Here is a 72089-nt window from a genome sequence, read left to right as displayed (position 1 = left end):
TTTTCAAATCCAGAGATCATAAAATGTTTCAAAATATTAGGGTTTTCGTGCTTTTACTTCTATCGATTTTTGAATATTTTAAGGAATTACTTCGGATCAAAATTGTATAAAATCTGTTAGAAGAATTCAATCTCTTTAGTTGAATTAATTGAAAATTTACGAACAAAAGTGGGGTAAACGTGAAGATTTAAATTTGAGGTCATATGCAGTCTTCAGAAAGGTTACATATTTAATATTTAAGGAATTCACACTTCTCTTTACTAGAAAACGTTGTACAAAAACTAACTTCAACTAATTTTATGATATCATTTTTGAGGCAAATCTTTGAGATTGATGAATTGGTTTCTTAAAACACAGTAAAACACAGTAAATTCTTTTGCTTTTGCAGAAAAATATGTCGTTTCTTTAATTTCTAGAACTTTATTTAAGGCTGGAGTGGAGCGAAAAGTTGAATTGAAGTGAAATTGTTAAAAAGCAACAGTTTTTCTTTTCAAAAATAAAAATTATCATAGAAAAAATGTATTGCATTCTTTTGGAAATGATTAATTCGAAAAATACGTTTGAAACATAGAGGTCCAGCACGTTCAATCCAAAATCATATATGATTCATATAAATTTTTGATTCCCGATAAAAAATAAGAAAAAAATAGGTTTTTCAAAAAATTATCCAAAAATAACTTGTACACTTTTACATTCAACGACACATCTTCGTCAATTTTTTCTTAAGTTATATCGCTTCAAAGTTATATTTCTTCAAAATATGAATATTTGAGGACTTTCATACTTTTTTTTTGATAGAAAGTTTGACCCAGACATAAGCGTACGCTGACGACCTAATTTCGTACATAACGGCCCCAAAAATTGAGGTTATCAAGGCAATTTGGCAGGGTGACTTCGAAAAGATTCAGCAATATTGGAAGTTGAAAATCAACTTTCAGAAATGCGAAACTATTCTGTTCAGGATTCCGATGTATGGAACCTCAAGGGATACTGACGGAACTGGAAAAATCTAGTGGTCGTTGGACCAAATCGATAGCCACTGGCGATTAAAAGTGTGGTAAAGTACCTTGCCATACATAGTTGGATCAGTACTTCAGAGCCTTTGCCCTAATAAAACGGATGTTTCTTAGCAGTCGTCTTGACAGCAAGGTGAAACAGAATATATAATATCTTGAAGCTTGGCATTGGTCACATATCGAAATTGATGTCGTCGACTAACAGCTTTATGATGGGGCTTACTACCTCAACAATGAGTACTACGAAAGTGCACGTTTAAGTGGCAACATTCCACTTGAAGCTTTTCTTTATTTAAACAATCGAGGGCTGATACAGGATAGGGAGGCGGTTCCGCTAATCTACCACGTCAACCGTAAAATTGTAGATAAGCGACTCTTTTACAGTCGAGACGTCCTCGCACTGAACGGAACCGAGTGCCTTTGGTTAAGTTGGACTGTTTCCGATAGGGACCGAAAAGATAGTTTGAGGCAGGAGAACCAGTTTTGGTGGCTTCAAATTGAGAATGTCATTTAAAGTTGTTTAGGGCGTTTAGTATTGGCCGGCTTAAATAGGTTTTTTTGGCATCACATATGCCTTGATTTTTTTTATGGAAAACCTTTGAATATCGGAGACAAAATTACAAAAATAACAACGTTACAAGCTAAACTTAACGTACATCCCCTTCACCCCTCATTAATTTGCTTATTAGAAAAATAAGGGAATTCTTTAGAAAGTGTTAAGGTCGTATAATGAGGTTAAGTTAGCTGTATGTTAAGTTTAGTTGTTGAAATTCTGTAATTCAAAATTAAGTTCTGAACAAGTATACATTTTTTATTCACATTTTTGCAAGTCTGAAATTCTATTTTTAAACATTTAATAAGTTCAAAATTTAGTTTCTGATTAAAAACATAAAAATGTGAGGATTGTCAAAATTTAGTTTAGGATTTTGAATAAAATCAAGCACCAACATATAAATTCTGACCATACAGAATTTCATTACTCTCCCGATTCAACACGAACATCACTAATCAGATATTTTAAAGTGCTTACGTTTTGAATTTGGTAAGGAATTTCATAGTCTTCTTTAAATTTTGAGTCTCAATAATATTGTACTTCCCTTAAACTATTTGGAAAAATTTCAATAATTTGATTGAATTTGAAGTTCATTTTAGAAGGATGCTAAGGTAAGAAAATAATTTTGCTAATTTTAAACGACCTTAGACTCTAACTAACTCTAAATATTTTTAAAAATCACGAATTCTGTATTCAAAATAAACTTTAGGTCTTACAAAAAAAGCGTCGACTACGAGAAGAACAGGTGGTCAAACAATCAAGGTGGAGGAGCATGAATTTAAAGTAGAGGAGCTGATAATAACATATAAGAAGAAATACACGTTTACTACTCAAAACCAAACGAGCTTTTTAAATCCAGAAACCTTATTATAACTTCTTAATTGCTACTCTTCAGGACCATGAGACTTGGGTGCTTAGTAAAAGGCACTTCAACCTCTTAGGCGCATTCTAGATTAAAGTTTTACGGAGAATTGTTGGTCTATTATGTGAGGAATGACGATTCCGGAGAGGATACAATCATAAAGTCACGAAAATTAAGCTCGGTAGACTCTAGTAAGCTAAACACTCTTGCTCACAAGAGTACAGAGAAACCAGCTTGGAAAGTCCCTTAAAATACATTTTATGATTAGATCATCCTCACGCTGAAGACATGACGTAGACCAGAATGACCGAGGTATTGTGTTTCGCAACTGGATGCTGTCTGCTCACGATCGGGATTAACTAAGAGACTGGATCCAAATTGGTGAATAAGACTGGCCCTGTGCTAACCGTTTTCTAAGTTTCATGATTAAAAACATCAATATTGTTGGAAAACGTATGGAATTTGTTATTCCCATATCCATTTGCTTGATTTGAAAGGATTTAAATTTTATTTCTAAATATCTAAGAAAAAATATAACTAAAATACGCTGACCAATAAAGTATATGAGATTTTGAACCATTTGAGGTTAATTTCGTTTGTTTTCATTCTCATTTTCTACCAACAAAAATGGTGTTGTCTAACCATCTATTTTGAAAAGAGTTTTTCACTCGCAAGAAAAAACTGTATTATTTTTATCCATAATAATTTTAAAGAACTGCAAATATCGAGAATCCTTTATCTTTTGTTTAATGTTTCAAAAGTTGTAAAAAATTGTTTTTATTCCTTAATTTAAGACATCGTTAAAGTTTTTAATCTTGTATTTGTACTCAAATGTATAATTTCTAAATATGTTTTGACTATTTATTAAGATCAGATAAAGAAAAAAATAAGCTGCAAGGTATTGAAAAAATATAAAAATAAAAAAATTACTTGAATAATCATTCTTTTAAGGTGTAAAAAACGTCAAAAATCAAAACCTTACAAAATTGTCTCCCAAAAACACCCAAAAGCTTTTAAGAAACTTCAACAAAAATCATTTCCCTATTTAAATTTCTACTCGATGTAACCTAAAGTAACTAAAATAAATCCCTAAAATCCAAATTCAATATCCTCTTGGTACTACTTTTCAATTTTAAGAGCAAAAGAGAGTAGGTACATCATATTAAATCGTTTTCCATTTTTATTCTACTTTTCTTTTTTATTTTGTTATTATTCATCTAAGATGAAAAACTGCTTTAGAATTCCATCAACGTATTTGTCGTTGTCGTAGACGTCGATTTCAACATCGTCATCATCATTTTACGCGCCCTTAAGTCTAAGACGAAAAGTAATACTCTTTTTCAATATCGCATATCTTTTTGAAATTGAGTTTGTTTTATTTTTTGTTACAATGCAAAAATATATAAAATCAAACTCAATAAGCTCAATCTGTGACACATCACGTATGACTTCTCCCAAAAGAAAGAAAAAAGGTCATTTCAAATCAGGCTATAAGAATAATAGAAGAATGAAAAGAAACAGATTTCGTGTCGTTCATTTCAATAAATTACCAACAAATTCAAAAAAATTCTCTGTCTCTCTCTCAAATCCTATAAATGAAAATCTTTAAAAATTTCGACTAAATTAACATAACTTACAAAAAACAGTCACGTCCTTGCTTTTGGTAACATTTGAATAAACTCTCAACTTTTCAACCCCTCCTATACAAAATTTCTTTACGAGTACATATCACTGACCTATAAAATGAAGGACCTTAAATCCACTTACTTAACATTTAATGGCGCCTTCCCCTTAGGAGTGAAAAACAAACCCTATATAACTACCAACATCCTACAGGTTGGCATATATCCTCACTCTCTCTCTCTCTCTCAACCCAAGGGAATACCGTATAAATGCCATAGTAAGGACGAAAGGACGTAGTAAGGATTCAAATTAAAAAATAGCACAACTTGACAACAAAAAAACTCACCTGTAGCATTAACTCCCTTAACTTGTCCAATTCATCGCCATGTGCCCTTGTTGGTAAATACCGACTTTCACATTGTACTGTCAAATAAAGGACTACGAAAAGAGCAACAAAACTGAATTTCATCATTGAGGAGGACATTTTGTTTGTTTTTTTTGGTATGTTTTGGGACGTTAATTTAAGGTCTGACGGATGTGAATTATATGTTAAGTTTGCTAAAATGGTATTGGTATAACGGCTCTTTTAGAACGGTGTCGGCAGCGGCGGAGGAGGATAGAATGTGAATTTATTGCTGGAGAATTCTGAAAAGACACAAAAGAATAAATCATATAAGAGGATAATTTTATGGTTTCTTGGTTTCAATGATAAGCTTGGATAAGTTTTGAGATTTGTTTTTTCTTGTTTCTGTAACTAAAAATGTCAATGTGGTAAATTCTATTTAAGAAGGTGAATTTACGGTAGAATTCATTGTTAAGGTTTTGGGATGATAATTTAGTGATAATTCTACTATGTTTGTTCTTTATTAATAAGGATTGACTCAGTGAAACAAGTGTTAAAAGGTTTTAACACCATTAATTTCAACACTTTTCTTCATATTACTATTAGCCAATTAAATAATGTTATTAAGATTTAAATTGATACTCAAAAAAGCTAAGTACTCTTGGTGCAAGAATCTGTCAATTATTGCAAGTATCATATATGCAAAGTTGTTCTAAAACAAGTCACAAACCAATAAAGTTACTAAACCAGATTTTTCAAATACTCAAACTGCTTTATGGTACGTTTTTACATCAGACAGACAGTCTGGCATCTGCTAAAGCTATTAATTCCAACTTAATCTCATCGTCATGCTCGTAAAAGTCTTTGTAATGGGGATAATGGTCATTATTTTCATCTATGTAGGTTTCGGGTCACATTTGATACGGAATATTTTGAAGGAAATAGAAAAGCCAAAAACAACAAACTGGATGTGAAAACAACTATTATTCATATTTTAGTCATTGGAAGAGTAAACAATTTGGTATTTTCATAACTTTGTTCGAGGAATTACAATTCGGCTCATATGAGTAACAAATAAGTGGTAATCTGATTTTTGCCTCTTTTCATAAAAGGTATCAACTTTTTGAAGGCAAAGAAACCATTTTGGGCTTTTAAAAAAATGGCGACACAAAATGAAAAAATTAGACATACATATTTTCGAAATTAAAAAAAAAAGACAAACAAACAAATAATGAAAACTAAACATTCATTTTGAACACAAATTTAATGGGAATTCAGAAATGTGTTCTCAAGGAAATTTAACAAGTTTTAAAGCTAGTAGAATCACTTTTATTTAATGTGAGCGTTTTTCTAAATAGAACCCTTATTTTTTAGGAATTTGCAACTACAAAATATTTGCATTCAATGTGAATTAAAAAGTTTTTTTCTTTTTAATTTTATGTATAAAAAGAGGCTGGGACCCGCACTGATAACTTCCCATTCCGTCTGTCGATTTGTCTTGCTTGAAAGTTTGTCCATATGTATCAATTTTTACCAAATTTGCGTACTAATTTTATTTTATTGAATATCGAAAATAATATTTTCTGAGAAGTTAAATAAGTTTGAAGCCAATATTTTTTATATTTGAAAAGATATTTGAAAGTAGATTTTTACCAAGTTTTAGTATTGTTATTTATTTTAGGTTTTTTAATTCTTTGCAAAAAAAACTGTCATTTCGATTTTTCTCAAATTTGTTTTGAATAGTCAAAACAATATTTCTTATAAGTTAAAATCAGCTGGAAGCCATAATCTCGAGTTGAAAACAATTTTTACCAAATTTTATTTACTTTTTGTTTAGGTTTTTAATTTTTTGTAAAAAAAAAACTGTCAATTCGATTTTTTTCAACATTTTACTGAATGTTGAAAACAATATATTGTGACAAAAGTAGTTTAAAGCCAATATCTCAACGTTTTAAAAAGATATGTGAGTCGAAATAAAAATAAAGTGTTTTCCAATAAGAGGTTTCATTTTTAATGCACGGTATTTGGAGACTTTTAATTATTTAAAGGTAGTGATATGTCAAAAAAAAACGTTTTATAGATTTTGACTACTTCAAATTCAATCTCAAATATCTCGAAATTTCCCAAACCGATTCTAACAATATTAATAATATACATATTAAAAAAAAACATCAGCCAACTTACAATATCATGAGTGTACCGAACTTGTATGGAAAGTGGTTATTCTCATTTGACAAATTAAAAGAAAGCATATTAATTCGCTGCAAAAATGGGTCAAATTTTATTTTCACCGGTCGCAAAGCTAAATCAATTTCGGTTTGTGCTGTGAAGCTTCCAAAGCCACGGTAGCCATTTGGATGATATTTTTATTTGTTAATAACATAACTTTCTCTAAGAAATGAAATAAACACTCTTTGATTTCTTTTAAAAAAACATCGTTTAACTAAATTGGAATTTTGTATTGGTTTTGTGTAGGTATTGTTTTAAAAATGCATTATTTTTAACAAACTGTCACCCAGAATGTAGATGCATATGGATAGACTCCAAATTACTAAAAACGGATGCCGGGAGTTATTGTACAGCGATTCCACTTTTTAGTCAAATTAAAATCTTATGCAAAGCACAAATACATAAAATAAGAAGGATACTTTTAATTTTCTTATCAAAAAATCGTCAATATGATGTTGCAAGTCTTTTAGGGATTCATTTAAGGTATAGTAAGAAATTGTCAAAATCTGTAAAGCCGAGAACCTTAATTCAAAGAATTATTCTCTTTTTTATTCACCGTAGTCCGAGGAGACTTGAAGCAGTACACGTATTGTTGGGTTCGATAATTATAACTTTTTCAAATTTTTTAAATAGTAAATTTATCCCCAAGCTACCATGTCCTTTCAAACATTAACGTTAAAGCTTTAGGAGCAATTGATTTAGAACGGATTGTCATGAGTTATTAAATACATTTTTGAATTCTTCTAACTCTTAGATTTTGGAAAAGATTTTTTTTTAGGAATTATTAGGGCGATTTTAAAAAATGATTCAGACTTTTTTATTTTTCAACAAGTCACTATCTTAACCGAAGTAACCACTTAGATACAGTAGCATACTGGGTCAAATTTTTTGTATGGGATTTGGTTTTTTTAAATGAATATTTTTCGCAAACATTTACTTTGTTTATCTTTTATTTATTAACAACAAACAAAAATTCAGTCAATAGAAACAATTTTTTTCAATGTATGAATTATTGATGAATTTTTTTTTTGGTTTCATTTTATTGTAAGAAATTATCGAAATACACAAAATTGGTGTTCTTTAAAATTATTTTCAAGCGAAGAAATAGTATCAATAGCCACAACACTGGTCAATACTAAAAATATATTTAGGAGTTATGGATTTTTGGTAAGAAATTCAGATTTCAGTTTTATAAAATTTTTATTTCGGAAATTAACTGTACCAAGCATTTCTTTGCCTGTCATAGATATTTTAGAAATCAATACACACCGTTGGTCTAATGTTTTCTAGATAAACAAGTTTGTACTTTTTGTATGGCATAGAGGTTTTTCTTATATTAGTTTATAACGTAAATGTAAGAAATACATTTTCAACATTATAAACGTTGAAAATGAATAACCCGAGACCTGACCAAAAGGACGTGATTCAAAAAATTTGTATTCACATTTTTGGAATTTTCTTCATACAACTATTTTTTTTTATTATAAAAGCTTCAAATCAGTCTTTGTATAAAATTCGAAAAATGCTATGAACTTAAAACCTTGATAAAGTGTGAAAATTATGTAAGACTAAATTCAAAAACATTCAATAATTCAAGAAAAAATCGATAATGTATTTGAGTGTTTTTTCAATATCTACAAAACTTCATAATATGCTAAATTGAATTATTAAAACAAAATTTTAGTAAAATAATGAAATATTTAATACAAACAAATTGGGATTATAAAAAAGGTTAACTTTTAGTTTTTAAGCTCAAGATCATAAAGCTCCTTAAATAATCACACACCGATTATTAATACACTACGTCAAAAATTACTTCATTTGGCATTACTATTTATACGGATATTGTTTCATCAAGAAAAATCGAATTAATCAGTTTTCAAAATCAATGATTTGAACCTGAGTTAATTCAACCAAATATTTTTAATCAATTCTAATTTTTAATAAAATATGGTTAAAATAATTCAATTTAAATACAAATTTCTTCTTGGGGAGCTGTCACTTTTGAAGCTGTCATCTTTTGACATTTGAAAAAGAAACATTACGCCATTTTTGAAAATGAAACAATACACGATTCTACAACAAATTTATTTTGTTGAAATTCACTCCAAAAAATGGGAAAAATGTTGCAGGCATACATAGTTATCCAAACTTAAGTACTTTTGGATCATCACAAAAATCCCCAGCTATGAAGGCCATTTGGCTTAAATAGTTTTAAATTGATTTTTTTTTAAATACTTATTTTTTAAGAATCATAATGAAACCTCTTATTTATTTCAAAGAAAGGAACACTCTACTATAAAGTGTAGATTTTTTTTCTTTTGCCGCACATCAAGAATGTGATATGCTTTACAAAAGTCTGTTTTTCCTGCCATTTTTATATTTACAGTTTCAAAACCAATGTGTATGGATTGGATATCTCCTCTTTATTCATTTTTCTAATGTCCTTTACTGTTTACTGTGTTTAATTTAGATCAAAATTTAAATTGTTAACAGGAACATAGAAACTGAGTTAGTAACATTCTCATATAAATATGTAACAAAAAATCCTTCAAACTAAATTTCATCCTATTTAAAGATAAATATCTCGTCCCAAAAAAGTATGACAACATTTACACAAACATAAGTAAAATGCCTAAAATGAAATCCCTCTTTGGATACATGTTGGGTTTGGTCACCAAGGCGCCAATTTAATAATAACAGACACGAAAAAACTGTTAGGTAATAAGTTTGTGTTCCACTTTATTTTTCTGTTTTCTGTTTCAAATATGAAATTTCTCATAAAGTGCTCTTCATCTTGAAAAATTTAATTTACTTTAATAAATAATACGTAAATTCATTGACTTTGAAGATTAAATTGCTCTTATGTCACATAATGCACGCATTTTCTTTTCCATTAAACTATCTAAGTCTTCATAATACACAGAGCTTCAATATTTGAGTTCAAGTGTTTCTTTTTTTTTTCATAAAGTACCAAAGTATCTATGAAAGTATCTACTTCAAAACAAATAATAAATACAAAATAATATGTAATCTTCTTCTTTTTATTCCACATAACTGCACACACTTTACACCCATTAAACTCGAAGATACGTTGCCTTTCCTTTTCTCTAAAAAGATACTTTTTGTATCTGACAGATAACACAACCAACAAATTATTATTATTTAATACAAAAAGTATCTACAAAAGTGTTGCATTATAAATTAATTGAAATGCCAATTGAGATGCGCTACTTCATCTCAAACTAAAGACTCCTCAATCTTGTAACTCACTGAAGATAAAGACGAAGATGAAATTATTAAAGATGACCAACAACATAATTGCGGCATGTAACGGTGTTATGGTCCTTATTAATTTTTTTTTTGTATTTAATTTTAATATTCCACTCACAAACAATTAATTAAACATTCACTCACTTATTATAGCCTTAAAAGATTATAAGAGAGTCTTATTTTGTTTGGATTGCCGATGATGCTGATGAAGATAGGTTAACACTTACTCTTCTTCAAATATTGTTAATTTCTTGGAGGAAGCGGCGTCGGCCAAAGTTAATCCAATGATATTTATAAAATGTTAGGTCCTTTGCTTAGAAAGGAGATTTTGGCACTGAAATTCGCACTACTGATCTAATTCGATATCCTGAGGCGCTTTGGTATTTATACACTTTCGTTCTGTATGGCTGAGTGATGAAAGTGAAAATTCCTTCGTGCTGAAATCTCGATTCTCGGCATAAGCCCCTGAAGATAGAAAAGGAAGACCCTTTTTTGTTTTGTAATGTGAAATAGGGACATGCGCATGGCAGGACTCGGTTCCTCGGCTCAAGGCGATGCTGCTGCTGCTTCTGATGGCAATGGTAGTGCTTGATATTTTACTATATGTGTACCTACGTTTTGTTATTATTGTGCTACTCATGTCCTTTTTGGAGGTCCTTTTTGTGTGTTTTTTTCATTCTGTCATTGACGAAAAAATCTACCACCACCCCCCTTTCTATTCCCTTGAAACAAAAATAATTTCAAGTGATGTGTGTGTAGGCGAAAGATAGTTGTTCCTTGGTCCGTGCGTCGTCGGTTGGCTGAATAATCAGGACATTTTGAACAATGGCTTTAGTTTTCGTATGTAGTTTTAATATTTGTATCTATTTCTGTTTCGCTAGTTTTTGGGTATGAATCATTTATTTTATGTATCAAAATGATGACGACATCACAAAGATCCTTTCCACGGCCGCCGACTTCGCCAGAAATGACGTTATATATTTTTGACCTTTTCTGGTCCTTTTGAATATAAAAGTTGTTAAGAACTTGGATGATGGTAGATATAGTGGGCCAAAAAGAAAGATGAGTAGTTTGACTTTTGTCTCGAATCCATTGACGGTGGTAATGGTTGCTGTTCTTGTGAATGAAAGAGCACCGATTGTTCGGAACCATTTGGGGATTAGTAAAGTTGACCTCGAAAGTTTTGTTCTTTGTTTTATAATATTGATGGGATGTTATGTAATGTCGCTTATCGTTATTTTTATAGTTTATCAAAGTCAAACTACAGTCTTAATGGCGATGCGGCTATAAAGCGATGGAGAATGGGGTTTGGGGCTTGAATTTACGATGGAAGAAATCAAAGAATAATTTCTGAAATTCCTAGAATTTAACAAACTGAATCCATTTGAATTCGATTAACATCAAATGAGAACGGGCGGATTTTAACGAGAAAAGTTAGCAACAGAATTGTAAGCAAATTAATTAATTAGAATGACTGTCGTTGTAATTGATTCAAATTGAATAGAAACGCAAGAATTTCTTGGACTTGAATCAAAAACTATGTTAAAATGGAGAGAATTCTTTATTTTTGTTTGCATTTTCAAACTGACAAAAAGTATCCAAGTAATGTGTCGGAAAAAAGTAAGTAAAAAGAAAAATCCTTTCATTATCCTTGAAATTTTATATCTTTTGCATTAAAGGAAGGCATTCATTCATTCTTCTTATATCTTCATTTTCAAAAAGAAAAGTTTATCTTGTTATTTGTTGGCATTTACACTGACGAAACTTTTAAAAGGAACTTTAAACTTTTTTTTTAAATATCTTTTTGTATTTATTTTCCTTGTTTTTTTTCTTTTTGTTCCACGCACAAGTTTTAAACTTAGCTCTTTATATCTCTCTTATATCAATTTGGTCCTGCGACAATTTCTTGCAATGCAGTTGGATTTTTGTATTTTTTTCATTACGGATAAATTAAAACAAATGTTCTTTTAGAGTTCACGCGATAATGTTTGCAGGATTAAAAGAAAACAATAATAAATTTAATTTTATTGTTATTTTTTGTATTTAGTTCAACAAAGAAATAAGTTTTTATTGCAACTTTAAAGATTGCATCGAAGGAAAAGAAATTGCAGGTCTTTTGTTGGGTATGGAAATTTATAGAAGTTGTTCTCAATGTTAAAAGGTCAGTATTTAGTTTAGAATGTTGGAAGCAATTTTGAGTTAGAGGAGTTTTATTGTTGGGAGTTTCTTTTTTAAGGATTGAAATGAATGGTTTTATATAAATTCTTTGTATGCAAGTTTAATTGAATAAACATAATTCTATTGAATTGAAAACTATGAGTAAATAGTTTTTAAAAATGTTGCGAATAAAAGGTGTGCTGAATTAAATTTTAAAAATGAGGCTGGATGCGACCCACATTGATAACTTCCCATACCGTCTATCGATTTATCTTGCTTAAAACTTTAACAAAATATTCGTAACAATATTTTGTGTGAGATAAATAATTTGAATTCAATACATTTATATATTCTCATAATACTTGAGTCAAAAACCATTTCTTATAAGTTAATTGTTGTTTTTGTAGCTTTTCGTGTTTTTTTAAAAGTTGTAAGTTGAATTTTTTGAAGAAATTAACTAAAAATTAACAACAATATTTTGCATATGATGAAATAGTTTGATTTTAAAATTTGTTTTTGCTAACAAGATCTTTAGTCCAAAACCAAAATTTTAACCAATTTTGGTAGAAATTTTTTTGAACATTTTTATTTCTTGTATAAACAAATGCAGATTATATTTTTCTAAGAACAATATCTTAAGTTATCAACTAAATTCAGCGCAGAATGAAATCATTTTGAAGTTAATACCTTTATTAATTGACAAGATATCGAAAATCGAATATCAATTTATACCAATTTTGCGATTTTAATGAATGAATGTTGGATTTTTATAAAAATTTGACTGAATGTGGAAAAATTTATTTTCTATAAAATCAAATTAGTTTTAAGCCATTATTTTCAATTTTTGAAAAAATATTTTAGACGAAAATCTATTTTTCCCAAGTTTTAGTATTGTTTTTTAAAGGATTTTATTTTTTGTAACTAAGCAAAATATGTTGGCAACATTTTACCACATTTCAAAAACGTTATTCTTTGTTGCATAAATATTTAAACAATAGGAGATTTTTTTAATACTTTAATTTTTTGAGTTTGAGGAAAACATTTTTTGTCTACATGAAAAGAAAAGTTATTTAATTTCCCAAAAAAATGTGGAATGCATTTTTTCATGTCTGTAATTTTCCACAAAAAAAGTGTAGTATTCAATTTGTATGTTCTTCTTATCTCTGAAACTCATTGGTCCAGTATATTGCTCATTGCCTGCATCCTATAGAGAATAAGCATTGTAGCAAGTTACTTTATCATCTCCAACGATGCCCCTCGCTATTGACATGATTTCATTTGCAACTGGAAATGGAGGATGACTTGGAACCAATTTGACAGTCTGTATTATCTCTAATTTTATGTGCCTAACTAAAATCTTCATGTTGCTCACTAGTAAAAAAAAGAACGCCATTGAATTTTTCAAATGATGAGAAAATTTCATGAGTAGCAGTCAGCCCTAGAACCCATTAGCTAAGTACACTATTAGTGATGCACTGTTGTCAAGCCACTCATACTATTCATTCCACGCATTAGAGTTTGTTCAATCGTCTGGTCCGACCAAACGCCTGTCCAAAATCGGTCAGTTCTTCTTATAGTAAAGAAAACCTCTTTTAAAAACTTCATCTTGGGTTAACACAGAAGCAGAAGGCCGTTTTATCATGTCCTTCAAATGCAGGTGATGGAATCATGTTCTTCACACAGTAAATATGGGCATACCAATTACAAGATTATTTTTTGATACAACAAATAGTGTTCAAGATAAACCCGAAAAACCGTATGTTTCTCTGCACTGCCGCTAGAGTTATTTTATTAGCTATAAGAACACCGAAAAAAATCATAGGTGCTTTTTTTTATAAAATTTAATGAGCTTTAATTTTGTGGAACAAAATTTTTCGATACGACACATAGCTATCGAGATAAACGTGAAAAACTGAAACAAACACCATGTTTCTCTTAACTGCCGCTCAAGTCGGATTCTTGAGGACTTTTTTTGGGTCATCACCAAACATCCTTAGTAAGTGTGCCAAATTTCAAAACAGTTGGATTTTCTTTTTAGGTTAAGTCAATCTTTTTCGTTCATTGACTGGTAAGCTGTTTCCTGTTGAACATTTAAGGCGTAAAACAGCCTTTTTATAGCATTAGTAGTTTTTAAATTTTCTGTACAAGAAACCTGTGCATTTAAACTTTTCTTAAAACTTACCGCATATCAAAAACGAAGTTCTCGTTAATGAAGCATTATATAGTATGTTATAATATTTTGTGTTCTTAAAATTTGTTAGCTCAAAATCATTGTTAATTCATTTAGTAGGACTTATTTAAAAATTGATTCAAAAATCTTTTCGGTACATTTTGATGTACTTACAGATTACTAACAAATCTTGCTAGAATTCGAAATCTCTGCTGGTTTTTGAGATATAGTCGAAGAAAGAAGGTTTTTCTTAAATAGATTTACAATTAAGGGTTTTTCCATAAAATTAAATTTAACCATAAGGTTTTGTTTTATTACAGATTTAAGTAATAAGCGCCAAACGTGAGATGTTCAAAAAATAGAAGAACCGCAAAAATATCTCGTTTTACATACATTTTCAGAATACTGTTGATCAAAAATTAGCTAACATTTTTTTTACACAAAATCAACGAATTAATACTAAACTAACAAAAATGCAGAGAGATGGGTTGAGGCAAAAGAAGCAAAAACTAATTAGGGATTGATGGGGCTATATTCCCCGCTTTTAGGTGGAAGGGGTAATTTTTAAGCAAAATTAGTTGACATACAAAATTCAATTTTGGAAATCAACGGGCAGCACTTTCATTACTGTGATATTTTTTCTCTAAAGCAGAATTGAATTCATGTAGTAGCTTTTTAAAAAAAGTTGCTTTGGCCAAAGTATCAGTACAAAATAATTCTAAATTTAAATTTAAATTTAAACAACAGCAAAAATAGGTATTATTTATTTATGTTATTGAGTTATTTCTATCGTTAATCAATGTCCTTGTCAAATATCGATTAAACGCCAAAAACGATGAATCTAAAAATATAATTAAGTTTAACTATACTCAGTCAAGTAGTCGTTTTTATGGATAGAAAAAGTGGTTTTCATAAATCAGTTAGGCCCATTTTTTTCTAGGTGTTTATGATGTTGGTCTTAAAAGGGCTCCTGGAATTTTCGATGGCTGATGGGATTTTTGAAAACCATGGTTTTCTTTATTATTATCTTTATTTTTTCAACACATTAAGTACAAATGTTTAAATATAAAAGATTTACGAGCATGGTTAAAATTATAACATTAAAATTTACATTTAAATAAATTTAAAACACAGCAAGAAAATTGAAAATGAAAAAGTGTAAAGTATTTTAACATTAAATATAATTTTGCCATTTAACAAAGACATATTTTAACAAAGTATCATTAGAGTTTAAGACTTCATTTTAATCAGATCTAAGTAAAACTTATAGAAACTCATATAAATATATTGGAAAAGTTACATTTAAAAAAAAGGAAACAATTTCATCTGGTGTATTTAAATTTAAAAGATTGATTAATTAATCGATTAAAGAGTAATGGTAGATTAAAGGATTCGAAATTAAATTAAAGATTAGCTTTTAGTTTAGCTAAAACAAAATGATAGGTTGATTCTAAAATAGATTTACATAAGGAATTCTGTAAGCGATAGCTCCAGTAACAAACAGGATAAGAACTCTCTAACCACACTAACCATTTAGAATTGAGTAACTCGCTTCTGTATAAAGAAAGCTTTTCCTAAAGTATAAACGGCGAATTTCTTGGAGTATTGGACATCTTGATAGGGAGTGATAAACGTTTTCGATCTGATTATGCTTGCTAAGATTACAATTATAACTTATATCAACTCTTTGAGGTCTGTAATTTAGCTCTAGCATTTCAATTCGGGTCTTAAATATTAAACTCATCTCGTTAACTGTGAATTCTATTCGAAAATAATTAGGTTCCACCATTCAGTTTGCTGCATATCGTTCTTGACATGGACTCTTTAGCACGGTTCAGAGAGTTTTGAAATATTATTTGAATCGTTAATTGCTGAGCTGCAGTCATAGAATTCATCCTTCCACGAGCCAAAGTTATTCAAGGATAAATTAAATGTCTTACTATATTTAGCAGCCAATTCCTGCCAATCTTTGAACGGCGTGTAACAACGTTGAAATGTAATCGTGAGTACCTTTCTTTGAAGATTATTATCACATCTCATTAAAACTTTGACAGTAAAGTCCGCTTTTGAATTAAGGTTTTTTAAGAAAATTGGAGGTATTCCAGATTTGACATATTGCTTTGTAGGGCTGAAAGGACCTTAAATACACGTTTGAAGAAATATCTCTGTATAACTTCAAAGTCTTCACATACTTCGTAGCATGACAGAGTGAATTTAATTTGTTGCATCAAATACTTTGAATTTTACCATCGGTTTGATACACTTGACCAATTGCAGTTAATGGCTGATTTCGCAACTGATGTTTTATCTTCTATATCTTCATTTCTGTCTTAAGTTGCTGAGAAGAGGTTCTACCATTAGAAACTACCTATTTTATAGGTATTTGAAAGAAGTTTCTCATATATTCTTAAAAAAATTTGTTGGTAACTCCAACACCTGATAGTTTGAAAAGTAATAATTCTGTTATAGTATCAAAGGAAGCTTTAAAATCTACAAAAAAAAACATAGAGATTAGTTTTATCATCCAAAAAACGTTTAGCGACTTTAGTTGGGGTACAAATTTAATCAACTGTAGAGAGGTTAGCTCGAAACCCAGCCTGAAACAACTTATTTTGTTGTTTGTTTCAACCTAAGTTACAAGTGGAAGATATAGCATCTGAGTAAACAGTTTTCGTAATGAATTGAGAACAAAGATACCTCTGGAATTTTCGGGGAGATTAGGATCTCCGTTTTTATAGATCGCTAAAATGGATGACACTTTGAAATTCTTTGGTATTTCTTCGTTGTTGAACACTCGGTTAAGTAAAAACAATATGTGTTCTAAAAATTGTGAGCTGGCATTTTTCAAAAACTCGGCTGGAATGCCATCTAAATTTTTTCTAAGCCAAAAAGTAGTTCTTGCATTGAGACCCTTAGCAAAAAATATGGTGTTGCGATTTGATAAAAATATTTGTTTAATAAATATTTCACATCCGCCATAGTGAACATCAAAAACAAAGGTGTATTAATTTTTATTTTCATTAAAAAAACATATGTATCGATTGTTATTTGTCTACTTTCTGACAAAAAATATTTTTATATAAAATAAAGATATATTTAATTTTTAACAGGAATAACGTACTTTGTCTTCCTAAATTGTATTTTCCAAATGAAATATTCCAATTCCTGGCAGCATATTGTATGATTTAAATAAAAAATATAAAAATGCCTTATATGAATGACTTCTATTACTATAATTAGGTATATTTCAATCCACCCATAGTCAGCCCGAAAAGAAAAGCCATTTTAAATAATACTTTTATTTTCATTGCAGTAAACTGCAATGCTTATTAATTCTGAAACAACACAAGCATATTTTAAAATATGTAAAGTAAGCTTTATTTTTTATTCAAATAATTTCCAATCAGTATTTCAATGATAACTTTTTCAACCTTTTGCAATATACATATGTACATAAATAAAAATTTTGCAAAATTGATATCTTTTATCTCACTAACAATTAAACAAAAAAAAATACACACAAATTGTACAATTTTTTGTTTGAAATATATTTCGTTTTTTATCTAAAATTATGCACGAAGTACAAATGTTGACAGTCTAAGCACCAAACCACTATAACCGTAATACTCGTTCTCATCCTCACGGCAGGAATTACCTGAATTAATTTCTAATTAAAAAATCGCTTTTTTACGATCTTAATCCGAGTTAAATTATTTCATTTTAATCCCGTCATTGGCAATAAAATTCCATCTCCCACCCTCCCCAAAGCATATAAAAAAATACATTCAATAGCTCTATCCTGTGCTGTGCGTATTCGAGTTGTGATTTAATTGGCGCCATCCCCAGTTTCAATCAATGTTAATCTATCGATTTATGATGCAAGAAGTAGAATCCGAGAAATTGAGATAGAGAAGAGAAAAAGAGCCCCTGAATCATTTTTATTAGATTTTATAAAATACAACAGAATAAAAATTAATTAATTCCATGAAGCATGTCATCAAAAAATATATTATTACTTATTTATCTTAAAGATACACAGATACTTCGAGATGTCAATATTCTGTAACTATTGTCAAAGAAAAAAAAATCCATCTATATTCATTGATGTTTGTTTGACAATCTCTTTAGAAAAATATTAAAATCTCTTAAGATTGATGAGTAATTTTTTGATTTCAATTGATTTCTTTTTTCCAATCATCTTTGTTTGGTTTATTTTTTTTTCGCTTTTTCTTTCTTCGAGGAAATCGACTTGTTAGGAAAAAAAAGAAGTTTTTATTTTAATCTGCTTTGAATGAATGGATATTAAAGATGGTGGTTGACTGTTTAGTACCTATATCCCTTTTGCCACCCACCAACCGCCCGGCCCTCATAAACCAAGTAAAGCAAAGAAAAGCCATTAACAATATCCTTGGAAAATTATTCACAATATTCTTCTTCCAAATGACATAGTGTCAGACGACAACATCCAAGAGAAGACAACACCACCCGTTTAAGAAATTGATGCTTTTCCATTCCCAACATTTTTAAAGATGAGTTGAGTGGTATGGCTGGATGTGGGTTAACCTAACTTTTACTTAAAGACGAGGAATTTTTTTTTGGTTTGTTTTGTTGGCATTATAGTATATTGGCGACAATGCCTCGCCGCACCGCGCCGATTCGATATATCGTCATGGAATGTCGTTGTTATGGTGGCAAAAATCAATTCTTTTTATACCAAAACAACCGACCGTCATTCGACATTGACATTGCTAACATTAGGACCATCAGGATAAGAGCCAGAGGATTATTATACCTACAAGAAGAACTCTTTCTCTCTCATACTCCTTCAATGTTTTCTAAGAATAACAAGAAAGATATAAGAAGGGTTATGGATGGTTTTGTGATGTAATATGCCAAAATGCAGAAACCAGGAAGAAGAAAGGACAGAAATATTTAGATGTGGGATAGGACCTCTGCCCACGTTTGAGAATTCGACCTTTTGAACGAAAAATAAAAACAGAAAGTTAAACCATTTACCACGACAATGTTGGAGACAGCGACAATGTTTGAAAATCGATTATTAGTGTTATCGTGGTTGGTTCTTAATGGTTTTGAAACTAAATTACTTGGAAAAAAACCACTGATGAGTCGCAAAAAAGTTATGCATAGATTTTTTATGTTTTCGGGTCATAAACGGTCAAGATAGTGACGTAGACTGCGATGCAAACATAGTAACTAATATGATTTTTTGGAATGGTTAAGAATTCCAGACCCAAGGTTAAGCGATAATGGTTCGATTTGCACTGCTTACAAGTTTTCATGTAAATAGAGCTAAGTTAAAAAAAGTTTAAACAAGTCAGGAAGACTAGCAGTGCCCATATTCGAAGGACCAAATTTGTACATGACCAAAAATCAAGCCAAAAAATATTTCATTATTTTTAAGGTAGTTAGAAATTTTAAATATAAAGAAATCCAACATCTTTGAAGAGCAGTCTTAAATTCTACCTACCTACTAGTGTCATTGCTCCTCCAGTTCTTTAATTGATTTTATTGGACCTATTTATTTAAATACATATATCCGCTGGTCCGGATGATGTCACCAATATTATTCTGAAGATATGTTATTCCACGTTAGAAAAACCCCTGGGCCTATTTTGAATATTTAGAAACACGCATTTGTACAAAGAAGGCGAATTTTCTTCTTCATTAAATTATCAAATTAAAGTAATTACGTCACTTCTCTCCATGTTCTGTTTTTCACTTTTTGTGAATACATTTTCCGAAAGTGAATTTGGGTGTTCAACAATCCGTTATTGTGAATTGGATTTTCGAACATGCAAATGGATGTTCTTTATTTCGGTTTGTTCCATTTTTTGAACGCATTCAAATGACACTTTTTTATTTCTGTGAATTTATCTTTGATAGCTTCCTTCTGCTAGATATCGGAGGGTTGCAGCAAGTTTTTTAATTGAAGGAATCGATGAAGATATTATAAAAGGTTCTGTTTCCCTTAGAACATATAAAAAAAAACGGTTTTGCTTAATCTAAAATTATAATGAAAGCTTAAAAGGGGAAATCAAGAATTAACTTTAGTTATCAGAACAATTCTACATAATTTTCACACAATCTTTAATTCACTCAAGAAATTCGTCTTCTTATTTTGTCTCTTGAATTTTCCTTCCTTACTTAAAAATGCCATCGCCAGAGATCGCCAAATCCTATTCCGACCGAGTTACAAGTAACCTCTCTCGAAGTTCTCTGCCGCCAACATAATGTATCGAAAACCAGTGGCAACATTGACAAGATGCAATCAGAGAAGCTACCTCTGATGTGCTGGGTTTCAAGCACCCACCAACAAGGAACCCCTGGTTTGATGAGGAATGTCGGCAGGCAAATGCAGTCAAACAACAGGCACGCAAAGCAGCGCTGCATAAAAGGACGAGAGCTGCTCATGAGCTCTATGAGCAGAAGAGGCGAGAGGAACACCGACTTCTCGGAAGGAAAATGAGGGGGCATGAGTAGCGTGTGGTCGAAGATGTTGAGAGGTTTAAAAGCAGGAATTAAGTTCGAAAGTTTTATGAACAGGTGAAACGAAATTCACAGGTACATAAACCTAGAACCGAAGGCCGCAGTCAATGCTGAGGATATGGAAGGACCAATTCTGCAGACTGTATAATGGCGACGACGAACCGAATTCCGCTGTCAGGCAGGATGATCCATTCAACATAGACGACGAAAGCCAATAATCCCGTCCTCCCGACTCAGTCGAAGTTAAGATGCCCATATCTAAGCTGAAGTCTAATAAAGTCGATAGAGCGGACGGCTTGAATGCCAAGCTCTTTAAAGCAGCTGGAGATAAGTTAGTTAGGAGCATGCACCAACTTATTTGTAAGATATGGTCGGAAGAAAGCATGCCCGATGAATGGAACCTCAGTATATTGTTTGCCCGATCCGAAAAAACGGAGACCCTCGAAACTGCACCAACTATAGAAGAATCAGTCTACTTAACATCGCCTATAAAATCTTCTCTGCCGTAATGTGTGAATGTCTAAAGCCCATCGACAACAACATGATAGATCCCTATCAGAGTGGTTTTAGACCTGGAAAGTCCACAGTAGATCAAATATTTACATTACGGGAGATCCTGGGAAAAACCCAAGAACACTAAATCGACACCCACGATCTTTTCATCGATTTCAAAACAAAGTACATGCTGTCGTCAAGAAAGGACATACAACACCGACATCTTGGTCAAAACGTCACCATCGACAGACGTAACTTTGAGGTAGTCAAGGACTTCGTCTACCTAGGCTCCGCTGTAAACGCAGAAAACAACACCAGCGCTGAGATCAAAGATGGACTATGACAAAAGCGGATGAAAGCACCTTGGGTCCCGTATGCATCGAAGGGGAGTGGAGGAGAAGATGGAACGACGAGCTGTACGGGCTGTACAGTGACGTAGACTTAACCCGAAGGATAAAAGTCTAACGACTAAGATGGCTGGGTCACACCCACAGGACAGCGCAGTAGAGGAAGACAGCGGATCAATAAAATAAATTTGTACAACGATTCGAAAAAAATTAAGATTTTCAAACATAATTGATTATTATGATAATTGTGATTTCGGTTTCAAGGAATGTCATCTTAGTTTGATAAGACGTTTTCTGTAGAACCGATCAATAAATGTAGTTTTGGATGGATTTAAGTCTGAAAAAAAAAATTAATAAAAGCTGGTGTGCCTCAGGGTTCGGTCCCAACTCGGCCACTATTTTTCATTTTTGATAAAGATTTGTTGCCTAAAGCTTTTGCGTACTTGTTCGCTGAATAGAACTTTAAGCTTCACATATTCTTTTTTAGATTAACAACCCAACTCTACGGATGTGTGTCTTCAACGAAAGTGATAAATTTAATAAGTATTGACCTAGACAGTATTTTTAAGTGGGGGAACTAAAATGTTTAGAATATACCATTTTTTCCACTGGAAACTGAACATTTCGAAATACCTGGCATGTATACCTATCTCCAAAATACTCTTGCGTAACGATAATATACACGATGTAGCCAAAAATACAACAAGAGTTTTGCGTTTTCTGAGACGATACGAGAAATGTTGTCTCTTTCTGAACTTGCTTCAATTATAAAAATCATAGGAGGCTGAGGCCTTGAAACATACTCATTGGAAAGTATTGTTGCAAATTAACCAAAAACTTTATTAATTCTCTTTTTTTTAACCTGAAGCGAACCACGCTGCCTGCTATCCAAAATTATAATAATGTTTCTCTTTCGCCGTCAGTTGGGCTGACAAGTAAGTGCTGACGAGTAGACGCTGATAAGGAGATGCTGACGATTAGATCTGTTTGTTTGTAGTATCACTTTTCGTCACAGTATTCAAAAAAGAGCAATTAAAATAATCGGTGACAATAACAATATTGACGTAACTTAAATATCAACTTGAAGTTTCTTGCCTCACCCTTCCTTTAACCTTATTTAAATGGACTATACTTAAGTGAACTCGTCACTTGCTTTACTCCCCTTAAAAAGCTTAAGCTTTATGAAAGCGCTTCTACAAATGGGCATTCAGTTTATCCTTCAGCCCGTGTTCTGTATTATTGTGAAATGCAGAGATTCGTTCTTGAGCCGTACTAAGCGAATGGAGAAAGCCTTATCATGCTTTGTTTGTCTCTTGCATATTAAACGTCATAAAAAGTCAAGAAATTTTAGCCTTAGGGGGGACACTTTTTTTTAGAAGACACTTTGTCAGAAAATCTGAAATATTTGTAAATTAAGAGAATTTAAATCTTATCAAAAATTAAGGAATTCAAAATTTGTTGTCCAATACAAAAACCACTTAAACTTAGGTCTATCAAAAATATTGATTCTGTTTCCGCCCGGGATCGAACCGGGGGCCTTCCGCGTGTTAGGCGGATGTGATAACCACTACACCACGGAAACACTTGATTTTTAGTCAATCTGAAAACTTGCTACTTAATCCACATTAAATGAAATTGATACCTTAATTAAATCGAAATGATATTTATCATCGCATAAGTAAACAAACACCTGCTAAATAAACAATCATATGGCAGTTCGCCAATGTTGACATATTAACATATATACGACTCGACGTAGATAACGCGATAACATCGAATACAAGTTTTTGAATTGATAAATCCATCGCACGCAGCTGATTTGCTTTAGGCATTATTTTTATCTCAAAATTTGTATCTTGTAGGTTTGTAGATATGTGATTTTGCTAAAAATACGAGTTCACATTAAGTCGATTGTTTTAGGGGAAAGTGAAACATTATTAAGAGAAAAAATATGTATCTCAATGAGAAAAGATTTATTCGCCTAACACGCACTTTTTCATATAAAAATGTTGTTGTCTGACGACTTTGAGTGAATTATTGTGCTGGCATGGAAAAATATAAATAAATATCTAGATACTATTTTTTGTTTGTATTTTTAAGTGATTTATTTTGAATGTTTAAAAATTCAAATGAACAACGAGTTATGTTTATGCATAAAATATTGTTGGGATATTTAAGTAGCATATACAATATTTCTAATGTGTTGAGTTTACCCCACTGACATTTTGAAATGTTTTTTAATTAAGTGGGATGATCAAAAATTCTAGCTAATGGTAAGGCTTTTGGCCAACTACTATGAGAATGGGTCAATATGACTAAATATTCAACCCAAACTAAAATATTCGTATGCAGAAATGTTTGTTGCCACATATCAAGTATTATCAACAACATACGAATATTAAGTGTTTAAATTGCAACCAGTTCTTCAAGCTATAATAGGAATTCCTTAAAAGAACGTGATGAGAGGTTAAGTTTAGTGATTATGGGTTAGATACATTAGGCTTTCAGAGGTAAGTGCTTTTAGTTTTTAATGAAATCTTAGTTTTTAGTGTCCCAATCCATATTATGAAAAGTTGTCTTCAAGCAAATACCAATTGAAACAATACTTACCTTAGCTAGGTGAAGTTATGGAAGGGTATTGTAATCGCTCAGATTTGTCGAATTGAGAATTTTAAAATTTTTCGACGTTTTAAAGTTCTTTTGACATAAATAAAGATTTTTAGAAAGGTGACTGTGTGTGCAAGTGTGTGTACGTACGTTTGTACATCCGTACTGACTCCGGTTTAATTTCATAGTAAAAAAAAAGCATAGCATTCTGCAGTCTCCTAGTTGACAAAACAAAAATTGGAAACTTATTTTGTATGAAATATAATTTATAAATAAAGGAATTAGGTGCATGATTTAATAAAGTTTTTTTTTTAATAGTTTACTATTAAAATTAAATATTATCTTCAGAAACTCTTATTCACCTTATTCTTCTTATTCTCCTCCTATAATTAAGAACCAGTTTGCAATACATATATAGTTTTTTAAAGTCGACTTCGTTCAACAATGATACGATTTCATTTTCGTTCACAAAACCCGTTCCAAGAACATTTCTCCTGATGTCTTTAAGAATTGGACATTTACCCATTTAAACTTAAATAAGTCCGGGTTAGGGTTTTTGCATTTGTATCATTCACCAGGACTCCAAATTTACAATACGTAATTTTAACTGTCGCTCTTGTTTCTTAGCGGATTGATGTTCGAATGTGAAGTCTGTAATATACGAAGATTGATGTATGGTGCGTGAATTGAGAACGAAATTGATTTAAGAAATGTTAACTCCGAAGTGTGAACTGCTATGATAAGTAAACTCCTAAGTGTGATGTGTAAGGTGCCAAATTGGGTTAAGTTTACGCACATTTTCCCGTGTCAATTTTTTTCTTTAACTTTTACCGGATCCCAAAATTTCAACGTTTGACTTAAAAGTTGAAGTTAACGAGCATGCATTTTAAAGCCTAAAAAATTTTCGATGAGTGTTGTCTATGGTTTGACAGTAGGAGTGTCAAACTGTCTTGAGATTTATACTCAATAAGGTTTGGAAATTCATCATAAATCGTGCTATGACAAAAGCTTCTAATGAGTTGTCCGTAACCAAATACCTATCAATGACAAGTTATCTCCTTGCTTATGGCTTGCAAATTTAATTTAAGAGTCATGCAATTTCGTAGTTTACTTGGTTTGATCGTAAGACAATTAGTTCAGTATTTCTTACTGATAGATCTGACATAATGGTAATATCTGACAATCGATTGTACTCAGCTAACAAACAATTTTCGAGAAATTTCTTTAGAGAAAACTACGAAATCTTTCGGAGTGTAGTAACAGCGTAGGAACAATTCTTCTAAACATCTTAAATAATAGTTTATCAGCTGTGTTGATTATTAAGTTATCAAAGTTGGAGTTGAGAAAATTGTGATAGTTTTAATGTTTGGATTAGAGAGACATCATATTCTTTGATTTTTCGAAAAAGTCAAGGTCTGCTGAAAATGTTTGATGATAACGTTCGAAATTTCTAGGTTAAGGTAGTGAGTCTCAGATCACAGATATGAAATTCATATTTTCCATAAGTTTCTGTATGTCAAAAAAAGGTATAAACGAACCTTAGAAATTGACGTTTTCAAGGTTAATAGTAAATTTTCAGAAATCACTACTTTTTGTGTAAGTAACTCCATAATATCGATATATAAGAATTGGACATTTACCGGTGAAGTGAAATACATCTTCTCTCACTTGTAGATTACATAGGGAGCATAATATTGGTAAATCCTCCCTATGTGGAATGAAGTTAAGAGGTACGAGTTAACCACGCAGCTTTCCGGTCATCGAAATTTCCTCTACGTTGTATTCAGCACGGAAATATTTCTTCCCTCCAAATTGTGGTTGAGTTGATTGTTAACTGCTCTGTGCAGAGACCCAGTTGCTTCATTAAAGCATTTTCCCCATAACATGTCATCCACTTTTGATTGAAATCAAGGTTATCAATGTTAAGGTCCATGTCACTCTCCATAGCAAGTTTCATCCATTCTGCATACCATCTCGACCTCTCTCTTCGGTTACTGGTAATTATCCATGTTCATGATTTTGAGCACATAATCAATCTGCTATCGAAATGTTCGTACAAAGAGTGGCTGCAGTCCCGTTTAATACTTAACTATATAGTTCTTCGGATTTGGTGGCAGACGGAAGATCCTTTTAACGTAAAAGCGCAACAATTTTTCCACATCTTCATATTGCTTCGCTCCCCACACTTGAGCAGCATAGAATAAATCGCTGTTATACCAAACTAATATGATTTTGAAAAAAAAATTAATTCACGGTTTTAACTGAAAACAAATATTTTTAAGGAAAAAAAAAGGATTTCAAAGACAAATTTATGCGATGTAGAATGGAGTTTTTAACAATTAGTTTAATTTTGAGAAAAACGGAAATCAATGTTTAAAAAAATGAAATCTAAAAAAAAAAACATTATTAGAAGTTGGTAAAAAATGAATACTTTGGCAAAAATTAAAAATATTGGATCCAAACTTATTTCATCATATAAAAAATACTTTTTTCAACATAAGAACAACTTTGTATAAAAATTCAAAATTCAGTTTTGTCACGAGAATTCAAATCTACAAAATAAATACAAAATGTTTGTAAAAATTAATGTTTGATTCAAGATACCTCGTTAATAAATGAGTTAACTTAAAAATGATCTAATTCTGTGGTCTTAGGCAAATGCAATCTTTATTTTTCTTTTAAGAACCTTCTTCTCGGGAACACAAACGAATATTGAAATGGAACTTATTTTACAATTTGAAAAATATTGCTGTTACTTTTAAGTATTTTTTTATTTAAAAACATCAATCTTACAACTTTTTTTACAAAACAACGAAAACCTACTAAAACAAAAAAAACTGGTAATTAATTGTTTTAAATATTTTGTTAAACTTTTAGACCTATTTTTAAATGGGCACAGATTAGAAGTTACGAAAAGGTTTGCATGCCAGCCTATGTTTTAGAAATAAAACCCAGAACAAAATATTTGACCAATAAGAATTATTTCGACAATACAAATTGATTCAAATTGAGGAAATTTAAGAACAAATATATTTAATTACAAAAATATTGTATTATATTGAAAAAAACCAAGTTAAGAAAATAATTTAGAGGAAATTTCATACAAATGAATGTGGTCGTATTTGAGTAAATTCGAATTTTTAATGTTTGACTGTTATTTTGGTCTTTAGAAAAGAAAAGAACGCCTTACGTGAATCTGATTGTAGCCTTAATTTAAAAGTGTTAACTCAATACACCCAAAGGCTTACGCTGTAGAGGCGATAACAGGTACACGGACCCAATATTTTCAACTTCTCTAACATCGTAATGTCATGTTTGATTCAAATCTGTAGTTTTAAGTTTTTTACGACCTCAAGGTGCTTTGGTCTTACCTTTTTCGATTTCAAAACCTTTAGCATTTTTTAGCGACGTTTATCTTTCTATTTTTATAAATGATGTTCTAATTTTTAACTATGAAAAAGATAAAAGATTCAAATTGACTGATGCATAAAAAATGGATCATTCAGAATAAAATCTCTTATTGGAAAACGCTACATACACTGGGATTCTCTATTTTGAATACCTCAAATTACTTTTGATCTCGATGTCGTGTTTTTCTATAGAAAACGATTGAATTCAAAAGACTTAAGTAACGGTAAATATTAAATACTCAAATTTGCATATAGCATTTAAATATTTATACAGATGTTACTTTTTTATATTTTCAGCCCCTGGAATTCTTAAGTCTAATATAAATTATAATACTGCGGGTGTTTTTATTCAAAGCTCAAAAACAATAAAAAGACTACAAAAACATTGTTGATATGCATTAATTAATACTAAATATTCATTTTTGATTAATTATAGATAATTTTATAGAACTAATTTTTTTAAATACACTTCGTGTCACATGCATAGGAACAAACCACAAAAGAAGAGTCAAGAAAGTCACATCATTTCGGAAAAGGCGGGCAATAGTGAGAGCTGCTTCAAATTCAAGGCTTTCCATTAGTAAAATCAGGCTAGAGAAAATGCTAGTAGATCGACTGTTACTCGGGTGATACAGAGGGCAGACACCAAAAAAAAATAAATAAGAATAGAATGCTGCAGAATTGTTTGTGGAAAATAAGCCAGAAACATTGGAAATTGTTCTAGACAGAAATGGAAAAAAAACAGAAACCAAAATGGAAATTAGGCCAGAAGACCAATTGATATATTCTGGCCTAATTTCCTAATATCAATTTGGAAAAAATGCCAGAAAATGTTTTGCATTTTAAAAGTCGCTACTTAGTCAATATTGTAGACATTTTATCACAACAGGATAAAACAGCCCCTGACATGCACCCGCGGGAGGTCGGTCGCGGGCGTGCGTTTCGGACACGGCGCGGGCCAGCGCGGTTACGGCGCACAGTGGTGCGAGAGCGGAAAAAAGTCTTTTTAAGAAGTCATATTTATCCTTTTAAATTTTATGTTTAAGTACTCTTAGCCGAGCGTATGATTTAAAAGTATTTTTTAACATATATTTATAATGTATGTTCTGATTTACAAGCCCTCAAAGTTGAAAAATAATTTTACTCAAATCGCGAACCGTATTTTCAACAAATTTTAAGATTGTTTTTTTTTTCCGAAGTTCCTTTAAATAAATTCTCTATCTTCTTAAATAATTTAATTGTTCTATTTTCGATAATCCTTTATTTTTTTTATTTTTTGCTAAAAGGCAGGTAGAAATAAAAAAGGTGTTATTTTTAAAGTTTTATTGCTTTGTTTTTGTTGTGTATTGCGTAATTTTGTATTACCTGACTTACTAGAATAAAATCTCTTACTTAAATCTATATATATAAAGGATTTAATTAAAATAAAGTCAGTATTGAGTTATTGACCATTTGTGCAAGTTGTTAAAGAAAAATTTTTACTCTTTGATCAACCAATAAGTGAAAGTGAAGTGAAAAATAATAACAATCATGCATATATAGTGAATTCAATACATTAAAATGCATTCAATCGAAATTCCTTATTCGGTGTTGTGTAGTGAACTTATTACTAATGGACATGATGTTCAAAATCACAACCACAATACAGTCAAACATTTGACAATGAAGAAACTTCGGACGCTAATATGTTTATATCATCTTTGGTACCAATGCGCAAATGACTATGGAGGATAACAGGGAAATTATTGTGTGGAACAACGATCGACCATCTTCTACAAGATACTGCAGAGCCATCCAATTTTCTTTTGCAAAAGAAACTGCAGAAATCATACGAAACGAGAAACAAAGAATAGATACGGAAATCAGTAATTTAACTCAGACGATAATTCAAATAGGTGAACGTCAGTTTACAGTCAACTACGAACTCATCTTCACAATGCTGGACGGGAAGAAACTCCTGCAGCTTCTTCATATGTTTCATATGTGGAACTACAACTTCTGGAATGAATAACCTGACAAATATAAGAACCAAAGCTGTAAACAGGGAAGCTTTGAAAATGGGAATGTCTCCTCTTCACGCTCGGATAAAATTTATGGAGTGTATCCTCCATGTTGCCTACAATTTGCCATTTAAAGCATGGAGAACCAACAATGAGACCCGCCATATTAGAGATGCTCAGAAGAAGAAAATTCAGTAGGAGTTTCGTGAAAACCTGGGCATCATTGTCGATCTTGTAAAACAAGGTACGGGGACAAGTAATGACGGCAACACCCCCAGAAGATTTTTTGCAAATCCAACCATGACTTCAGAAATCACTGGAGCTATAGTGAATCCCTAATTCGGCGGTTTGCTGTTGTCCTTGAAGTAATAACGTCGAATGAAAAATTAGATTTAAAAAAAAGTGCAGCTTACATGTGGGAAACTGTTGAACTGTTTGTTGAGAAATATAAATGGTACAATATTCCAGCAACCGTACATAAGGTTTTGATCCATCGGGAAGAAATAATTAAAAGCTATGCATTTCCTGTTGGATCGGTCTCCGAGGAAGCCCAAGAATGCCGAAATAAGGATTATAAAGCCTACCGCAGGTTTTATTCGAGAAAATACAGAAAATACGAATTGCGACGAATGAAGATGTGATGCATCATATACTCATATCCTCAGATCCAATAATAACAGCTTTAAGGCCACAGGCAAAAAAGAAAATACTTCCAATCAGCGCAGACGCTAAAAACCTCATTTTGGCGGCATAAAATTACTACTTCATAATTGTTTTTTATTTATTTTTTGTATGTACGAGTATTTATCTATTTATTTATTTAATTTTATAATATACATAGTTAGTAATAATATTTTGTTCAAAATGTATAAGACTAATCTTAACATGTGTTTCAAATTTCATTAAAATTTGTTTAATAGTTCAGACTTTACAAAATTTTTTCCGCTCTCCCATACAAAAATCGAAAACCCTCAAATTTAAGGAAAATGTCAATAACTTTGTTTATAAGCCAGAATTTTGTATGAAGAATTTTCTGACGTTTTTTCCAGGAAAAATTCTGGCGTAATTTCCGGGAGCCCAAGATAATGTACCAATACATACCGCACGAACAACAAAATCCTGGATTTATGGTCGAAATGTGAACCTTTTACCATGGCCTTCGTATTCTCCTGACCGAAACATTATGGACGTCTGTGGATGGCTTTCAAGAAAGTCTTCGAAAGAGGACGGCAATAAAAAAAAAACCGAAAAGATTATTGAAGCCATAAAACGGTCCTGGGACCAAATTTCGCTCAATTATCAGACAGCACTCTATGAATCCATCAACCACAGGTTAATTGAAGTAATTCACACTTTACTAAAAAATATTTAAATCCATTCAATAAAACTAGTATTTACCTAAACTATCAGATTTTCTTTTATTTTCTTTACTTTGAATGGTCTTGCGCTATTCATGTGACACAAGAAAACATGTCAACCAATTTTTGACATTTTCAACTAATTATTTTTTGCCCACGCTCACGGTGGTACAAATATTATTAACTGACACCTGTTAAATGTGTACATGTACATGACAGGTCATGTTATGGTGGCTTATCGATAACGTTCCCCGAATTCTCCAAAATTATTGAATTCAATTAATGAGTTGTTGATATAAGCAGAGTGATTTTTTGACATTTGTATGTCAAACTTGACATTTGATTCCCACACGTCTATTCCTTGTATTATGTTACTGAAACCTTTCGAATCAATATTTTTAAATAAATTAAATATGGACGATTCTTTTATCTTAAAATAAGAATAAATAAAGCAACACAATATGCATATATTTTATATCAAACACCTACACTTGTTTTAGTGTAACTAAATCCAAAAAGCTGTAACCCACTTGTGAGTGTCAAACTGTCATTCCCGCGTATATGACACGATGTGTGCACTGAACACACTATATGACTCAAGCAAAACTGTTAACCCGGCCCAAAATCAATAACGTGATGTTTACCAAGCTTTAGTTTTTGGTAAAAGCATTCTTACACAAAATCAATGTGTATCTCAAAGAGCAAGTAGTGTAGCCGTGTGTTCAAGGAAAGACCAGCATAGCTACTTTTTGTTTCTTTCGCTGAGTCTCTTAAATCTTTTGTTTCAAGGACATAATTTTGCACACAAAACATTTTTGATAATAAAACTTTTTAATCAGTGACAAGCTGACAGTTCACATCACATCTTCGACCTAGTTTACCTTATACTCAAGAACGCACATCTTTCTGGCATTGATTAAATTTTTTTCCTCCAAAAGTCTCAAAGAAAGTCATTCACAATGTTGGGGCTTAATATTTTCGTATATGGTTATTGAAAGGCGCCATCAGAAAATAAAATCATTAAAAACATATGTTTCCGTGGTGTAGTGGTTATCACATCCGCCTAACACGCGGAAGGCCCCCGGTTCGATCCCGGGCGGAAACAATTCAATTTTATTGCACTTTTATTGAAAAGTTATTCTTTGTACCATGTTTTCATTAGTACCCAAGGTCTTATGAAGTGATTACTGTCTTATTTATCTTCTTAAATAGTAAAAGAATTTTCATAGGATTGTGTAAGAGTCAATAAGTCTCCCTCATGAAGAAGTTTTGCGTGATTAAGAGAGTTCATAAATTTACTAAAGTAACCTTGAAAATCAAACTAAAATTCAAGATGGCAGCCAAAGAATTCATTAAACTTCAAAATGTCAACAGGAGTGACAAGCTGTCATTCTTTCCTTCATATGACACAATGTATGTATTATTATCATTAAAGTCTTGACTTTAACGGAGGTGTACCAAAGTTGAATAGGCTTTGATCATGAGTGTACAGTGCTATAAGAAAACAAGGTGAGTGCTAGCACAAGAAACGTTTTCAAAAAAGTGCGAGTCGAGAATTTAAGAAACAAAACTCAACAAACATATAATGACATTTAAAAACTCGCATCATTTTTTTGTTCGTGTAAAGTACCAGTGCAATGGCAACCCTAATTTAATGCCAACGAACTGTCAACATGACATTTTGAGAAAATTTAAAATTCTATATTTTTTCAGTAGTTGTTAAAATTGAAATGATGATAAATTTTATTTAAAATTAATTGTAAATTGTTTATTTCACGACAGTAATATTTTTACGATTATGTGTCTTCATAATTGTCATTGAATTTATGATATCCCAGAAAAACAATTAATTTTAATGTTCCAATAAAACACCACACAATTCTTATCACATTGTATAGGGTCACAATTAAAACAACAGCAACAAAAAAAGGGGGGAAATTAATAAATTTCGATGGGATTAAAAATATACATGATGCATGTTGCACTGTGACTCTTTTTCAGCTTCTTATTTATGCATGAGTATGGATGAGTGGAGTGTCAGTGACAGTGGAAGTGGAAGTGCCAGTGCCATTGGCATAGTGCATTAGCATTTGACAAAGACACGCCACTGATGTTGTCGTCAAGATGAGTTACGATATTTGTCGGGTGGTCTGACTATCTGTTTTGTTAGGCCTACGATCGCGATAGTCTGCGTCTAGGTCTGGCTGTGGGCTTTGGTTTGGTTTGGTTTGGGGGAGTTGGGGTTTGACTCGCTTTGACACTATCCCCATAAACACTTGTTTGTTGTCAGAGCTTGGAGATAAATGGAGGTTCATGTGAAAAATTATTACACACTCGTATCTCCTAGAATACATAGGAATATGATCATTGTAGAAAGGGCACATCATTAATCAAAACAATAATAGAGGAATGACATTTAAATGAAAGTGCAATAAAATTGAATTGTTTCCGCCCGGGATCGAACCGGGGGCCTTCCGCGTGTTAGGCGGATGTGATAACCACTACACCACGGAAACATATGTTTAAAGATTTTGTCTTCCACCGATGCCACTGCATGAGACTTAAATAATGTAGATGTAACTTTTTGTTTAACTCCATTGAGGAAAGCATTGAATTTGTGTGCCACAAAGTTAAGCCTTGAGCAGTTAACTAGGTCGACACTAAAATTAGTCTGCCACTGATTAAAAATTATCCATAGGCTTTCTTCAAAATATCAACGCCAGGATAAATCGAAAAAACAGCCAATTGGCTCTAGTTTGTATAAGTCATGGGATGCCATTGGGTGGCATCATTGGTCCGCATTTCTTTGAAAAAGATATTCATTAATTACCATCAACTAAGATATCGATTATAGCAGATTCCCACTGAGTGTCAATTAGGTCTCCCTTTACCTAGATGCTATGCATTTTGTAAAATTGCCTTAACTCAAGGAACCCGGTTAAGAACAAAGAATGATAGGGAATGTTTTAATTAATTACATTTTTCTTGCAATATTTTCTTGAAGCCTTATTTTTTAAAACATTTCAAGATATCTGCACGTATTGCACCGTAACTACCGAAACGAAAACTGTCAAACAATTATTTACCTACACTTTCTGAAATAATCAACAGAAAATAAATTAATTTCTGCTCGATTTACTTATGCAAATGTGAAATCCTTCCAAACTGCAGAAACAGACATTCATTAGCCTCCTTATCGCTCTTCTCTGGCCTCATTGAAATGTTAATTGCGTTGAAATTTTAACTGTATACGAGTTGTTTTTATTTTCTGATCCAGATTTTTCGACTTGGCCGTAAATTAATGTGCAATCAATTAATTGCAGTATAGGAGACTTCCACATCTACCACATCGCATCAAGGAGTCTCCTTTAAGCCTTCCTATGGATGGACGGACGGACGTTGAAAAGGTATACGAGGACGAGTATTATGTTAAGCATTTAACCTCTCTTTCAAAATGTTTCGCATAAAATTCCAATGGTGCACATATTCGAATAGCATCGCGTCATATGAAGGAAGCTTCAAAAGGGAGTACAGTGGGTTTGGGTATTTATGGCGCAAGGATAAGAACCACAATGACCGAGATTTCTCACATAACATATTTTATACGCAATGTGTGTACGTTCTTGGTTATGTGTCCAAGAAGGAGTAAGTGGTATCTCTACGGTGCGGTCGCTGGAGCTAGTATCATCGTCGTCATCGTCGTAACTTGGCTGTATATGAAAAACCACAAATATCTAGAATCCTCCACTCTTCTATGGCTTCAATGTGTTATCCCGAAAACGCAAACGGAATTCCTAATGAGATCACGAGAGAGTTGTACGGCAGCAATTGCCATGTCACTTTTCCTCCATGCCGCCGCATATCTCTGTAGCGAAAGAAATCCAGTGGCAGGGAGTCTTGAGCATGAGTGGTGTCATGAAGGCGAGCGACAGAAAATGAATTGAAAAAATGCAACAACAAATAAGCTGTGTCTTATCCTCGGTCCCATTACATGTCTCGCAGAGTCTCAGTCTCAGGATATGTGTGTTTTAGTGTTTTTTCTTGAGGGGCTATTCCATTTGATTTAAGGAGCACCATGCCGATTGGGTACAAATTGCCTTGGAGCAAAACGTATGCTGCTCTGTTTGATGACAGAAGAGAAGAACGTTTTTATTTTTTTAAAAGCTGCTGGCAGAAGCTATTTATTTTTGAATCTCTATCGTTTATTTGCTAAAACGGTTAGACAAGGTATTCGATGAGGGTTTTTAGTGGAGATAGAATCTCCTTGGTTTGTCGACTTGAAGGACTTTAATGATGTTGAACTATAAACATTGTTTGAGAGGACCAGAAGCAACTTCACCCAGTGTGTCGGTCGTTTCGAATTATGAAGAATTAAATAAATAATTCGAAGGTTTCTTATTTATGACATCCCTGGTCAAATATGCATCACGAACCAAAAACAACTTCATTTGGTCGTGAGTCTGTGGATGGTGCAGGCGCGATATCGGGATTCCAATTATAAAACCATGCGCCGATAAATTACTCTTTGATTATGGAAAGCGCACACTATATCTACGAGAGTATAGGCTTCGGGATTGTTCTCGAATGAAGCATAGGTCACGGCGGCTGCAGCAATCCCACACGAGACCAAATCTAACGATCGATTTAGTCGAGACATTCAAGTAATTTATCGTCATCAGACCCCAGCACCCAAGAATATTGAGATTCCTCTGCCTGGGATAGGTTTTTTTTCCTGTGAGAGAGAGGGAATCGAAAGTTGCGCTTAACCAGGAGAACCCGATGCTGCTGGAAGCTGGAACCTGGGACATGGGCAGTGTTATATGGTTGTAAATTATATTCGGGATTATATGCATACCGAAGTAAGATCCAGCTACAACGATAATAGTATCAATTTTATTAATGGGATCGTTCCAAGTTCATAATCGAACACATTATTTACACTCTGTATAAACTTGTACTTTAAGCCTTAACCTATTCTGATGGGGGATTGTGGGGATCGGTGTGTTTGGATTCGACTCGAGTGTGGAGTTAAGTGGAATGTTTAGGGCAAAACAGTGATTTGATGCAAGAATTGATGTAGGTGTGTTTAGATAGTAATTTGGTTAAAGAAGTCGAGGAGATCGTTTTTCTTTTTTTTTTGTGGATAAAATTAGGTGTGAAGTGAATGACGGTGATCTTGGGGTTTCTAATGCTTAGAAAGGTTTCACGGAGAACAAACATTTTACCTGATTTATATAAATATTTAACATTTTCGAGCAGTTTTCGAAAATGTCTATCAACAAGAAAAATGAAGAACGGTTCAGAAAAAGTACGACTAATTCAGATAGCATACTTTTTGCTTCAAATCTAGCAAAAAACGAATTTTGATTAGTAACACAAAGCACCACACTTAAAGTATATAAGCAGGTAATCTGCTACTAATTAGTCGTTTATTATTTAATTAAATTTTGTTTTACAAGTTAAAAAATACTCATGTTAAAAATAGCCACGATTACCGAAGAAATTAAATTAAATAAATAAATAAGATTATAAAGTAACCCAATTTACCAAACAACCAAGGTAATAAGAAATTGTAAAGTTACCTTATTATGAAAGTTAAAAATAGTACAAATGAAAAATAACCTCTTTTGTAAAATAATCTCGGTTAGAAAACAACCAAATACAAAATAATCCAGTTTAAAAAGTATCGCACGTTTAATAAATAGCCTAGGATTAAAACTACATAAGGTTATAAAATAACTAAGGTGCTAAATAAATCAGGTTAAAAATAAGCCAGGTTATTAAATAACACAAATTGAAAAAACAAACCGGGCTAAAAAATAACCCAATGTAAAAAAACTCAGGTTAAAAGATAACCGATGTTGAAAAACAACCAACATTTTGAAATAACCCATGTTTAAAAATAACACAGGTAGAAATATAACCCAGGTTTAAAAATAAACTGGGCTAAAAATCTGATGTTAAAAAGTAACACATTCTAAAAAAGAACCCGTTGTAATTCAGGTTATCATATAAAGCACGATATAAAATAAAATAAAATATGTTAAAAAACAATCGAAGTTAAAAAAATTAAAAATATTTTTAAATAACCCAACTTAAGAAACAACAAATGTTATCAAAATCAAACTTCAAAAAATAACCTTTAATAACAACCTATGCCAAGAGATATCCATTTCGAAAAATAAACCAGGTAAAAATAGCCCTGGTTAAAAAATAACCACGGTTAAGAAATTGGGTCTACCACGATATCTAGAAATTAATTATCTAGAAAGTAAAAATCTTGAATACGAAAATCTCGAAAACAAAAATCTAGAATGGAAAAAATCTCGAAAACAAAAATCTAGAAAATAAAATCTCGAAATGTCAAAATCTAGAAAAATAAAATCTCGAATGCAAAAATCCAGAATGCGTGTTTGAATTTTTGAGGCAATGTTCAAAATTCGCGCGAATTTTAAACATTGCCTCAAAAATTTAAACACGCATTCTGGATAACTTACTTCTCCTTAACAAACTTAAAGTTGACAAGTAAAGTTATCAATCATACAATTACACATTGCTATACATGCACCTTTCTTATTGTTTGCAACTATTTTTCTTGCTCAGAAAATAAAATATTGGGTAAACCCTTGGTGGGTAGTACCCGTGTCATGATGGTTAGTGCGTTGGCTCCTTGTTAGTGACGAAGGTTGAGCTTCAGCTCATCTTCAATTCAATAAAAAACAAAAAGTCAGCAGGTGTCGATGGTATATCCAACGTTGTACTAAGACATTTACCGATGGAAGCAATTGACATATACACCACGCTCTTCAATAATGCACTGAATAATGCATATTATCCAGTGCATTGGAAGACCGCTGTGGTTCATCCTCTCCCGAAAAAGGGAAAGGACAACTCCAACCCGTCAAATCTTCGGTCGATAAGTCTTCTTCCGAGCATCAGCAAAGTTTTCGAAAAGATCATTAATAGGGCTCTGACTAAGTGGGCTGCGGACAACAAAATAATTCCGGATAATCAGTTCGGGTTCAAGGCGGGTCATGACACAATTCATGCTGCGTCTAAACTCGTTTCTGATATACAATGGAATAAATCAAAACAACAATGCACAGGTGCTGTCCTGGTTGATTTGGAAAAGGCCTTTGACACCGTATGGTTAGAGGGTCTTTATCTAAAATTGAGCAGGCTTGGCATTAGCAAGCCATTGTTGTATATACTTTATGATATGCTTAACGGTAGAAAGTTTGTTGTCAAAAGTGGCAATGTAACTTCTACCACAACATTCTCAATTAAAAATGGTCTTCAACAGGGAGCGGTGAATTCGCCGATTCTCTTCAGCATTTACACCAGCGATCTGATAGGTAGTCTTACAAAGGCAATTGCGTACGCCGACGATCTAATTGCGTACAGAACGGCCCGAAAGGTTGAGGTTATTAGAATTCTCTTGCAGCGTGATTTCGACAAGATTCAGCGATATTGCGACGACTGGAAACTGAAAATAAATGTCCAGAAGTCAGAGACAATTCTGTTCCGGACTCCGTTGGCTAGGGCCACGAGGGATACGTGTAAGAATTGGCGCAAGATGGTCATCGTTGATCTTCACGGGCAGCCATTGGCGAGCGGAAGTGTAGTGAAGTACCTCGGTATCTGGTTAGATCAGTATTTATATTTCGACAGACATATAAATGCTGCTCTGACCAGGGCCAGAGGAGCCTTCGCTCTGACGAAACGACTGTTTTTTAGCAGTCGGCTTGACCCCAGAGTGAAGGTAATTTGCTACATGGCCCTCATACGGCCAATGATCATTTATGGTTGTCCTGTGTGGTTCAACGTTGCCCCTTCCCAGATGGAGAAGTTTCGGGTGTTCGAGCGGCAGTGTTTACGACGCTGTACCGGCTTATATCGAACAGCCGAATCTTCTTATGTGCATTACTATTCCAACGAGGTCCTATACAACGGGGCTCGAATCAACAGAATTGAAAATTTCGTGATAAAACTCGATCGAGGTCACATTGCAAGAGCTATGTCTTCGACCAACAATTTAATTTTCGGGGCGTTCTATCCGAACGACGAGTATTTTGAAAGTGCACGCTTGAGCGGGTTCATTCCACCAGAGGCATTCCTCTTTTTAGACAAATGCGGTCTGATACAGGATAGATTGGCAGTTCCGTTAATCTACCACGTCAGACGAAGAACCGTGGATAGGCGACTCCTGTACAATCGGGACGTCATGGCACAAGGTGGAGCAGAGCTCTTTCGGTTCAGTAGGGCTGTGTCCGAACGGGACCGAACTGATAGGGTGAAGCAGGAGAACCAGTTTTGGTGGCTTCAATCGGCACTTGATATTGGGTAGTCGGGATGGGGTTTTAAGCCTTGGCCGGCTTACATACTTGTTTTATGTTTAGGGTTTAGTTTTAAGTAGAATAGGCATGGTGGCACGAAAAAAAAAAAAAAAAAATTTAAAAAAAAAACAAAAAATAAAAAAAAAAAAAAAAAAAAAAAAAAAACATTAAAAAACATTAAAAAAAAATAAATAAAAAAAAAAAAAAAAAAAAAGACAACGAAATATGAAAAACAAAAATGTTAGATAGTTAGATTTGCTGCTGTGGTTGTTCTAGTTTTAAGTAGTTTATAGGTAGAATAGGTAGTTTAAGTTAGTTTTTAAGTTTTATTTAAGGACCTTATGTTAAGTAGTTTGTAAGTAAAAATAAATAAAAAAAGGTTATTGATATTAGTTTTTTCAAAATTTTCTAATAAAAACAAAATAAATAAAATTTTAATTGAAGTAAAATCGATCTTAAGGCCGAAAGGCATTAGTAATTAGTGTTATAGTTTAGCTTAGAGTGTCCGTATGGGACCATTAAGTTAGTTGTAAGTTATGGATAATTAGGCTAGTTTTATGAATTTTTGTCTAGCTTTAAGATAGGTTTAAGATTGAATAAATAAAAATGAATTTGAAAAAAAAAAAAAAAAGTGCGTTGGCTGTCATGCAAGGGGTCTTGGGTTCAATCCCTGCCTGTGCCATCTTAATTTAAAAAATTAATTTTCGCAGGTACTGCCTCTTGCGAGGAATTGGCAAATTCTTCAAGAGTAATTCTTCCATTTGATTTTTGAAACTGATGTATTTGTTTTTTATTGAGTTTTAACTGTTACAAAAAAAATTTGGAATTTTTATTTTTTTTCGAGATATTTTCTATCTCGAATTTTTATTTTTTTTCTAGATTTTTTTTCTAGATAGAGTCTTTCGAGATTTTTGTTGATTCTGGATTTTTACGGATTCGGGATTTTTGTGTTCTAGATAATTTTTTTTTATTTTCGAGATTTTCGGCATACGAGATTTTTGGCATTCTAGATTTCGTCATGATCCCTAAGAAATTACCTGCATTTAGAAATAACCCAAATCAAAAAACAACCCAGGTTATAAGATAACTGAGGTTTTTAAATAACTGAGGTTAAAAAATATCCAAAGTTATGAAATAACCCATGGTTAAAATTAACCCAATCTGTAAAATGTACACATTTATAAAATAATCCAAGTTAAAAAATAATAATGGCGAGGAAATAACCAAGATTCATTAATAACCCACTATAAAATATAAGCAGGATTATAAAATAACCCAGGTAACAAAATAACCCGTTTTAACAAATTACCCAGGTTAAAATAAGACAAGTAGAAACAACATGTTTTAAATACAAATACAGGTTACAAACAATAGGTTAAAAAATAATCGAGATTTTAGAAAAACTAAGGTTTAAAAGTAACCAAAATTGTAAACTTATTTAGTTTACAAAGTTATATTAAAAAATATTATAGTTATGAAAAAATCCAGGTTAAAAACTAACCCAGGTTAAAAACTAACCCACACCCACGTTATAAAATACTTCTAGTTACAAAATAACTCAGGTTAAAAAATAGTCCAAGCTAAAAAAATATCAGGTTAAAATATAACCTAGGCTTAAAAAACAAACAAAGATATGAAATTGCTGTGGATATCTACATACAAAAATACCCTCTAAGTCTTGATTGAATAGTAGTTACAATTTCTTAATTATTTTGGAATATTTTCTACGTGTTTCTAATCTATTTTCTTACTTAGTGTAAAATCAATGAAGCAGGTTGCTGTAGACCAGTTAATACTCTCTTAATTGGCTTGCCTTGTGTATGGTCCTCATTATCATCTTGCTTTTTTTTTGCTGTGATTCTCATAACCATTTTGAAGTACAGCCTTTTAAATAAGACTTAAATAAGACCGATCTAAGACGCATTTTTTAAACCGAACTATCCGCAATAATATACGCCTCAAAAAAGTTCTCAATGCACAAGCTGAAATCACCATATTCAAGCAACATTAAATCCACAACATTCTGACACAACAATTAAATCAAAGCTTGTCAATTACCATCGCCAAGAACTTACGGTTCGGAGCTCACGGCATAACACAATTATCTTGAAGAACTTGAAATGGCTAAAACAAGACAGCTTAAAATATCACTTTTTTAAGGAAGTTCAAGGCCTTACAACGAATCTACTTTAATCTAGGGGATAAACGTCATCAATCGCCAGCTCAGCAACCTAACCTAACCTAAATGACACCTTTACCATTTGTCCTCAATTTCGATATGCCTACAGTCCAGGGTATCCCAAGCTATAAGGGAACATTTTTTTTTTCGAAACTTAATATGCTTACCCTCCAGTTTTGTTCGTATTAGCTTTAAATACTTTACTATAAAATTTTATAGCGATTTGATAACGGGAACCCGTACCGACTTCATGCCAAACTTAGAGGCTAAGAATTTTTTTTTCCGTTTTCAAGTACTTAAAACGCATGAAAATAAAACTCTAACGAAATAAAATATGCTTCAAATTATTTATTTACGAAAAACAACAAATCTTAATTGCTTTTTCATTAAAACATATTCATTACCTATGTGTTATTATTCACCATATCTCCTTTTGAGGGTTGCCTTTATACAATCCTGGTATATTTTTCTGTGTTTTTGAACACAGCGTAACAGTCCTCTTCGACTGTTATCAAAACAGGAAAGTCTTGCATAAATTTAACAGCTCTTTCAGCAGTGTCAGTAACAGTTCTGAGTGTTGAAACAGCATTTTTGGCTTTTAAATATGAAGTTGAAGTATTCCATGAATATGGATTTTCTTGAAGTAAACTGTCATCAATTTTGAGCCGAGCGAAGAAGAACTTGCTTCTAAGTTCTTGTCTGAAACAATACAAAATAATAAAGATAAAAAAAACTCAAAAGGACAACTGAAACTGTTTTATGTATTAAAAACATACCGTATATTGAACCGGCAAGTTCTTCCTTAGATGGAATGTACCGTTTCTCACGGGTAGACACTTGTTCCCTCGTCAAATTTGCGACCATTTTAGTTTTAGTTTTAGTACCACATCATCGTCAAATAAGGATAGCATGACTACTTCATCTGTCAAATACCATAAATGCTGACTAAACTTCTTAAGAGCTGCTTTCGAGGTACTTTGATCCACTTGTTCATAGTCCTTCATTGCCTTCAGGAAAATGCATTGAAGCCATGGTTTAACATAACATGTTACAGTAAAGTAGCATACATCTAATAGTGATGCTTTGTCCTTGGAAGTTATTTTCAATTGAGAGCTAAGTAAAAGCATTTTAAGGAAATATATTGATTAATCTTTAATTGCTTTTCTGGATTTCCTCACAAAAACATCAAACAGAGCTCAATCAATTCAATTCTCGATAATCATCTCTGACTATTTCCTTATTCAATTCTGTTTCATAGAATCTAATAATTTCATCTTTCTGTGAAACTAAACTGAAACTGTTTATATTTACGGAGTTTATATTTTTCTAGCCATCTTTGGATTTTTTAAATAGTGGAATATCGGTTCTTGTTGTCACCTGGCTGATTTAAGTTTCAAAAACACCTTTTAATACTAGCTTGTAAAGATGGTGACGGCATGCAAAAATACGAACTTCCCTATCCAGTTTCTGCTCCAAGAGAATACAAGCACCATTGATGCGACCTGTATTGGATGCGTAGTATAGGGTTCCAATCTAAAATCGCGTTCCAAACAGCATGCGCCTGTTCCCTGCCGGTAGAGTTTTTCAATTTGGGAACACCAATGATTTGCTCTTCTTTTCCAAAAGTAATAACAATTGAAAGCCGTTCTTCTTTCGATTTTCTTGCATCTAGACCTGCTTAAAATTTGCCGTCCCAATGTACCGTGACAGAATCTGGAACTTTATTGCCAAATCTTTTTTTATTGCTTTGGCGCGTTCCTCTATCTTTGCAATAGGGATACGTTAGATGGATGACTTACTTATTGTAAATTCGTCAGGGTTATGCCCTAATGTCTCTATGGGAGCTTGTATAATATAAACAGAATCTCTCATGCTCAACTGACACCGGTCTAAGGCAGCCAATAATTTAGAAGTAATGAAGTCTATTTTTATTTCTGTTTAACTGCTCCCAGGCTGCGTGTCCTCAAATAAATCTATCGCTAATAACTAAGGAGTCATGATATCTATCTGTTCTCACCTCAGTTGTACATATCCCGGGCTGTGGGGTCTCGAGCTCATTTGCTAAATTTTCTTCGAAGTCTAGGTCGCTATCTTCATCCTCAGATTTTGAAGATAAAACAACATGTAAAGGCCCACACAAAGATGTCGCAGAAGAAGATTTGTTTCTCCGGTTTTCTTCTCCAATAGCTCTCAGTAGTGACCTTTTTTTCAGCCAGCTTTTTATCCACGCTAGCTAAATGATTGGGTCGTCCTGGCTCTCGTTGTAGTTGCAAAAATATTCTATCTTCTTTTATCTTTATCAATTGGTTTCAAAGTCTTGTTGTCGTTGTTTGAACACGTCCCCAGTTTTATTAGCGCTTTCATTAACAGTTAAATTTACTTCACGGATATTATTCACTTCACTGGCCAAAACAAAATTTCAACTAAATTTGTTACAAGAAAATACACGTGCGATGAGAACGTAGGGCTGACATCTTTCAGTGCAAGTCGGCACGGGTTGCTGTGATCCAAAATCCAAAAAAATTTATTTGCATGTGTTTTTACACATAACGAACAACATTGGAGGGTATATGCGTTCAAAAACAAAGCACTTTTAGTTTCTTGGGACACCCTCCCCTACACTTTTGCAAAATTTTCACTCTTACCAAATTTTCATTCTTAAGTAACTTTTTCACGATTCGGTATTTTTTTAGAACCAATCGATACTTTCATTTTTGACATGAATAACTCACAGGAATAGTTGAGAATTGTTAGCCACTAGGCTCAGTTCTTAATGAACCGTTGCGCCACCTAATTTATTTATTTTTAGCGATACTCTCATTTTCATTAACTTAAATTTATTGTCAAATTGAGTCTTCTTAAAAGAGTTCCAATTTCCAATAACCTACATTTTCAAACCCTATTATTTTGTTATATCGTCTTTGCTTAGGCACGTCTTGTTTTAAAAAAATAAAGCAGCCTTTTACAGAAAGAAAATTGCTTGTTTACACAAAAGCTCCACAATCTTTTATATTTACTTTTATACAATTTTTATTTCCAGGTAACTAAAAATACGTTTTATATGTAAAAGAATCAATAAAAACATTATATTTTCTTTAACTATATCGAACTATGGCCATGGAAAAGGCTTGTTGGTAAATAAAAACAAATATCCACACAAAAATAACAAAAATGAAAACATTTCCTATTGCTCGTAAAGCCCTCGCCTTATATATCCCATCCTAGGGCAATACAATTCATGTTTCCATCATCATCGCATTTCGTTTTCCCCCCTTCCCACCAAAACTAATAAAACACAAAACCCCCAGCCTTTCATTTCACATTCGGGACATCCTCGTATAAAATACAAACACAACAAAACATAAAAACACACATCCGGCAACACTCGAATGATGAGAGTACAGCTATTTCATCAAAGTGATTGCCTATCGATTGGCATAAATTGGTCACTAGGGTGGAAGATGTCAGGATATAAAAACACAGTATAGACGCGCCTGGCGCAAAAAGGATAAAACCTACCTCCATACGTATACTTTTCCAACTTCCAACTACTACTAAATAAATGTATTCTGATGTTCGAATGAACTAGTTCCTGGCTGGGAGGACGCAAACAGACGGACAAAAAGAAACTGTTAAGTCGAATATATAGGACACCGGAAATTTGGCCATTTTGTTTGATATTCAACTATCATCATCATGTGTGATGTGCAAGGAGAGAAAACAGTCCTTTGTACTAAGCGGACATTACGTCAGAAGTGGGATTCATTGCATTCTAGATTGGATTTTCATTCATATGATGGCCCTCAGGGGAGAGAACTCAGGTACCTGAAAAGTGTCCCACATAAATCATCAAAATGTGGACCACACTGAAATTGGGAAGTTATTAAAATAATTCCCGTCATAATTTTTCATACTCGAAAAACCTGAACTTTTTTTCTTAAGCTCACTTATCTCATGATAATTTTCTTTTGTTTTTTTACACAACTTTATATACCTACGCAATGTCACTCTTTTGTTTGCTTGATGCTCGTATCTATATAAAAGTAAAGCCTTGAAGTGATTTTATAATTCTTGTTAAGCACGTTCACCTAATTGCTTAAATTACTTTTGGAATTCTTCTTCTCTTTTGCAAGTAATTTCACAGATCTCATCCACATCATCTGATGGGATACCTGATACCAACAACCAACAACTTATAACCGCAATTTCATGTTAAATGAAATAACTCCAGCTTTAACCAACACACCACATTTTACGAATTATAACTTTTTCGCCTATTTACGCTAAGTGACCTATAGCGAACGAAGCGCCGCTACACTGCTCCACTCATTACCTGCCTCACGGATTCGTGGATTCGCCAATCTTGACAAAAATAAAAATAAACGCTGATATTTTCCGTGTGCACTTGACTAACTCATTACATCTCAAACGGTTTACCATCAGCAGAGTCCGAAGACGTCCGTAGGTAGAAATGTTTGCATAAAATAAAAGCTATACAAGTTGTTCACACAATTTTAATTGAGATGCTAAACGGATAGCACACATAATGCTTTCAGTACTCAGTTCAGTCTTTTAGTTCAGAAAGTGCAGTATTCGTTTATAGAGATGGGGGATTCTTGTCCCAGAGAATTGACTTAAAACAAAGATTGTAATTGATAATATAGATACAATGTAAGTCCGTGAGAAGATGCATCATCAGCGATAAAAGAGGTTAAAGTGAAAGGTTTTTTTTTAGTTCATTATATATTTTATTTCAATATGAAACATAATTGGAAAGATTTATCAGCTCAGTTACATTGCAAAGATTATTTTAAAGCTTTTTAAAGCATCAATTAAGTTGTTTTAATTTTGGTTATGAGTTTCCGTGGTGTAGTGGTTATCACATCCGCCTAACACGCGGAAGGCCCCCGGTTCGATCCCGGGCGGAAACATTGACTTTTTAAAGGACTTCACTTGGGTAAAAGGATTCCTTTAAAGTTTGTGTTGGTTAGTATACAGAAGTTCGACGAAGGGTACATTTATTAAACTAACAAATTTTGTATTATGCTTTTATTAAGATTTAGATGATCTAAAAATGTTAGGCTTTGCCGTCTGTTTCAATATAACATAAAAAGTGAGCCAGAGACTACGTCGGGACAAAAGCGAAAAATTCATGCAAGTAACGTGTTTTGTTGGTCTAAAATCTGGAAGAAATAATTGCTTTTTCTTGTCAAAAAATGTGTCCAAAAAAACCTTAGAAATTTTAGATTCTTGGTAATTAGTAACAATGTCACAAAGTTTCTATTCTTTTCGTTATAAAAAATGGCCAGAATTTTGTATGAGAAATGACGATTAAATGTTTTAAATATGCAAATTCACTTTCCTACATTTTACTTACTTACTTACTTACTTACTTAAGTCCGGGCCTCAACCAACATGCGTCTCCAGCCAGCTCAGTCCCTATCAAGTTGTCTCTAGTTTCGCACGCCAAGTTTGCTGAGGTCTTCACCCACCCACCCAACGAAGCATCCTAAGCCGGTCTCATCTTTCTTTGACATGGTCCAGACCTCAACGCCATAAATGAGAACCGGAATCGAGAGAGTACTTTACTACTTAATTGCCTTCTAAGTCCAAAGAAGCAACGATTTGCAAGAGTTATTATTCGTTTGATTTCAGCGCTGGTGTCGTTGTCTGTGTTCTAACGGTGCCTAGTTCGACAAAGTCCTTAACTAACTCAAATTTATAGTTGTCCATGGTGACGATTTATCCAAGACGTCGTTGTTCATCTTCTTCGCTTCCTTCGCACAGTTCAAAAAAGCTCCACTGACATCATGCTTTGATCTTCCAATTATTTCAATATCATCGGCGTATCCGAGTTATTGGAGGGACCTTTAGAAAATTGTGTCTCTAGTGTTGATAGTTGAGTTTTACACAATGACAGTGCCTTGTCTAAAACCTCTAACTAAATAAATTATTAGCATCTTTACCCTCAGGCGTATACGTACTTTTTTAGTATTTTTTTTAAGCTTAGAATTTGTAGAATTTGTCCTACTATATAATGAAAAATAGCTCAAAAACTTTATACTTTTTAAATGTATTAAGGGTATAAAATAAAAATGATTTCTTTTCCAAAAGATAATTGTTTGATCATTAAAACGACAACAATTTCTTATCACAATATTTTCCTATAGGTTTTTACTTTGTAAAAACCTCATTCTTAATTTTAAAATCTATTTCAAAGACATTGCCATTTCAAAAGAAAGAAAAATATTTGTTTACCTTTACTGTTAAGAAAATGGAACACGGATATAATTCCAAATTTTTAAGTATAGATCCCGAAAATCTCAAAGACCGAAATCCCGAAAATAAAAATAAAAATGTCATGAAAACGCTGATTAATTATCAGCTCAAGAAATATCTCGAACACCGAAAGCTTCTTAATGACCGACAATACAGCTTTCGTAGCAATACGTCCACGGGTGATCTCATGGTTCATCTCATCGAACAGTGGAGCAAATCTTTACATCGCTTTGGAGAAAGTAATAATATTGCACTTGATATTTCGAAAGCATTTGATAGGGTCTAGCATCAGGCTCTCTTATCAAAAATGCGTGCTTTCGGTTTTTATGAATCCCTCCTTCATTTTACTAGTAATTTCATTTTGAGTCGTTCAATACAAGTAGTATTGGATGGGTTGAATTCAGAAAACCACAAAATAATTTCTGGTGTGCCCCAAGGCTCTATTCTATCTCCAACACTCTTTCTCATTTTTATTTATGATCTCCTGTCTGTATCTTCTAATCCAATATATTGGTTTGCTGACGATAGTAATCTTAGCTTTTCAGAATCACATCTCTCTTTTTCGGATGTGGAACTCTAACGATCTTAACAGCATTTTGCAATGGGGAATACAGAACAGCGTGGAATTTAATGCTTCGAAAACCCAATGCTGTCTTGTATCGTTAAAGCGAAACATACCCTCCTTGCCATTATCCATAAATGGCACTTGCATCGAGGAAACTGAACATCTCGATATTTTCGGTATGTGTAACGATCACATACGCGATGTCCCCAAAAATGCCGCAAGATGTTTGGGTTTTCTAAGGCAATGCAAAAAGTTTTTCTCCCCTCCGGATCTGGCTGTTATCTACAAGACATATATACAAATCTTGAGTATAACTCCCATATCTGGGCTGGTGCTCCTGCGACTAACCTAAGAGTCTAGGACAGTATTGAACGTAGACCATTTAGATTGATCATTTACGTCACTTGAACATCGTCAAAAAGTTTCTTGTCTCAACATTCACTTCTAGTAATGCTGCTCAATATACCCTTGAGCCCAACATCTGTCGTACTGTCAAGTACAGAGATTCGTTCTTTAGCCGTACTACGCGAATGTGGAACGCCTTGCCACACTCTGTCTTTCCCAGCTATTGCCATATTCAAGAATTCAAAACCAGTATTTACCCACACCTCCTTTCAACCCCTCTCTAACTTTCCTAGTGCTCACACTGTGTCTTTATATAATTCAGGCAGTAGTATCCCCTTGACTGTGCACTTATTATACAAAAAAAAACATTTGAGTATAATGATAATTTGAACAGCTGTCGGGACTTTTACGTTGGCTTCCAGTCTTGTGACATTAAAATTAAAGTAGTCATTTTAAAAAAATCGTTAAAAATGGTTGCTTCGAGGAATTACTTACCGATCATCAAAATTCAAACTACTCACTGAATTGTTGAACCTTCAAAGTACGAGAAAAGTTCTTATTGGGCAAAGATATGAGAATATCAAAACGGGCATGGTATCCATCCGCTTTCTTAGAAAAGGCATGGATTTAAATCGCCACTTTAAAGAAATGTATTTTAAATTTAGAAAAGCAGTGGGCGTTGAAAAGTATATTAAGTAAAGAATAATAATAATAAAAGAATAATAATGAGATTATAAACAACAACAGCACGGTGCTACTCCACATACAAGTACGAAACAAATTAAAAGGCTGAGGACAGTTTTTTCGAAAAAAAAACTGATCAACAAGTACTGAAACATTTCATTGGATCCTCGGTCACCAGACCTTACACTATGCTCTTTCTTTTTATAGGGATACCTCAAATCAAAGATTGAAAATAACAATCCCTAAGGAATTAAACCTTCAGGAAAATGTAAGGGTCCAACGTTCTTTAAAAAAAACTGCCATCATTTGGATGATATAGTTTAAAAAAAAAAATCCGCTTTGTTTTAAAAATTAAGTTGAAACAAAAATGTAGTTTTTATATTGAATTTTGAAGTTGAAAAGTTTGAAATTTTCAAAAAGGAAAGAAATCAAACCGAAAATAACTTAATTTAAACAAAAAAGCTTGAGTTTACTTCTCACTTTTTTTTTAACTTCAAATTTAATTTTCTTTCACTTAGTATCTCTAGAACTCTTCTTTGTTGTGCCTAAGCTCTCAGGGGATCAAGATACAACATTTTGTTTTCCGCAGCTCTTACATCACGATTGGGTTGTAAAACTACTCTATTTTTCTTGTTACGTTCGACTGTGAAATGTCTCTCCTTGATTTTCGCATCACACTTTTCCTGGACATAAAGTCAAAATCTTTTAGTCAGCTTTATGCGCACACAATTCAAACAATTCAATTGTAGGTTTAAGGTAGCCACATATTGAATTTTATAACAGTTAAACGAAAAAAGAGTACAAACTTGAAAAACAAGATACTCCAGTTTCAATTCGTGTACAGATACTACAGAGCTACATCACAATCTCCATTTAACCCAGTGCCTTATTATCTGGCTCATTAAATTCAATGTTGATATCGCATGCAATCGATCTTCTCTTATAATTCTCCTCCATCTTTCTGCAACCATCACGAGATCAAAAACTTGCTTATGTTGTGCTTCGGATCTGATCTTATCTTATGAACAACTGGACGTGTTTGCGTTGACCGCCTAAAGTACCGACAACACCAACTAAACCACCAGCAACACTGGCACGATTATCAAGATGATGACGATCGACGATCGAAGCCGATCTGTTCCATGCCTTAGCATAGGTACAACGAATCCAAAACACATAAGTAAAAGATATATTTTTTAATGCACCGCTGCCGCCATCGAGCAATCATCTGATCACAACACAACAGACAACACCAGTTTTGTCGGCCACAGAAGTTTTGAAAGGCTTTATGGACTCGTTCACAAGGCGTGTGTGGATTTATCTTAAAGATACAAATCTTAATTGCTTTTATCTATAACAACGATAATGTTTGATTTTTTTTTCTTTTTGGTTGATCAATCTTTCTCCATAATCTATTTGTCTTTAAAAAGGTGTACCAGGTAAACTATTAGAGTGTTTGATGAATAAAATTATTGATAACATTGAACAGAGCTAAATGTTATAGAGTTGCCATATAGAACATTCTAATAGTAACTGATATCTTGGCCTTGCGAGCAAGATTTGATGAATTTTTAATGAATTTGATATGTTGATTAATTGGTGCTTAATTATACCTAGTTAAATGAGATTATTGGTATTTTGTGTCCAGTATAATTAGTTGTCTTTCGTGATAAGTTAATTTCAAAGCTTTAAGCCCGCGAGAGACAAGAGACTCCTAGTAAAAAAATATCAAAGAAAAATGGTCAAGTGTTTCCGTGGTGTAGTGGTTATCACATCCGCCTAACACGCGGAAGGCCCCCGGTTCGATCCCGGGCGGAAACAGTAATTTTTTGGAGAGTTTAAGTCAAACAAAGTAAATTGTTTGTATAGTTTTAAGGGCCAACTAAAACTCTTTTTTTTTTTTTTTTTTTTTTTATATATATATCCGATGGAAATCTTCAAAAGTAGTGTGGGACTCTTACCGCACTAAAACCACCGATGAATCAGGACCAATCTATGAAAGATCGACAAATGATTTTTATTGCTTAATTTTTAAAATCGCATTGGGGGAAGTTTAAGGTTATAACACTTTCCCGTAGCTTTTAGCCCATCAGCTCATGAGGCTTGGTTCTTCTTAATCTCCGAACATTGTCTCGTACATTTAATACGGTCTCCATTTCAGAGTTAGTATGACTTTGCAGTTGCTGATTGTGAGATACAGCGTGTTTCTTAACCACTTCGCGTGTTTCTCACCATTTCAATTTGAAGGTCACGATGTAGATCGCTATTTCTTATATACCAAGGGGCATTTATTATTCCACGAAGGACCTTGCTTTCGAATTTTTGGATGGGTTCAGCATTTGTTTTCTTTGTACAGCCCCATAGTTGGATGCCATATGTCCAAACGGGTTTCAATACTTGCTTATATAACATTAGTTTGTTCTGGATAGATAGGTCAGAGTTCTTTCCTATTAACCAGTACATTTTTCTGTACTTCAAGTTTAGTTCTTCTCTTTTCTTTTTGATGTGTTCTTTCCATTTAAGCATTGCATCCAAATTCATTCCAAGGTATTTGGCGGTATTGGAGTAAGGTACTTCTGTACTGTTTATAAAAATTGGAACATTGTTTATGTTTTTGTTTGTAAAGTTTATATGCGTCGATTTTGTTTCGTTTAATTTGATACGCCATTTGTGCGTCCAATCACTAACTTTATCGACTGCATTTTGCAATTTTTGTGTAGCCTTCGTAACGGATTTATCTGGCACCAATATTGCAGTATCATCAGCAAAGGTGGCCATGATAGCGTTGATGTCCACTGGAAAATCCCTTGTATATAACAGATACAGGGTTGGTCCTAGGACACTTCCTTGTGGTACACCGGCTTCAATTTTCTTAAGTTCCGAGTAATTTTGGTCGTACCGTACTCTAAAGAGTCGGTTCGTAACGTAGGATTTCAGTATTTCGTAGTACTGCCTGGGGAAGTCCCTATGCAGTTTGTACTCAAGTCCCAAGTGCCAAACCTTGTCAAAAGCTTGAGCAACATCTAAGAATACAGACGAGCATACTTGTTTTTCTTCAAGTGCCTTTTCCACAACATCCGTAATTCGATGCACTTGGTCTATCGTGGAATGTTTATTTCTAAATCCAAACTGATGGCTCGGAATTAGTCTTCTTTTTTCAATTATTTTGTTAAGCCTTTTAAGTAGCAGTTTTTCAAAAACTTTTGCCATGATTGGTATAAGCGATATTGGTCTGTAAGATGTAACTTCTGTTGGTGGCTTACCTTGTTTAGGTATAACAATGACTTCCGCAATTTTCCAATGATGTGGCACATATCTTAGTTTAAGGCATGCGTTTATTATAAATTGGAGTTTCTTGAAGGCTATAAGAGGCATTTTTTTCAGAACCTGAGCAGTTATAAGATCGTACCCTGGTGATTTTTTGTTTGACAACTTATGTTGACACATGCTTCTTACTTCTTTGAGCGTGACAAAAGATATTTCACATTCGTCGTTTCTGTCAACAAACTGTAAGGGATCTGTAGCTGTGCTTGCTGGGAATGGCTTGAAAACATTCGCGAGATGTTCAGCAAAGAGATCAGCCTTTTGTTTCGGGTTTCCGATCCATTTACCATCTTGAGATTTTATCGGCAGGTTTTGTGTCTGAGGTCTTTTTAGGCGCTTAGTTGCTAAAACTCTAAACAAATTATTATGAAAAAAGAGGCTGCGATGCGATCCACACTGATAACTTCCCATCCCGGCTGTCGATTTATCTTGCTTTAGTTTCAAAATCTAGTTTTGTTAGATAGATTTTTAGTCGAAAACTAATTTTTACCAATTTATGTAGCATTTCCTAAATTTTTACAACCGAACACCAATTTTTAAAAAATTTACGTACTATTTTTTGTAGAATTTATTTTTATGAAATAACGGCTGTTGGATTTTTATAAAAAACAACTACTGAATATCGAAAACAATATTTTCTGTAAAATAAAAACTTTGAAAACAATATTTTTAATTTATGAAAGCTATTTGAGTCGAAACAACATTTTTAACAAGTTTCAGTAGTGTTTTTTTTTAAGGTTTTTATTTTTCTCAAAATTTTACTGAATGTTGACAACAATATTTTTTAAAATATAAAAGTAGTTTAAAGCCAATATCTCAAAGTTTTAAAAAGATATTTGTGTCAAAAATCAATTTTTACCAACTTTTGTTAAATTTTCAGTTAAGTTCTATTTTTTGTAAAAAAAAGTCTATTCGATTTTTCTCAAAATTGTACTAAATGTTGAAAACAATATTTCTTTTAATATAAAATTAATTGGGAGCCATAATCTCAAATTTTTGAAAAGATATGTGAGTAGAAATTCAATTTTTACCAACTTTGAGTAATGTTTTTTTAGATTTTTATTTTTTATAAAAAAAACTGGCATTTTGATTTTTCTCACAATTTAAGCAGATATTAAAAACTTTAATTTTCGTTGCACAAAATTGTTTTGGAGATAAAATCATATTGTATTCGTGAAATTTTCGAGGCGTCACATTTTTTTTTTCCAGTTTTTTCGATTTGTAAAAAAGCCGTTGATTGGATTTTTTTATAAAAATATACTTATTTGGTATCACGTTATAATATTTTATATAAAATTTAATTCAAGTCTCTAACGTTTTTGGTTCGTAAGATATTTAGTATTAACCAAAATGTTCACCTTTTTTTAAACTGCTATGGTAAAAAAAAACACATACGCAATTTTCTTGAGAGCCCTTTCTGCATCTTTCTGAAGTCGATATCTCTTCTGGTTCTTGAGCTATGGACAACCAAAAAAAACGTCACGAACGTGCTAAGGTACGGACGTACGAACACACACGCACTCACAAACTTATTTCTAAAAATCTTTTATTTCGACTCTAGAGACCTTGAAACGTCGAGAAATGTCAAAACTTTCAATTTGACAAATCGGACTCATTACAATAACTTCCTATGGGAAGTTTAAAATTAATTAGAAGAAAAACGTTAATTTTCATTCACATGACACAGGAGCAAAATTGTCCATTTTATTGCAATTCGTTGGACTTATAAATCAAAAAATTTTCATGTGAAAATTCATTATCTTTGGACTCAAGTTCAATTTTTGTACAGAAATGTTTGCCCTAACAAAAAAATAATTATGGCCTTTGGTTTGCTGTTAGTCTGGCCGTTTGCCTTGAGCAGTCATTTTAAAGTAATCGAATTCCGTGAATCATTTTTCAATAGCCCTTAAGAAGTTGATGAAGTATATTTTCATAATCTTCACTCCTTTTCGCAAACTAGCTGTAGTCACATCCCTGTGCTACAGAGTACGGTACTTAATCTTTTATTCGCGTTGAATGATGACTGCTCAGACGGTCCCTATGGTATTCCCCACATAGTATTAAAAAAGTGTAGTAATGTTTTAGTTGAATCCCATACGTTCTCATTCAAACTTTCTCTAAAAACAGGTACATTTCCCAGTAATGGAAGAAGTCATTTGTAACACCAATTTTTAAGAAAGGTAACAAGGCGGAATGATTTCTTGCATTCCTAAATTGTTTGAACAGGTTGAAAGTTTAGTTAAAATCTCATTTGCAAATAGAAACATAGTTTTGTGAAAAAAAGATCAACCGTTACAAATCTCCTCACATTCTCAAACATATGTTCAAACGCTTTAAAACAAGGTTATAAAGTTTACTGTGCATACACTGACTTTTCTAAAGCTTTTGACAAACTTAGCTCTTGGTTTTCCACCATTTTTCTTAGCTTGGCTCAAATCATACCTTGAAAACAGATCCTATGAGGTAAAATTTAGAAATTGTCATTCTGAACCTTTTGTTGCTCAATCTGGTGTTCATCCTGTGTATTAACGACTTATCGTCATGTCTACGCTCAAGTGAAGTTCTCAATTTTGCTGACATTATGAAGATATTAAAATAATAAAGTCCACCCATGATCGTATTCTTTCACAAGCCGACATTGATAGTTTCACATTTTGGTGTGGTGGTCATTTCTGTTCCAACTTAGAATTTACGCATCAAATTAATTTTTTTTGTTAATATAAAGCAAGTTCTATGCTTGGTTTTATAAAACGCTGGGCAAAGGAGTTCAATGATCCCTATGTTACTCTTTCTTTGTACAATTGTCATGTTGGTCCTCATCTTGAATATGCTTCGCAGGTATGGACTCCCTATTACGAAATTTATAGAAAACGTATTGAATCATGTCAACATAATTTCATGCTTTGCCTAAAAGGTCTTCCTTCTGATGATCTGCCTTCCTATGAACATCGTATTCTGCTTCTTCAAATGCAATCTCTCCATCAAAGGCGTGTTAATAATCACTTAATATTTTTTCATCAACTCATTAATGGTGAAATTGATGCACTTTATTTGCTACCTTGTTAACTTCCCATAGGAAGTTATTGTAATGGGTCCGATTTGTCAAATTGAAAATTTTGACATTTCTCGACGTTTCAAGGTCCCTAGAGTCGAAATAAAAGATTTTTAGAAAGATGTCTGTGCGTGCGTGTGTACGTACGTTTGTACGTTTGTACGTCCGTATGTCCGTACGTCCGTTGGCGACGTTTTTTTCGTCGTCCATAGCTCAAGAACCAGAAGAGATATCGACTTCAAATAAATTTTGTTATACAGATAATAAGGCAGAAAGATGCAGAAAGGGCTCTCAAGAAAATTGCGTGGGTAGTTTTTTTACCATAGCAGTTTGAAAAAAAGGTGAACATTTTGGTTAACCTTAGAGACTTGAATTAAATTTTATATAATATATTGTATTGTTATACCAAACAGGTATATTTTTTGAAAAAAATAAATATAACGGTTTTTTTTATAAATCAATAAAACTGAAAAAAAAAATTTGTCACCTCCAAAATTTTACGACTGAAATATGATTTCATCTCTAAAACAATTTTGTGCAACGAAGAATAATGTTTTTGACATCTGATAAAATTTTGAGAAAAATCTAATTGACAGTTTTTTTTACAAAAAATAAAAACCTAAAAAAAATGTATAAATGTTAGTAAAAATATATTTTCGACTCAAATATCTTTTCAAAACTTTGAGATATTGGCTTTAATTTATTTTTATCTTTCAAAACATCTTGGTGTCAACATTCAGTTAAAGTTTGAAAAAAATCGATTTGACAGTTTTTGTACAAAAAATTTAAAACCGAAAAAAAAATTAACAAAAGTTCGTAAAAAAATTATTTTCGACTCAAATGTCTTAAAAAAACTTTTAGATAATAGGTTCTAACTAATTTTTTCTTATAAGAAATATTGTTTTCAACATTAGGACAAATTTTGAGAAAAATCGCATTGACAGTTTTTTACAAAAAATAAAAACCTGGAAAAAATGTATAAAAGTTGGTAAAAATTGATTTTCGACTCAAATATCTCTTCAAAAATTTTAAATATTGGCTTCAAACTAATTTTATCTTATAAGAAATATTGTTTTTAACATTTGGTAAATTTTTTAAAAAATTCGAATTGACAGCTGTTTTACAAAAAATAAAACTCTAAAAAAAACAATACCTCCTAAAACTTGGTAAAAATTTACTTTCGGCTCAAATAGCTTTTCAAAAATTAAAAATATTGGCTTCAAACTTATTTTATGTCAGAGAAAATATTGTTTTCAATATGCAATAATTTTTATATAAAAATCCAACAGTCCGTTTTTTTCATAAAAAATAAAATCTACAAAAAGTAGTGCGCAAATTTGGTAAAAATACATATAGACAAACTTTTAAGCAAGACAAATCGACAGACGGGATAGGAAGTTATCAGTGTGGGTCGCATCAAAGCCTCTTTTGTATATTTGAATTACCGAGGCGGAACTCATCACCTGTGTAAATTGACTTCCAAAGAACTAACTATGGGAAGAATGAAGCTTTAAGTCGAATGAGCATTTTATTAAACTTAACGCCCAACTATAACAGACTGTACCGAAAGTAAGCTAATGTCAAAACCGAACTAAAAGTTATCAGAAGTAATCGTCGAAACAAAAAGTAACCATAATGGATTCAAGTAACTTAAGCAAATGCGTTTGAAATTTGACATTTGCTTAAGCTCGAGCGATTTAAATGGCTTTTGCGTAATTGTGCGAAACTGACATATAAGGCTTCGTATTGGTTCGTTCCCTTAAGCTGGCTTAAGCTGGGTTAAGTCTATTATAGTTGAGCCTTTAAACTGTTTATCGATATATTTAAATTTAAATAAGGAGGGATTAAAATTGTTTAGAACCAAGGGCCCTACTCTGTAATGCGTTTCGAAAACCCATCCGATTCGAATCTGATATTCGATTTGTTTATGAATTCGTACTCTGTAAAATGTTCGAATCCATCAAAACAATCATCTAGTACTTTTTCTATTTATAGACTAGACTTGCCGAGTCTCGAAGTATTTCCCAATAGATGTGTCAAAGCAAAAATACAAACAAAATCAAAACAAATCACAAACAAGATGAGGGATGAGCACACATGAGTTTAACATGAGTTTTCAAATTGCTTTTGTTTGGCATGCACATTTTTCGCTGATGATTCCCTGTAATGAAATTTATTTGCTTAAATTTTTAATAAAATTATTATTTCCTTACTAACATTGAAGCTATTTCACGCAACTTAACACAATTTTCCTTTTGTGTCCTTTAAAAACGACGTTCGAATTGCAATCCATTATCTCTTTTGGTGTAGAAACAATATTTTCGTTTTCTAACGCTAATGACATTCGGAAAAGCATTGCCAGGTACGAAAAATCCGAATGTGGATATGTCATTCCGTAAGTACTAGATTTCTTATCCGCATTAGAAATAGAGAGTACAAAATATTCATTTTCGAAAATATTTGCTTTCGAAACGCATTACAGAATTGAATCTTGCTATATAAGCTAACTACTTTCTGAAAATTCTGAAGTGTTAAAAAAGAATAGAGCTTCAAACATTCTTTGTAAGATGTAAATGATATGTTTAATAAAATTCCGTTTCTGTAATTTCGATTTATACATCAAAGTATTTCTAAAAACAGATCTGCTAAAAACCTATTTGTTCGTCTTTTAGAACGGACTTAAATTAAAAAAGTATTTGTAAATCATGTCTCTTACGTTTACGTATGAAAAATAAAAATGACAAACAGACAAGAAAACTACTCAAAAACTGTTTTTGGAATAATATCTAGACCAATGATGAAAAATCAATATTTGTTTAATTTTCATTGAACATTGGAACAAGGAATACAACAACCACAAATGCAACAATATTTACTTAGTGCACGAGCACGCCCTTCACTTCAGTCCCAGTCCTGGTTCCAATCCCAGGCCTGGTCCCAGTTCCAGTCCCGGTCCCAAATCCCAAAACAAATACTATATCAACTTTATGTCCAACATTAATTTGTTTGGAGCGCATGGTGCTGATAGATAAATTGATAGAACGACACACACCGCACACTCAGCGCCACGTGCCTAGGTACAATATTCAATTTAGAGAAAATAACAACAAATGATTTGTGCGTAATTCAATATTGAATTATTACAACAATTGTTTGTTTTGTGGATTTATGTTTTGTTGTTGTTAAAGTTGTTTGTTTTAAGGCTTTAAGAATGATATTGGTGGTGGATTGTTTTTTGCTCTTACTTAATCTAGGTTTGAAAACAAAATTCAGTTAACATTTTTGAGTTTTCCAAGAACACTAAAATTTTTGAAAAACATTGTTATTTGTATTTTTATGTTCTTTAAAGTATCATCACTAAAAAGTAAAACATTCAATAAGTGAAAGTTTTTTTGTTGGATACCTTTCCTGAGACTTAAAAAAGCTTAATAAAGCATCAATAAAGTTGTTTAAAATTTGGTCAAGAGTTTCCGTGGTGTAGTGGTTATCACATCCGCCTAACACGCGGAAGGCCCCCGGTTCGATCCCGGGCGGAAACATATGTTTTTTAAAGGATAAAGTTAACACTTAAAGAAATTGGGTTTTCCAATAAGAGGTTTCATTTTAAAATTGTGGGCAGCAGTCGCTTTTGAAACTGTCATCTTTTGATCCCTACAAGACCGTGCTGTTTCTCGAAGTAAGTTACAACAACGTGATCCCCTTTTTAAAACTAATGAATAAGCTTGATAGCATTTATAACCTTGAAGAAAGAGATAAGTCCAAACAAATTGGTTTTAGTTTAGTTTTTGTATCATTAAATTTTAAAGTACCAACATTTTCAGAGGAACGACCATGAAATTTTCACAAACCACAAAATAGTTGAAGCTATTTTATTTTTGAAGGCCTTTAAATACACTTAAGTACAAATGTATGCAAATTTAAGTTTTTATAATCAAATCATGAGAAATTCAAGGATTTATTATCCTGTTAAAGTTTATTTTTATTACCCACAGAAGATGAAACGATTCTTATTTTTTATTGCAAGAGTGTAATCCATATGTAGACAAATTGACAAACTTTTACACATTAAAGTGACACCAACTATAAAACGCGAGAACACATGTTTGCCGTTGGATTATAATATCAGACAAAATATTATTCAAAATACATTTTTGAAACTTATTTAAATGACAAATTGTTTTGGGACTTTTTTGGTTAATTTTTCTCAACACAAGATTATTCAAATGGTTTTTCAAAAATCGAACTTTCTAAGTTTGTTAATTTATTAAAAAGAGAAATGTTGAAGCGTTGAATTCTGCCATTTTGAATATGTTTTGTAAATTTGCTCATTCAAAAATGCAATTTGTTTATAAATTTTATTTGACAAAATAAATTAATGCAAAAGTTGATCTGAAAATAAGATTTATTTTCCATTTATGTTTTATTAACTTAAATTGGAACTGAATATACTCGTGGTAAAAGAACTAAGTAGAAAATGAAACCGTTCAGTGTGGTATAAGATTAGGTTAGTTTGATTTTTCGATATTTCAATACTAATTTTAAAAGTAATAGATTTCATGAATTATTTGAAAAAAAGATTAAAAGATGTTTAAGTGTGAATATAACTAAATATAGGTTCATTAGTCAATAGAAGTGTAGTAAATTTCTATTCCAATTTTAATTAATGGTTGTATTCAATTTTGAGTAATAAATGCAACTATCATCGTTAATGAATAGCTGTTTCAATCTAATTACAAAATAAGAGTAATATTTGTTGGCTCTACTTGTTGATAGTCTTAAATTTTAACCCCAGCCTTAAATAAGTTTATCTAAATCTAAACAATTATTAAACGACCAACCTAATTTTTCCTAGCAAACAGTCAAATGTGCCCTTCAATTCAATATTGTTTAAAATACATCTTAAAATCAATATATTGAATAATTTAGTAAAACGTTAAAGAAATTTTCACAGTTATCAACCATAATTTTCTAAAATTTGTGTCTAATGTCCGATTTCATAAACAAACACTAAAAGCACTTTTATCTAAAAGCTTTTAAAATTTTATATGGCCTTTAAATGTTTTTAGTTTCACTAACCTTAAAATGGGCAATTTAAGTGATATTTTTGTTAAAATAGAGTTCTCCTCACAACCCTGTAAAAATAAAACCCCTTTTTTCTTTCTATTAAGGAAGCATTATATGTTGAAATAAATAACAATATTTCAAAATACAACAGAGTAAACTCAAAATCAAAAACAACCGTTTGAGTAACCTATTCATTCTCTATCTCCAAATATTGAGAATAAACATTTTACAAAGCAGCTATCTGTCATATTTATTTTTAATGACACTTTTAAAATTTAATGATCCAAAAATGCGCATTTAGTTTTAAAAGGTGTTTTAAAGCTTTAAACACGTTTGGTGAATCCAAAATATTCCATTTTACAGTTTAAAATCCTGTTAAATGTATAAAAATTGTTTATGAAATTGGGCATTAGCTTAGTAATATTTAACTTTAGTTAAAATCACAAAATGGCTTTTTCAAGTTCATTCATTACGAACTGTCACTATGTAGCCGTGTTCAGATAAAGTGTTTTTAATAAAATTCACTCAGCATTTTAATTGGAAAACATTTTAAGAAACAATCACCCTAATTGCATAAAATCCAACGAGTCGGAGGTAAGCAAATGTCAGTTTGACAGTCAAAATTTAAAAAAAATCAATCTGATTACATTCACAGCTGTGTGTCTGAAATCGGCTTGAATAATTCAAAAAAAAAGACATCAAATTTATATAATGTTGAATGACAATTTCGAAATAATGTCAATGAAATGTCAAAGTTCTTTACAATGCATAACTGGCAGTTCGTAAATTATGTCCTTGCACATGTGGGTGCTACTTTACATCTAGATCTGTTCAGTTCACAAGTTTTCAAAAATATTTGTATGACATATTGTAAAAGCCGTGTTTTATTTACGCTTGGATCTATTTTTGTGATCCAATTAGTTTTTCTAGTTTTTGCACCAACTTTGGTATCACTTCCAACTATTTCTATAAAAACAGTGATTCCAGATTACCATTTTCATTGATCTTTAAACCTTTTTATTTTGTATGTAATCGATAAAATAATGAAAATGTTTAACAAAACAGTAATAATTTCATGAAATTGAAATGAATTAATACAAAAATGTATTTTGTAATTTGGCGAAAAACATTGATATTATTTTTCACTAAAAAAAAGATCTACAAATCAACGTTGAACAAATTGACAACTCCACTCTGAACGTCAAATGGGATAATTTAAATATAATGATCTGAGTCCAAGTTGTTTTATTTTCTTGATCTGATTGGTACTGGACAATTCTGATAATAAAAAAGTGGTTCTTGTTTATATTGAATGACACACGCTGATGTCAATGAAGTGTCAAAAATCTGCACAATTTCCAACTCACATTTGGCAACTCATGTCTAATGTAAGCTGGTCCTTAAAAGTACACATATTCAGTTGATAAGTTTATAAAAAAAGTGTATGACGTTTGAAATGCCATCGTTGAGCACCAATCCGAAAATTTAAGGGTATGTCTGCATTCTTTTTTTTTTAATTACAAAACACCATATGTCCTAGATATTTTCTTGTAGTTAACACTGTGCGATGTGCAATGAATTGCATTGTTCCTTAAAGGACTCTTAAGTCATGTAACTCAACAACTATACAGCAGATGGTCAAGTTTACATTATGTATTGTTAGATTGTTAAACGAAAGAGAATTAGATTGAAACGATTAAGAAATTTTATGAACTTCATTATACCTTCAGTCTTCTATATATGTATATCCGTCCACCAGGCATATAGTCGTAGTTAAGTCACATTACACAGAAGAATCCCCCAGACAGATGGGTTATTCAAGATAATCCAAAAAGGGATATCAAATTTTGAAGAGAAATACAAAACAAAAAATAATAATAATATTAACAGGATATAGGTACATAAGGATATTCCTTTTATATCTATCTACAGTTCAACATTTCCGTATATATTATATGTAAATTTGGAATGTCTCTGGAAATGGCCACAAGAAAAAGGGTTTGCATTGATTTTCTGTAAAAGATGAAGTCCTACACGAACAAGGAACATGGACAACATTGTGTGAGGAATGTGAATGTCATTTGAGTTTGTACGAGGAGAGGACGCATAATCTAATGGAAAATGCATTAGAATTCAATCCTGGCAATAATTCAAAAACAGAGTTTATATTCTTGAGAACGAGTATATCCGTATTCATGTGTTCGAAGGAGACTTTCATATTCAATTCGATTTATGGATCAATAAAATAGACATTTATAAAAAAGTAAAATATGACAACGACAAATTCTATGACCGTGAATATTTGCCTTTCAAAAAGAAGAGATTTGTGCATCTCTTTTATGTAAAGTGAGAGTCCTTGGGCTTCTTGGGTGGAATCTTTCGGATATGTTCGAAGTTATACTTCATTTAAAATTCTGTATTTAAATCTCTTTTTTGAATTTATGGACGTATGATTCAAATTTTTTGAAAAACATCTCATCTCCACCTACAATGTAACGAAAAATAGAAAGTAAAGGACCACCCGTGATGTGGGTTGTGATGTTAATGTTGATGATGATGATATTTAAATGTTAAATTTACAAGATTTTTATTTCAAAAAAGAAACAACCGCCTGCCGCGCCGCGGCCGCCAGTGTGCTAAGACACAAACCACACATTAAGGGTGCGGTGTGTATTGTACAAGTATAGTGTATCATCATGTCATTAGAAGGCATCTTCAAGTGTGAAAATCTTTAAGGAAACCATCAACATTATAAGACTTTGAGGAAAACCGTCTCACTTGACTGCTTAGATGTCATCGATCCATGTTTGAAGGCAAATTGTTAAAGTTGTGTGAAAAGATACATCCGCTGCAATGTACTGCGGCGGCGGCGGCGGCGATGGCAGTGGTGTCGCTGCCACTATTATCATCAACCACAGTCTCGGTCGGTCGTCATAGTTATGCCGTCAATTAAAGGCGGTCCTCTGTATCAAATATGTAAAGTGTTAGTGTACGAGTGGTGTTAAAGAAGAAGTAGGTATCTATCTTTTTCCTCTTCCTCCGACCCGCTGCAATTCACAAGGGAAATGTATCTACAAAATGTATTTAAGTGCATATATACATGGTAATTGTAGACTTATATTAAACAGTTACACATGATGCATAAAATATCGTTCAATCGAAACTAATTTAAAATGAATTTATTTATGTACGTCTTTTGGTGTTACGCAGCTGTATTAAGGTCAAAATGTAGCTTAAATGTAATTACCTACTGGTGCTCCATATACATATGTAATCTTAAGGGGTTGTGTTTTTATGTAACAGAGTTTTAGAGTTAATTAATTAATGCGTTCTTTTTTTGAAATTATTTCCGTAATTTAGGACATTTCCGCTCCAATTGAAACCAAAAATATAAAACCGATAATAAGAAGGGAATAAGTTCTATTGGACCTTTACGGAAACAAAAATTTTTCAAAATTATAAGAAAGTTCTTCTTTAATGTTGTTGAGTCCCAAAAATATCAATTAACAGTCGAAATAGGAACAGAAATGAGCATCAAATTTTTGATGTTTCATTTTTCTTTCGTTTAACACATTGTTTGTTTGGGGTGCCTGCGGCATGGCAGATCGGGTAGTTGGTAATTGCTTTAAACTTGGTTTAGGATAGCAATGCAACTTTCTTGCCATAATGAAGTTCTTGCTTTACCTCCTCGTGGTGGTCCTGGACAATGATTTATGTATTCCTATAAACATAAGTTAGCTAAAATTGCAAGTGCGAAGTTTCCTGACTCTTTAGGATTATTGGAACTGAACTCCACCCCGCATTGGACACCGAAGTCACACCTCCGATAATTAATGGTTGTGGCAATTAAAGCACTTAAGAACAACAAAGCTGTAGGATGAAATTCCCGCAGAGCTTTTAGAAGCAGCGCCAACGTCAAGCGAACTGCTTCATCCGCTCATAAAAGAAGCCTTGGCCACCGAAAGCTTCCCCGATGAGTGGAAGAAGGGAATTATCGTCAAGCTCAAAAAAAGGACATCTAACAAAGCGCGAAAACTGGAGAGGAACTTGCGTTCTGCCAGCCGTTGCTAAAATAGTAGCAAAAGCCATACTGGAACGCATCAGAGAACACCTTGAGGCCACACTGAAGGAACAGGACATCGCGCTGGATCCTCGTGTATTGATCATACCAACACCCTGCGATTCATTATTGAACAGAGTATCGACTTCAAGAAGTCCTTTGATAACGTTAACAGGGAGTATATCTGGTCAGCTTTACGGAGGAGAGGCATCCCAGAAAAACTAATTGCTGTTATTAAAGCAACATATGACGGATCCAAATGTCACGTTAAGCACGATAATGGTTGTCAGATGATTTTGAAATCCGTAGGGGATTTAGACAGGCCTGTATTCTGTCGCCAATATTGTTTTTGTTGGTGATAAGCGATGTATTGCGCGCAGCTTTGTCAGGTAGCGGAGGGATCCATGACTTTGGCATCCTTTTTCAAACTCTTGAATTCCGCAGACGATGTTTGCTAACTCTCTCATAGGATAATGGATATCCATCAAATGACAACAAGTGTGGAAAGAGAAGAAGAAGAAGTTGTGGGGCTGAAAATTAATTCTGGCAAAACAAAAATGATCAGCCTCGGAACCTGACCATCCTCTCAAATAAATATTTCCTAGCAACCGGTAGAAAAAGTGGAGAGCTTTCAATACCTTGGAAGTGTCGAAGACGGAACCGAACAAGACGTCATCTGCCCCATCGGCAAAGCAAAAGCGACGTTCGTTATGTTTTCGAAAATTTGGAGGAATAACTCTATCAGCTTAAGAACAAGGCTACAACTGTTTCGCACAAATGTCGAATCTGTGTTTCTTTATGGGTGCAGCACTTGGAAGGTTACTTCAGCCATTACATGAAAGCTGCAAACCATCGTGAATAGATGTCTTCGTAACAACCAAAGCATTTTCTAGACAAACCGTATATCAAATGATGTCCTTCATAGAAGGACAGGCCAGGAACCTATAGACTCGATAATACGAAGGTTTAAGTGTTAATGGATTAGACATATGCTTTGAAAAGGTAATGACTGCATTGCAGTGAAATCCGCTTACACAAGAAGGAAGAAGAGCTGGACGACCGACCGAGAAACACATGGCACAGGACAGTCGAGGCGGAATCGGTGTCACAAGGCAAAAGTTGGAGGGATCTGAACACACATCTCCGGAAACCATACACGATGGAGAGTAGGCGTAGTAGAGGATTTATGCCTCTTAAGGAGTTCCCAACAGACTTAATAGGTCTGAGGACCTAAGTAAGTAAGTATTGTTTGTCAAAATAAAAACAAAATGGCGTATTACATTTCTCTACTCTTGGCAGCGAAAATATTCGTGATTGTGTTTTTAGTGTCATTTTTAAAGTTGATGTAGACTTGCGTGTAGGCAGTAGACACCTGAACTAGCAGACATTTTTAAATTCTAAAACTTTGTGTTTCTATAACATGGTTGCAATTTTTCTACTGAATCGTAAAAACTATTTACTTCAAGTGATTTAAGATATTTAATATCAGATTAAATTAAATAATGCAAAGGGCTGTCAAAATTGACAAACGATTTTATTTGCGTAGTAGTATATGTTTTGCTTTGTTTTAAACATTTTTATAATTTCATAGATTTTATACTTATACAAAATAAGTTTTTTAATTATGTAATTCGAAAATATTTCATTTATATATAAATGAAAATGGGAATGTGGAAACACTGTTTTAATTGAATTAACTGGAAGTGATACCAAACATTCCAAGACAAAATGTCATCTTGTTTGTAATAGAAAAACTTATTTTTATATTACAAATATATGTAAGTCTTTAAAGTAATCTTGATGATTATATCTCCTTTTTTTAACACTTTTAAATCATCATCATTATGTTTTATCAATTTTAACACTTTTAAATTAAAAGTGGCACCACTTTTTGTAACTCAAAAGAAATCAATTTGACAGCTATCAGTCAAGCATTAACAAAACAGAAGCATCACAAAATCAAGCACAGTTTTATCGCTTTTGAAAAATACAATGAAATTTTGACAGCTTAGTACTTAAAAAAATATCGTAGGTAGGTAGGTAGAAATGGCGATCTCAAGGCAACCTATCCTGAGATCCAATTAGCGCTGTAGTGCGCCGTTTTGATACCAAAAAACTCGTTTGACCTTTGATTGAAAGGGATAGATTGATAGAGAAGCTTCATAGCGATTATGTTAGAGCCATTTTGTCGCATTGAGAAAAAAGATTAGGTCTCTAATCTTTGTCTCAGATAGCTCATCGAGTTCTTGAAAGAGTGCTTTTCCAAAGCATTTCATTCTAGTGTTTGCCAAAGCAGAACATTTGCAGAGGAAATGGATTATGGTTTCACTTTCTCTTTGGTCACTACAGCTGCGGCAAAAGGTGTTGTAAGAGATACCCAACTTCTCTGCATGAACTCCTATAGGCCAATGTCCGGTACAAACCGCAACAATCCTGGCTATGTCTTGCCTTGGCCTGCATAGAAGATCGTTTGTACGGGTTTTGTTATAGGTGGGCCATATCTTCCTAGATATAATGCAGTTGGGTAAATTGCTCCGCCTTCGGTTTGTTTCAGTTTGGTAGATAGAAAAGAGTTTACCCTTCATAGCACCAAGAGGAATGTTAACCATTTCCGCAAGTGAGCTATGAAGGGCCGATCCTTGCCTGGCTAGCTCGTCAGCCCGTTCATTTCCCACGATACCACTATGGCCCGGAACCCAGGTCAGGGTGACACCGAGGTTAATATTCAGGTTCGCAAGCTCCTCGCGACATTGCTGGACCAATTTGGATGAGGATATGGCCGAGTTAATGGCTTTGACAGCTGCCTGACTGTCTGTAAAGATAGCCACATTTCGGTTTTGGTTTGGGTTTTGTTTAAGTATCTTACATGCCTTCCTTATTGCTAGCAGTTCAGCCTGAAAAACGCTAGCAAATTCAGGAAGCCTTAAGGATTTGGCTACATTTAGGGACTCAGAAAAGATCCCAGAACCATCTCCGCACTCCATGTTTAAGCCGTCAGTAAAGATGGTTGTGTCGAAACCTATCGACACGATGTCATCCTCCCAATCTTCTCCCGATGGGAAAATAACCTTTAAACCCTTACTAAGGTTCAAAGTGGGAATGCAGTAGTCAGTGTCTACCGAGATAATATCTGAGGAAATTAATTTCGTAGTGTTGCTGTGACCATAATGTTTTGATAACCAGCTATTTGATTCCTTCAGCCTAATAGCGCTGCAGGAAACTATGTATTTAATAAAAAGGTCGATTGGTAGAAGATCCAAAATAACGTTTAAGGCGTCCGTTGGGCAGGTACGCATGGCCCCTGTGGTGCCCACGCAAGCTGTTCTCTGTACCTTCTTTAGCTTATTAATGTTATAGACTTTGCTAAGAGCAGGCCACCAGACAATCGAACCATATGTTAAGATAGGGCGTACTACGGCTGTGTACGTCCATAAAATCATCTTCGACTGAAGTCCCCACTTTTTGCCGAAAGTTTTGCTGCAGGCGTAGAAGGCAACACAGGCCTTCTTAACCCGTACTTCAATATTTAGTTTCCAGTTTAGTTTAGGGTCGAGTAAGACTCCCAAATATTTTGCACTGGAAGACAATGATAGGATTTGACCGTTTAGTCGAGGTAGCGTGAAGGGCGGTACTTTAGTTTTGGCGGTAAAGAGCAACAGTTCAGTTTTACTTTGGTTAACTCCTAGTCCACAACTAGTGGCCCAGTTGCTAACTTTCATCAAAGCTGACTCCGTGATTTCACTAATCACAGAGGTGTACTTTCCTGACACCAATAGTACCAAATCATCCGCGTAGGCTAGCGCCTTCACTCCACATCTCTCTAATTTAACGAGAATTGTATCCATGACCAGAAGCTATGGAAGAGGCGAAAGAACACCACCCTGGGGTGTTCCCCTACTCACGTGTTTTGTTGCGATTGTATTGCCTAGAGAGGCTCGAATCTTCCTACCACTGAGCATTGAAATAATCCATTCTCGAATGAAGTCTTCTACACCGAACTTAACGAGCGATTCTTCTATGGATTCTGTAAGGACGTTGTTAAAAGCACCTTCTATGTCTAGGAAGGTGGCAAGAGTAAATTCTTTATAATGGATTGTTTGTTCTACAGTACGCACTACCTCATGGAGGGCAGTATCCGTAGATGTGCCCTTAAGATAAGCATGCTGAGAGCTTTCGAGAGGTCGTCCAACTAGGATTTCTCTAATATGTTAATCAAGAATGCGCTCCAAGGTTTTAAGCACAAAAGATGTTAAGCTTATTGGTCTGAAATCCTTTGCGGATTCGTGACCTCGCCTACCCACTTTCGGGATAAAAACTACATTGACCTGTCTCCACGACATGGGCACATGTTTGAGAAGGAGACATCCTTTGAAAATTTTTTCCAGCCATATAGCTGCCACATCATGCAACTTTTGAAGCATAACTGGCAGTATGCCATCCATGCCTGGGGATTTATATGGAGAAAAAGTATTGATGGCCCACAAAATATTTTCCCTATTTGTAACGGAATTGACTTGCTCCATATGAGCTACGTTTAGCCTTGTGGTTTCAAGCGATTCGGGGTTATCACTCTCGCAACCCGGAAAGTGCGTCTTCATCAGTAACTCAAGAGATTCGGCTGGAGAGGCTGTCCAGGTTCCATCAGGCCTTTTTAGAAATGAAGGATTACAATGTTCCTTCGATAAAACTTTGCTGAGCCTTGCGGAGTCCTTTATGTCTTCGATTGATTGACAATATTCTCTCCAGCCTTGTCTTTTGGCTGATGACAGGGCTTGCTTGTAAATTTTAAGAGAGTCTTTATACGGTTGGTAAAACTTATGTTTGTGGCAGATATTGAAAATTGTCTTCGTCATTTTCCTAAGACTCGACAGTTCTTCATTCCACTACGAAGGAAGGGTTTTAAGGTTATATTTAACTGGGCAAGAGACTCTAAAAGATTTACTTATAGAAGTTTCAAAGGTTTTCACCTTTGATTCAAGGTCTCCTATCGATTCAGTGAGATTCGTTAAGTTGCTTAGTTTGGAATTTGGAAAATATCGTACTAATTTGCAGTTCTGTACACCTGTCAAAATCATTATGAAATATGCTTACATCATTGTTCTGTGTTCTGAAATAATTATTTTCATTTTGACACATGAGAATAAATATTATTAGATCTACGTAAGGTGGGACAAGCGATCTGCCATAATTTGTTTTGACACCTGCAATTTTAAAACCTCAACTTTATAAGCTTTGTTTAATCAGTTGAAAAGTGTAGCTTTAGTATTCAGTGTAAACATTTCTAGATAAGCGTTCTTTAAACTGAAATAGTGTACTTTATTTCTGAATATTCTGTACTAGTTTTTGATCTAGTTGGTGAAAGCTGACAGGTAAAAGCAGTTGATGTCACTATTCGATTTTGTTTTGTAATGGATATAATTAGAATCTTACAGGCTTAATAGTTCAATGAAAAACAGATGAAGGGGAAGAAGAGGATTTTGTGCTTGTTTTTTTTTTTTGTCACTGCACTACTTTACCATTTACACTTTTTTGATTGAACAGTGAACAGAGCTTTAATTTATTTAACGTGTTCCGTTGACTGAACAAAGTATGTTAAGAGTTTGAAATCAAGTGGCGTGAATCTTGAAAAAAAATCAATATAATAGTAATATGTAAAAGCCATTCTTACTAAGTTTTATAACAATCAACATTAAAAGCTTACGTCTTTATGTTAAGAAATTAGGTAAATCCATACGATGTCTTTGTTTTTTGACATTTCATGTTAATAGGTCTGTTCCTTAAATTTTTGTTTGTTTGCTTTGTTTTTTTTTTTTGTAACCAACTATCACTTTTTAGACGTGTTCAGATACACCATTTCTAATGAAAAGTGACAACCGGAATAATTTTACTATTATAAAACTTAATTGAAAACCAAATGACACATATGACACTTTTTCTAAATTTACTCCTGACCTTCGTAAACAACATTCGTTTTCAATTAAAAACTTAAATTTAATTTTACGCATTCTTTGGGTGTTAAAACATGCTCATGCAATCTTTTGCCAAATTAAACATCCTTAATGTAAACTATTTACATACAAGTTCTAAAGGTCTTACAAAGAAACAAAAACCTAGTCTTTTTATGCTTTTTGTATAGTTCTTAACATCTTTATGTCTTGGTCATCTAACTATACCTAATATACTCATCGCAGCACCTTAACTCGTTTTCTTCTTCGAAATATTGTAAATTTGTGTGTACTAAAACACGCAAGGTTACGTGTAACAATGTTTAATCCCTTCCGTGGACCTATAGTCATGTACCTGCCTTACCTGTACCTATCGCCATAACATATTTATTCCCTCAAAGAAAACCATCGCACTAACATCATTCATCGAGTCCATAAAAGAAATAAAAACTTTTTTTTGTATAACTGTTAAGAATAAAATTTTTTATAGCTTTCTGGAGTACACAGAATGCATAAGTTGTCCAGTTGCGGAGATAATTTACCTTTACCTTCAACTTTGGTTTAAAATTTCACGTCACGCTATTTCGAAGAACATATAAAAGAAAAGAACCACACATAATGTGTATGGATTTAGATTCACCACGAAAGAAACATAAATAAAATATCCATAACGAAATAACGTGAACCAGCCCAGGCCATAGATCTCCAGATTTCTCATAGACCAAGTGGGGCTCCGACAAACTAGCAAGATCGAAAGTGAATGGCCGGACTAATGATCACCATTGCGAGATCAATTGCGCTTAATTATCTGACGCCATGCCGACAACAAGTCTTTAAGATTCCCAACCACGGATCCGACCACAACATCCGAATCGAAGCCATTCTAATAATTGAAGCCGATCAACTTAATTTCCTGAGCGACTGATCAAAGCCTCCATCGATCATGGTGCCTTTTAATACCAGGATCATTTTAAATTGAAATCTAATCCCTAAGTGCGGTTCAGCCTATTTTTAAGTACAAAACATTACCCACAATCCTCTTGCGAATTATGTGCGCTTACGAGCTGAAGACACGATTGATCGTTACAACTTGTGACCGCTTTCGTTTGTCAATTCCGCTCTCGATCGATATTTAACAATCGCTGGGAATTACGCTAATTGGATTGTATTCACAATTATTCTCATGTGAATGCAAAACCGTTGTCATCAGTCGTCGTCGCGTCGTGCGTCGTGGCCGTTTAGACGTTTCATTCGTCCGACGTTGTTAGCTGTCATTGAGTTGCTCCAAATATGATTCAGAAGTCTT

General features: G+C 33.1%; 1 protein-coding gene and 6 non-coding genes across 7 annotated transcripts in view; 4 read left to right on the top strand and 3 right to left on the bottom strand.

Moving 5' to 3' along the window:
- LOC129951107 (uncharacterized) overlaps nucleotides 1-10301 on the bottom strand; it is a 23760-nt gene extending 13459 nt beyond the window's left edge. The window contains exons 1-2 of the mRNA XM_056063118.1: nucleotides 10127-10301; nucleotides 4401-4699 (exon numbers count right to left, since the gene is read on the bottom strand). Of these exons, the coding sequence (XP_055919093.1) occupies nucleotides 4401-4538 (138 nt within the window). The 5' untranslated portion in view covers nucleotides 4539-4699; nucleotides 10127-10301. The remainder of the gene's footprint in view (nucleotides 1-4400; nucleotides 4700-10126) is intronic.
- Nucleotides 10302-23084: 12783 nt separating this feature from the next.
- Trnav-aac (transfer RNA valine (anticodon AAC)) lies at nucleotides 23085-23157 on the bottom strand. The gene has a single exon. It is a non-coding gene; the product is annotated as a tRNA-Val (tRNA).
- An 8825-nt stretch (nucleotides 23158-31982) lies between these two features.
- On the top strand, nucleotides 31983-32055 carry Trnav-aac (transfer RNA valine (anticodon AAC)). The gene has a single exon. It is a non-coding gene; the product is annotated as a tRNA-Val (tRNA).
- A 1338-nt stretch (nucleotides 32056-33393) lies between these two features.
- Trnav-aac (transfer RNA valine (anticodon AAC)) lies at nucleotides 33394-33466 on the bottom strand. The gene has a single exon. It is a non-coding gene; the product is annotated as a tRNA-Val (tRNA).
- A 12857-nt stretch (nucleotides 33467-46323) lies between these two features.
- On the top strand, nucleotides 46324-46396 carry Trnav-aac (transfer RNA valine (anticodon AAC)). The gene has a single exon. It is a non-coding gene; the product is annotated as a tRNA-Val (tRNA).
- A 4690-nt stretch (nucleotides 46397-51086) lies between these two features.
- Nucleotides 51087-51159, top strand: Trnav-aac (transfer RNA valine (anticodon AAC)). Its single transcript has one exon. It is a non-coding gene; the product is annotated as a tRNA-Val (tRNA).
- An 8021-nt stretch (nucleotides 51160-59180) lies between these two features.
- Trnav-aac (transfer RNA valine (anticodon AAC)) lies at nucleotides 59181-59253 on the top strand. Its single transcript has one exon. It is a non-coding gene; the product is annotated as a tRNA-Val (tRNA).
- Nucleotides 59254-72089: the final 12836 nt, after the last annotated feature.

This window comes from Eupeodes corollae, chromosome 3, assembly GCF_945859685.1.
Source record: "Eupeodes corollae chromosome 3, idEupCoro1.1, whole genome shotgun sequence".
In the NCBI taxonomy this organism is placed as follows: Eukaryota; Metazoa; Arthropoda; class Insecta; order Diptera; family Syrphidae; genus Eupeodes; species Eupeodes corollae.
This window is presented reverse-complemented; position numbering and strand designations above follow the sequence as displayed.